This window comes from Prionailurus bengalensis, chromosome B1 (genome assembly GCF_016509475.1).
Source record: "Prionailurus bengalensis isolate Pbe53 chromosome B1, Fcat_Pben_1.1_paternal_pri, whole genome shotgun sequence".
Lineage (NCBI taxonomy): Eukaryota > Metazoa > Chordata > Mammalia > Carnivora > Felidae > Prionailurus > Prionailurus bengalensis.
In genome coordinates this window covers 52,431,212-52,503,300 of record NC_057344.1, presented here as the reverse complement: position 1 = coordinate 52,503,300, position 72,089 = coordinate 52,431,212, and the positions used below count along the sequence as shown (strand labels likewise).

General features: G+C 38.0%; 2 protein-coding genes across 3 annotated transcripts in view; both read right to left on the bottom strand.

Moving 5' to 3' along the window:
• LOC122474325 (L-threonine 3-dehydrogenase, mitochondrial) overlaps positions 1–2,061 on the bottom strand; it is an 18,868-nt gene extending 16,807 nt beyond the window's left edge. The window contains exon 1 of the mRNA XM_043565203.1: positions 1,909–2,061. The gene's annotated coding sequence lies outside the window, so the exon portion shown is untranslated. The remainder of the gene's footprint in view (positions 1–1,908) is intronic.
• Positions 2,062–14,029: 11,968 nt separating this feature from the next.
• Positions 14,030–68,331, bottom strand: MTMR9 (myotubularin related protein 9). 2 transcript variants are annotated; one of them, XM_043565184.1, is made up of 10 exons: positions 67,968–68,331; positions 55,066–55,174; positions 50,593–50,718; positions 41,501–41,674; positions 38,978–39,195; positions 37,851–38,012; positions 35,138–35,279; positions 33,135–33,355; positions 22,807–22,958; positions 14,030–16,895 (listed from the first exon to the last, which is right to left on the bottom strand). In XM_043565184.1, exons 1-10 carry the CDS (start codon positions 68,147–68,149, stop codon positions 16,732–16,734), a joined length of 1,650 nt encoding a protein of 549 aa, XP_043421119.1. In that variant the 5' UTR covers positions 68,150–68,331; the 3' UTR covers positions 14,030–16,731. The 2 variants fall into 2 exon arrangements, with proteins under 2 accessions (XP_043421119.1, XP_043421126.1); XM_043565191.1 differs by lacking the exon at positions 22,807–22,958.
• Between the last annotated feature and the right edge of the window lie 3,758 nt (positions 68,332–72,089).

Below are 72,089 nucleotides of genomic sequence, written 5' to 3'. Positions count from 1 at the left end.
CATTATGCGATTGCAACCACAATTTAAAATAAAATTTAAATTCATTTTTTTAAAAAATGTTTATAAACAAGTTGAGAGGGAGCACTGTGTGCAAGCGGGGGAGGGGTAGAGAGAATCCCAAACAGGGTCTGGGAGCCTGACAGCGGGCTGGATCTCACCAACCCTGAGATCATGACCTGAGCCGAAAGTAAGAGTCCAGCGCTTAACCAACTGAGCCACCCAGGCACCCCTAAATGCACTTTTAGAAAAAGTTTCCAGCACCAACAAATGGTCTGCACAGACATATGTTGCTGAGGAGCTAGAAAATTTGCCCAGTAGAGATCAATGCTGTCTCCAGAGACCTAACAGTTCAGTTGGTGCCTACCAAACTCCAGTCTCACCCAAACTCCCAAGCCCTTTTCCCACTTAACTCCCCAATTTGTTCTCCTCCCTCTGCTGAAACCTCTTGTGTTCATCTTTTCTCCCAGTCTCAGATGTCTCCAGGACCCACCGGTTGCTCCCAACCTTCATTCCCTACTCCTCAAACAAAGCGGGGCTTCCTAAGCCTCCAATCGGTGAAACTGCTTTCAAGGAAGATGTGCCCTAGCCTAGTGGACGATTACTTTCTTTGCTCCAGTAAACTGCTGACCACGCCCACCTTCACTTCTCCCTCTTAGCCTGTTTTAAGGACCAATAACACTTATAAAACACATGCAAGGCAATCTCTCCTTTCAATCTTCCGGTTGACTAAATAATACTAAATGTGTACTCTTAACAGTACCGACCCAAAGAAAAACCAGGCACCTCATAACTACTGACCATTGATCAAATACCTGCTTTCCTGAACTCTTACTGAACCCTCACGGTAACCCTGAAGCTGACATCTTTTCTCCGTTTGGCAGGATGAATTGACCTGTCCAAGGTCAGGCAAATACTAATCACCAAGAAGGGGTAGGAAACCAGATTCGTTGGGTCTCAAACGCTCCTTCCCACCATCCCTACTCTTCTCCTACAAGAAAAGAGATGCGATCAGGTACCCAAGAAGACGACAAAGAGGAACATCCCCGTGGTCGCGCAGAAGGTACCCTCCACATGCCCCCCCAAGCCCCCTCCAATGCGGTTCCTCTGCGCCCCTCCCTAGGAGGACTCCCGAGCAGCCTAAGGGGTTCAGGACACCGCCAACTCTCTTGCTGTGAGAGCCTGCCTACACGCCTTTGCCAAACTTCAAGTTTCCTCAGTTTTAGAAAGGGAAAAATGATGGGACCACCACACTAGATTACTGAGAGGATTTAATGGAGCAATCTAGTTAGAGCACTTAGCCACACTGCTAAACGCAAAGACTCCATCAACGAGCTGGTAAAATCTGGATTTACTGTGGGGATGAGCCGAAAGCCAGAAATGGTCTAGAAAAAAATGCCAGAGTTTTAAAAAGCATGAGATACAGAGGGTCTCAGAGGGCAGTCCGGCTCTGAAGAGCGGGTGTCCTCCTCCCATGCACACTTGCCGGGGAGAGGGGACCCAGGAAGACGCGGGGGGTGAGCCGCACACGGGTCTCTCGACCTCAGCCTGGCTCCTGGGGAAAAGGGTGTGGGGTCCCATCCTCCCTGGGAGTTGACCGGGTAAACCGGTTTTACGAGAACAGCCGCGCCTATCTCTGTTCCTTGGTGGACGTTGTCCTTGCAAAGTGGAAGGGGTCGGGGGTCGCGTCCGGTCGACCGAGCGGCTCCCAGTCCACCCCCGCCCCCGGGCCCCCGGGCCCCCGGGCCCGTGCTCCCGGCTCCCAGCTCCGAGGCGACGGCTGGAGACCCGCGCTCACGGCCGGGTCACATCGATCGGAATCCCAACGGGAGCCGGGGAAGGCGGGGGGCGGTGGTGGATCTGCTCCTGGGTACAGCCGCCAGGGTAGCGTCCGGCCACCTCCGCACTGACCTTCCGAAGGAGCCTCCCAGAGATGCTGAGCTGCGAGATCCCACGCTGCAGCAGCACGTGGCCCAAGATCCTAGCGCCGCGAACGGAAACCCGAGCGCCTTTATCCTCTCTGAGCCCGAACCCGCCCCTCCGCTCACCAATCCCTTTCTTCAGCCCGCGCCGGGGCGGCGGCTCCTGGTCAGCAAGGGGCCGGGGTGCGGGAGGGGTGTGTGCGGAGGGAGGGCTCCCGCTGCCTTGGCAACCTTCCCCCGCCAGTATAGGCCTCCGCCTCCGACAGACCCGGTGGAGAATTAAGCCACTGCGAGGGACGCGCGCGGTGTACCGGGCTTCGGCGGTGCCAGCCTGCCAGCCTTCACGGGGCACCTTCAGGGTGCCGGCAGCTCTGCGAGGGCGTCCCACTACACGGAAATCGGCCCCGCCGTACGCCTGAGAACCGGCTCGGGCTGCTGTTGAGCGGCTCCGCAGGGTACCTGGGGATGAAGGCGGGACGCCGAAGAGGAAGCTGGAAGGATTGGCTCAAGAAATACCCCGGGACCCGGAGACAGGAAACCTGGTATGGGAAGACCCTGAGCGAGTCATTTCATCTTGGTTTCCCACATGGGAAACATCAATGTCAAAGTAGATGGCCCCCAAGGCGACGGACCAGCAGAGTCAGCATCACCTGGGAACTTGTTAGACACGAAAATCCGGGGCCCCATCCCAGACCTGCAGAGTCCTGATCTCTGGGGGCGGGGTCCCGCCAGCTGTGTTTTAACAAGTCCTCCAGGTGATGCTCATGCGCGCTAAAGTTGGAGAAGCTCTGGTCTCAGGCCCCAGTTCTCAGACTTCGCTGCCTGTTAGAATCACCTGGGAGTTTTTGACTCTCCCAATAACCAGACGGTACTCTGAATCAAATGAATAAGAATCTCGTTTGTGGGGTTGGGGGAGGAGGAGCCCAGTCTTAAGTATTTTTTAAAAGCTCCTCAAGAGATTCCAATGTGCAGTCAAAGCTGAGACAAAGCAGTGCCCATCCCCCCACCCGGATCTACTGAATCACTGTCTGCGTTTTAAAAGATCCCCAAGCGATTCTCACGCACATCAGGATTTTGGAAAACAGCTCTAAGGAAGGTCTCCTCCAACATTAAGAATCTATGACCTCATTAAATAGGTCTAATTTTGTTTTACAGACACTTAGAATGCTCCATTTCTTCAACATTTTTTCATATGACATAATCCTCATTATGTGTTTTCTCTGCTGCACTTGAACTCTAAACTCTTAATTACAGGCTTTTTAACCTCTCAGGAGACTTCAGAGATTATGAAGGGCACCATACCCCCTTCACAGTGGAAAAGGCAAAGACCCTTCCAGAAGGTAAAGACATTTGCTCAAGGCCAAGGGACTAGAATGCTGCCCCAGGCACTGGGTCCTTTCTAATACATCGTATCATATCACGAGGTTTTGTTTTTTGTTTTTGTTGTTTGGTTTTGTTTGTTTTCCTCAAACCTTGTGATGGCATCAGAGAGCCGGAGCTTGCTTTGAGTGGGGTTGGAGGTGGGGAAGTTGTGAGTGGAGCAACCCACTGACTTTGCTGCTGATCGGGATCCGGGATGGGGTAAGGGGAGAGAGAGGCGTGGCTTAAGCCTTTGTTTCCGAGGAAGAGGGTGGATTTACAAGGGACTGAAAGCTGCGTGGTTTCTGGCTACCTACCATCAATTACCTCTCTTTCTCACGGAAACAGTCTGGTAGTAACATCATCAGCCCTCTTCCTCTTCCAGCCAAGAGAGAGGCACTTCCAGTGGATTTGAATCCTGGTTGGAGTGGTTAGAGAGGCTGAAAACAGCAGAACCGGTCCCCAGCAACCGAGGTCCCCTCCAAGAAGGTCAGTCCTGCCTGGGGGCCACTGCCTGGGGGCTTCCAGACTCCCAGACTCCTTTCCAGGCTAATTCTCCAGCTTTGCCAAGTCTGTCTTCCTCATATCCTTTGGATTAAGTCATCAGAGCAGGTTTCTGTTACTCTAATTTAGATTCTGATAATATTCAGACTTTCCCTCCATTTTCAGGGTTGAGGTTTTCATTCTCAGATCACAAACCCAAATAAAAAAAAAGTAATATAAATATTCTCTAGTCTATATTGATATAAACAATGAGTAAATAAATGAAGTAGAAGAGACAACTCTTTCTTACAGAAGAATTCCAACTAATAAATGTAGAAGAAATGAGGGATATAGACATTCCCTGTAAGAACACCACGGCAATAGTTGCTGCAGGGAGCAAATTCTTCCTTCCTCTGCATTTTGTTCTATTCAGGCTTTCAATGGATTGGATGATACCAACTCACACTGAGTAGGGCAGTCTACTAAACCCACTTATTCAAATGCTGATCTCATCCGGAAACATCCTCACAGACACCCAGAAATAATATTTAATCATGACACCAGGGGCACCTGGGTGGCTCAGTCGGTTAAGCGTTTGACTTTGGCTCAGGTCATGATCTCACGGTCAGTGAGTTCAAGCCCCACGTCGGTCTCTGTGTTGACAGCTCAGAGCCTGGAGTCTGCTTCAGATTATGTGTCTCCCTCTCTCTGTCCCTCCCCTGCTCATGCTCTCTCTGTCAAAAGTAAAGATTAGAAAAACATTTTTTTTTAATTTAAGAAATTAAAAAACAAACAAATAAAAAAATCATGGCACCATATGGCCCCATCAAGTTAACATATAACACTAACCATCATATAGTCTCCATAGTTTTGCCTGTTCCAGAATGTCGTTAGCTGAATCATACACTATGTAGCCTTTTCACATTGGCTTCTTTTACATAGTAATATGCATTTAAAGTTTCCTCCATGTCTTGTCATAATTCTGAATAATATTCATTGCTTTTTTAGCACTGAAAAAGACTCCAATATCTGGACATCCTACAGTTTAACCATTCACCACTCCCTTGTAATCTTGGTTGCTTCCAAGGAATCTTGGTTGCTTCCAAGCTTTCTCAATTGTGAAGAAAACAGCAGTAAATATCCATGTGCAGGTTTTTGTGTGGATGTAAGTTTTCAACTCCTTTGGGTAAATACCCAGGAGAACAACTGCAGGATTGTTTGGTAAGAGTATGTTTAGTTTTGTGAGAAAACTCCCAAACTGTCTTCCAAAGTGGCTGTACCATTTTGCATTGCTACCAGCTAACAATAAAAGTGCTTGATACATCTTCACCAGCATTTGGTGTTGCTTTTATTTTTTTTAGTTAATTTTTTTTACACTTATTTATTTTTGAGAGACAGAGTGTGAGTGGGGGAGGGGCAGAGAGAGAGGGAGACACAGAATCCGAAGCAGGCTCCAGGCTCCCAGCTCCGAGCTGTCAGCACAGAGCCCAACTCGGGGCTCGAACCCACAAACCGCGAGATCATGACCTGAGCCGAAGTTGGATGCTTAACTGCCTGAGCCACCCAGGTGCCCCTGGTGTTGTTCTATTTTTTATTATTTTTTTAATTTTTTTTTTAACATGTACTTATTTTTGAGACAGAGAGCATGAACAGGGGAGGGTCAGAGAAAGAGGGAGACACAGAATCTGAAACAGGCTCTAGGCTCTGAGCTGTCAGCACAGAGCCAGACGCGGGGTTCGAACCCACGGACCGCGAGATCATGACCTGAGCTCAAGTTGGATGCTTAACCGACTGAGCTACCCAGGCGCCCCTCTGGTGTTGTTTTAGATATTCACTGCACATGTGTGGTGGTATCTTGTTTTAATTTGCAAATCCCTATTGACATGATTTTAAGCATCTTTCCATATATTTGCTTGGCATCAATCTTCTTTGATGTGATATATGTATAGATCTCTTGTTCGCTTTTAACTGGTTGTACATTTTCTTATTTTTGAGTTTTAAAAGTTTTAAAAAATACTTTTTGAATAACTGTCCATTATCAGATAGGTCTTTTGCAAATAACTCCTTCTCTGTGGTTTGTCTTCTCATTCTCTTAACAATGTCTTTTGCAGAATAGAAGTTTTTGTTTTAATAAGTCCAGTTTACCAATTGTTTCTTTCATGAATGATGCCATTGGTGTTGTAACTAAAAAGTAATCACCATATTTAAGGTCATCTAAGTTTCCTCCTATGTAGGATTTTTATAGTTTTGTTGTTTACATTTAGGTCTATAAACCATTTTGAGTTAATTTTTATGAAAGGTGTAAGGTCTGTGTCTATATTATATATTATATATATTTGTGTGTGTGTGTGTATATATGGCATATGGATGTCCAGCTGTTTCAACACAATTTATTGAAGACTCTTCTCTATTGTGTTACCTTTGTACTTCTATGAAAGATCTATTGCCTATATTTGTATAACTTTCTGGGGTCTCTATTCTGTTCCATTGATTTGTCTATTCATTCTATACTGTCTTGGTTACTGTAGCTTTATAGTAAATCTTGAAGTTGGGTAGCATCAGTCCCCTGATTCTGGCCTTCTCCTTTACTATTACGTTGACTATTCTGCTTCTTTTGCTTCTTCATATAAACTTTAGAATCATTTTGTCAATAACCACATTTTTTTCCTTGGGATTGCATTGAATCTATAGACCCTTTTGTGAAGAACTGACATACTGACAGTATTGAATTTTCCTATCATTAACATGGAAACTATCTAGTTCTGTGATTTCTTTCATCAGATCTTATAGTTTTCCTCATTGAGATCTTGTACAGATTTTGTAAATATTTCATTTTGGGGGAGGTGTGAATGTAAATGGTATTGTTTTAAATTTCATATTCCACTTGTTCATTGCTGGTATATAGGAAAATTATTGACTTTTGTATATTAACCTTGTATCCTGCAACCTTGCTATAATCACTTATAAGCTCCATTTTTTTGTCAATGCTTCCTGATTTTCTACATTATGTCAGCTGCAAAAACAGTTTTATTTTTTCCTTTTTTATATGTATACCTTTAATTTCATTTCCTGTCTTATTGAGTTAGCTAGGACTTCCAATATAATGTTGAAAAGCAGTGGTGAGAGGGGACACTTTTGCTTTGTTCCTGATGTTAGTGGGAAAGTTTCTGGGTTTTTTTGTCTGTTTTTTACCAATAAGTATGACATTTGCTGTAGGCTTTTTGTAGATGTTCTTTATAAAGCTGAGGAAGAACTTCCTCTATTTTTAGTTTGCTTTCAGTTTTTATAATGAATTGGAATTGCTTTTGGTCAAATACTTTTTCTGAATCCATTAATAGGATCATGTGATTTTTATTGTTTTTCTGTGATGTGATGAATTAGTTAATTTTTGAATGCTGAACCAAACTTGCATACCCAGGGGATCATGGTGTTTTTCAAATTTATCCTTCTATTACCTTCCTTTTATTGTAATTTTTAATCTATTTACATTTAAAATAATTAATGATAAAAAAGAAATTTACTTCTGCATTTTGCTATTTGTTTTCTGTATGTTTTATAGCTTTTTTGTACCTCATTTCCTCCATCATTGCTCTTTTGTGTTTATTGTTTGTAGTGACTTTAGATTTTCTTCTCATTTCCTCCTCTGTAGATATTGTTTTTGTGGTTACTATGAGCCTCATATATAGCAACCTAAAGTTATAACACTCTAATTTGAATTGACATCAACTTAACTGTAAGAGCTTACAAAAACTCTGCTCTTATGTAGTTCTGTCTCTCACTCTTTGTTGTTATCACAAATTACATCATTATAATTATTGTGTGCTGAATAACATAGATTTATAATTATTTTTTTATGTCTTTGTTTTTCAAATTCTGTAGAAAATTAAAGTGGAGATACAAACCAAAATTACAGTAAGATTGGTTTTTATATCTGTCCATTATTTTACATGTGCTGGAGATATTTATTTCTTCTTATGGGTTTCGTTATCAACTAGTGTTGTTTCACCTCACCTTGAATGACTTCCATTAGTAGTTTTTGTAGACTAGGTCTAGTGGTAACAAGCTCCCTGAGCTTTTGTTAATCTGGGAATATCTTAATTTCTCCATGATTTCTGAGGACATTTTTCTGTATATAGAATTCCTAGTTGATGAGATTTTTTCTTTTAATATTTTAAGTGTATCATCTACCTGTCTTCTGGCCTCCATGGATTCTAAAGATCAAATTGATAATATTATTGAAGATCCCTTGTATGTGTTGATTCTCTTACTGCTTTTAAAATTTTTTCTGTGACTTTTAGTAGTTCGATTATAATGTGTTTCACTGTGGGTCTCTGAGTTTATGCTACTTGGAAGTCATTGAGGTTCTTGGATTTTTAAATTCATGTCTCTTTTTCAAATTTGAAAGTTTTTATCCCTTAATTCTTCAAATAATCTTTCTACTCCTTTAACTTTTCTTTGTTTGATTCCCATGTTGGTCCATTTGATGGTGTCCCATCGGTGTCATAGGCCTGTCCACTTTCTTCATTCTTTTTCTTCCTGCTCCTTAATCATTTCAATTCACCAATCTTTAAGTTAGCTGATTCTTTCTTCTGCCTGAGCAAATAATTTGTTGACTCCTGCTAGTGAATTTTTCATTTCACTTGTACTTTTCAGCTCAAGAATTTGTTTGGTTCCTTTTTATAATTTCTATCTTTTTATTGGTATTTGCATTATGTTCATACATTTTCTGGATTTCCTTCAGTTCTTTGTCATTTTTTCCTTTAGCTCTTTAAGCCTATTTAGGACAGTGATTTTAATATCTTTTTCTAGTTACTCCAATGTCTAGAATTTTTCAGGGAGACTATTTTGTTAAATTTTGTAAAACTTGTTACTTTGAATGGGTCATACTTTCCATTTTTTTTTTTTTTTAGGTTTTATTTTTTTGCATGCCTTGAGATTTTTTTTTACTGTTATTGTTAAAAATTAAATGTTATAATGTGGTCACTGGAAATTAGATTCTTACCCTTCCCCAGAGTTTGCTAGGGGCTTTTTGTTTTATTATTATTTAAGGTTGTAATAGTCTATTTGTTTTGTTACTTTCCCAAACTATTTTTGCAAGAACTGTATTCCTTGTCATGTGTGGCCACTGAGGTCTCTGTTCCTTCAGCTCCTGTTAGCTTAATGTTTTGGCAGAGATTTCTTGGAATGCTAAGAGCTTAAAAAAACAACTGAAAACAAACCAAAAAAAATCCCTCTTCCAGTCTTTGCATATCTGTTCTGTGTTGTGGCCCTCCTCCAACACTAGTCTTGCACTGACCCTAGGGATCACTTGTAAGTGAAAACTTAGCATCTTAATACTTTTCTCAACATGCATCTTCGTTTAGGTATGTATACAAGTTCTTTTGAATGTCTTGATTTCCCAAAGAATCTTCCCCAGCTTTTCCTATCAGGCCTTAAGTATCTTGACTGTTACATATCTTGACTATATTTTGCCCCAGGTGTTTGCTGGTTGTTAGTTCTCCTTACAGTATTTTGGATCAAAGCCCCACTGCCTTTCAGCCTGAGTTCTGAGTTAGGTAAAAGAGAGATGAACACGTTGTTAGCCCTTCAGGTATCCTCTAGACAGGTTACAGCAGACTTAAGTGTATTTTTGACTCAAGTGTACTCTGCTCTCTTCAGAACCGGATACCAGGGTCCACGATGGTTAACATAGGCTGGCCCTATTTCAAGACTGCCACTGTGCTGGAGATGGGGTGGGACAGTGGCATGTAAAATGCTACAAATTTTCCCGAGTTTTCATGTCATCTTTTAATTTATTCAGCATTTGCTTTGTTGCTACAAACCTTTGACTCTTTTCCAGAGTTCTGACAAGCTTGGATCTGAACTTGTTTTTGGACGTTTCTGTGTGAGGATACAAGGTTAGATCTGCCTATTCCATCAATTTGTTAATATCACTGTATATGCATTTTCAGTGATTTTATTCCGAACATTGCAATAGTTTAAAAATATTTGTAAACTGGAAAGTAGGTATATTAAAGTCATGTTATTTCATTATACATTTTTAAAATAACATAAAATTTACCATATTAACCATTTTTAAGTGTACAGTTCAGTATTAAGTATATCCAAATTGTGAATTTCTACAACGTGAATATACTTAACAATACTGAATTTTTTTATTTCGCAAAACTGAAACTCTATACCATTGAACAGTAACTCCTTATTTCCCCTTCCATCCAGCCTATGGCAACCACCATTCTCCTTTCTGTTTCTACAAATTTGACTGCTGTAGATACCTTACATAATTGAAATCTTACATTTGTCTTTTTATGACTGGCTTATTTCTAAATGAAATATAATAAAAATGTAATAAAAACAAGTTCCATCCATGATGTAGCATGTAACAGAAACTCCTTTTTAAACACTGAATATTACATTATATGTATATATCATATTTTCTTTATCTGTTTATCCACTGATAGATATAGGTATTTGGGTTACTTGGCTATTGTGAATATCACTACGATGAATATAGGTGTCCACATATCTCTTATTTTAGATTCTTTTGGATATATACCCAGAAGTGGGGTAGCTGTATATGGTAATTCTGTTTTTAGTTTTTTGAGGAATTGCTAATACTGTTTTCCATAGTGGCTGTACCATTTGACATTCCCAGCAAAGAGTCCACAAGGATTTCAGGTTCTCCACATATTATTTTCCCCCTTTCTAACTAGTAAGTGTTTTATGGAAAGACACTTTGGGACTATATGCTTTTCCTCACAAACTCACCTGCCAATTTTAGCACCCACAGATGATGACCACCTAGATCAATTATTACTGCGATGCCTGCAAGATAGTGACTTTCTAATTTTGTCATTCTTCCTATATCTCCTAGTTGGCAATCTATTCTAACAGAGAGATTTCTCTTTTTCTTTACTGATTTATTCATATCAATACAAACTAGGTAAACAGAATAAGACATACACCTAAATCTTGAGAGACACCTCTGAAACATTTATGTAGAAAGGTCATGATGTCTACAGCTTACCCTCAAATATTTCAGCAAAATAATAGTAATAACATACACACACATAATTAGGAGTGCCAAGTTAAATGTGAAAATTGTTAATTATTCAATTTAGGTGAACCATATATGGGAGATCATTGTACTGTTTTGCAACTGTTTTTGTGGATCTGAATTTTTTCAAAATATAAGGTCTAGACATAGCACTTTTAACTGAGACACTGCCAAAACCTTCACGAATATTTGGAAAAAAATTAAAGTCAGCCTATAGGTTTAATTTACCAGCATTTGAATATATTCAAATTTTATTACCATTGTCTATAGACATTTAAACTAGCATCTGTGCAACAGTCCTCTGAGGCAGAGAGCACACCGCACAAATCTTACATACTAAGATAACGGTACCATGTTCAACAAGACTGTTTCATGATTAAGTAAACCAAGCTTGACAAAGCGGCCAACTCACGATGGATGATTCCAGTTTTAGGACATAAGTGAACTTACTACATAGGGAACATTACAAACAATATTAAAATGTTACAGAGACTTTAAAAAGTTTATATTTTTTCCCTAAGACTATATGTAGACATGGTTCACATAATAGAAACCTGTACATTACAGCACTCAGAGGTTTTAGCAAAGCATACATTATAGACATATTTGCCATACAGTGCAATTTTATTGTGTAAGACATGAATCATAGTGCACTTAAATCCAAGAGTCACATTCAAATATATCAAGAATACAATCCAAATACCTGGCTATTGAAGAAATACATATTCTTTTTTTATGTAATTAAATTGTGCAAGTACAACATTTTTAGTGTAGATGGTGATAGATCTATAAGGATTCGAAGCAACAGAACTCAGGGTGTATTCGTGTAGAATAATCCACGTCTCCAAAGATATGTGCACTTTAAAAGTGAAACAAATGACAAATGTCTTGGGCAGAAAGACACAGGCAGTGTGGCACAACTTGCTTTTATTACAAATTACCAACACAGTTCATCTGTATACTCATAGATGGCTAGACAAAATGGTTCTAGAAGTCCGTAAGCTCCAGGAATTATTTTTCACGACAATGTAGTGTCTACAGTGAGCCCCACTATCTTTCACTACACAAACTATAGTTCTACAATGTAGTTCAAAAATGGTATTTTCTTAAAGGGGAATTTAGTTAAGTTCAAACTTTCTAAAACCTCATCCTACAATTTCATAGGGTCTCTTCCCAGCCATTGATTTCAAAGAAGAAGATGTGGTGGACACTAGATCATAAAGACTGAGTAACAGTAGTTTTATTCAAGAAAAAAAAAATCAGAAAACTGATACTGTAAGAAAATTAGCATTTCGTGTCATCTGAGAATAAATATTAATGGAGAAATCAGTCTTTAAATGTTTTTTAAGATGGTGAATTACATAAAAATACTATCTGGTAATAAGTTAGCATATCAGCTCCAGAGAGGGGAAAAGATCTAACCCATGTCAAAGAATAAATAAATTATCTATGTTATCTTGAGGTATAGCATAAACCTGTACCAGATGTACTGAATGACTTCATCCTCTGGTAAATTTCAGTGCTGCCAGAACAGGGGATCTACTATTCTAAAATTTGCCGATTTTTTTTTTGTCCAGGAAATAACTTCTGATAAGGGTGCTCATAACACCCTCTTAGTTTTCACTCATTAAATCTGGATATGGCTAAATACCAAAATTTTGCCTCAGGTTGGGGTCTGGTAATAAGTAACCTGATGGATGACCTGGTTAAGACTGACAATAAGGGGCGCCTGGGTGGCTCAGTCACCTGAGCATCCAACTTCAGCTCAGGTCATGATCTCAATGCTCATGAGTTCAAAACCTGCATCAGGCTCTGTGCTGACAGCTCAGAGCCTGGAGCCTGCTTCTGATTCTATGTACCCCTCTCTCTCTACCCCTCTCCACTCATGCTCTGTCTCTCTCTCTCTCTCTCAAAACTAAATAAACATTAAAATTTTTTTTAAAAAACCTGACAATTAAAATAGCTAATCCTGGGGGCACCTGGGTGGCTCAGTTGGTTAAGCATCCAACTTCGGCTCAGGTCATGATCTTGCCAATCTCGAATTAGAGCCCCGGGTCAGGCTCTGTGCTGACAGCTCAGAGCCTGGAGACTGTTTCAGGTTCTGTGTCTCCCTCTCTCTCTCTCTGCCCCTCCCCTGCTCGCACTCAGTCTCTCTCTCTCACTCTCTCTCAAAACTAAATAAACATTAAACAAATAATAATAATAATAAAATAGCTAATCCCCAAACCAGATTAACTACAAGAGTTACATCTTTCTTTTGTTCTTTTTTTCTTTCTTTCTTTTTCTTTCTTTCTCTTTCTTTCTTTCTTTCTTTCTTTCTTTCTTTCTTTCTTTCTTTCTTTCTTTCTTTCGAGAAAGAAAGCATGAGCAGGGGAGGGGTGGAGAGAGAGGGAGACACAGAATCTGAAGCAGGTTCCAGGCTCCGAGCTGTCAGCACAGAGCCCGACGCGGGCTCAAACTCATGAACTCATGAACCGTGAGATCATGACCTGAGCCAAAGTCGGACACTTAATGGACTGAGCCACCCAGGCGTCCCAAGAGTTACATCTTTAAGCAGATTTTTTTAAATGCAGCAAAATGTTCCTTCTGTTTTTCACTTTAAGAGATAACTACTGGTCAGATCTTTTCCATGACACTGATTTTTTAATGTAACATAAATAATGAGTGAATCAAAGACTAAAATATCGCTAAATTTCATCCTTTAAAATGAAAAGCAATGACATATCACCTCTTTAAATCAGGATTCAGAGTTCAAAGAAAAGCTTTTAAATTACCCATATGAGATCTGAAATGATCCTAATCTGTTGTCTTCCAAAGTTTTCCCCAAAATCACTCTGAACTCTTGCTTCAAAGCCTAATCTTTCTTAGAAGTAACATCCATTTATAAGTGTTTTAATCCTGCTAAATTTTATAATTTCTGCTTTTGTTCCCATTTAATAAAAACAGAATGAAAAATTCTGATCAATTAATTACTGAAAAGTCTTACCACCCAAAAAGTTTCAAAGTCTTAACAACCCACTATGTTCTTCTGATTTCTACAAAAATTGTTAATTTAAAATCTAAGGATCCTTGTATTGCTGACAGAGGACTTTAGTAATCTTTTGTATTTTTAGAATATTCTTTGTAGGACCTTCATTTGCATCCCAAAAATGTAAGCCAGGCTTTACTATGCATTCATTTATAGTATGCTTAATATACATAAACTTGATTATATCTCACTTGATTATTATTGGCTCCTGTGGGGCAATTTGTTTGCTAATTCTGCCACCACTCTCTTTATTAAAGGTTTTTTTTTTTTTTATGTTATTTTTGAGAGAGAGAGAGAGAGCGCACGCGCGAGCAGGGGAGTGGCAGAGAGAGAGGGAGACAGAATCTGCAGCAGGCTCCAGGCTCTGAGCTGTCAGCACAAAGCCTGATGCAGGGCTTGAACTCATGAACCACAAGATCATGACCTGAGCCAAAGTAGGACACTTACCTAGTGAGCCACCCAGGAGCCCCTTCATTAAAGTTTTTAAAGCCACGTTTATCAAAGATGATTCTCCAAACTTAATGTTTAGTAAGTATTTTCTCATGAGTATATCCACTGTATATATTCTTCTCATGCAAGGGATGAGTAACTTCATAGTATTACTAAAACCCCTCTTTAAATTATATTGATAATGTACTTTTGACATGGTTCTTGAGTTTGGGAAAATCCTAATATTTGCATTAGATGTCCCCTTTGAAAATGGATACCAAAGTTTGTTTTTATGACCTATAAATGGAACTGAAGGTTACAACCCTTAATTATAAATTAGTACTAAAATGCAAACTTGTCCAAACAGCTTAAGATTGTTGTCTCAATAAGAAAAAAAAAAAAGAAATTGAAACACTATTCTATTATTGGACTCTGGCTCACAAATAAAACGTTCATCAGGAAGACAGGTATAAATCGATGGCATACAATTTCTCCATGATCAAGCCTAATAAAAACTTCCACCCACAGAAGCCCTATGGCCAATCAATATCATCAGTGGCAGTCACTTCTAAAGAATCACTTAAAAAAGAAAACTCTCTAAATGTTTCCCCTTATGGATTTGTTAGCTGAGAAGAAAAAGGCTCCTTCATATCTACTCTTGAGACAAAAATAGGAGAAAACAAAAAGGTCAGCTGCATGAACAAATGCAGAGAGCAATTTTGAGGGGTGATAAAAAAGCCAGGATATTTCCTCTTTTAAAGTATTAATATAAACATTTTGTACAATACAGAGATACTGAGAGCATGATTTCCTTTGCTCCTTGCCTTAGCCTTTTTGTGAGCGCTTTCATGCCTGGAGACTCATAACTATAGCCAAGAAAATAAGAGAATAAATATGGGATTGGAGGAGAAGGCAGGCAAATATACCAAAAGAGAGTTCTGATACGCATGGTTTTCCAAGCCTTTTGCTACAAGTCTGAGAAAACAGAAAAAAAAAGATGAAGCTTGGGCAACTGGAGATAGAAAGTATTTTGCTACTTTCTAAGGCTTCTGAATGTGGCCATAGATGATGCTAGAGGTGATTTTTTAAAATTATATTTTTAGCTTAATACACAGCTCTAAAGCAGGGTTCAGTTTTGGTGTGCTTTACACTGAAATGGTTATATACAGATGGGGTGGAAATAGTATTAAACATTAGTCTTCAACTATCCTTTTAATGGAAAACTAGAATTCATAGTATTTGTTAAAATGAACAGTGTCACAAAACAAATGTATATAGAAAGAACTGAACCACAGACTTTAAGAGTAGCAGGCATGAACTAGCATAGCATACAGTCATAACATTGAAACATTTCAATCTGTTTCTGAAGTTTAAAACATAGCTTTGTCATGTTCATAAACTTTCACCTCCACTTCAAGTAGATTTGCCTAACATATAATGGACAAATCAGCAGAATCCAGATAAATGTTCAAAAGGCTCAAGCCAACATGAAAGTTTTAAACTTAGTATTAGTAAACTCTCAGAATACTTAAAAATAAGACACAATAAAACTTAACAAACACAGATACATAAACCAGTGCAATAAGAATTTCAGACAAGGGCAGTGCATCTCTGGTTTAAGGAAACTGTATTTGTAGCTTAATTATAACAAATTAACATCTACCCTAAATGATGGTTTAATACGATATCCAGCATTTGATATGCACTTTATTATGTATTCTCAAAAACCTGAAAAATCAATTCAACAGTAACAATACCATATCAGTAACAAATTCCTACTTTGTTTCTATATTGCACACACTTTTACGGTCTACTGTTAAAATTTACTTCTTAACGTAAATATCAGAGGATTAAACCTATAACCTTTGCAAAAATAATTTACCTTGAATAAATATTCAGATTTTCCTTTCTTGACAAACCAGAATGAGAATGAATTCAGCTTTGTTAATCCAAAGCTATTTTAAAGAGAAGGGCAAAGGTATTGGAAATGGCATGTTAATCACAAAATTCTTGGTTTTTCAACCATTTCAGTTTTGAAAAATATTTCTATATTTGGAGTGTTTAAAAGTCTAATCTTTTTTAAAACTACCAAATATTTCCTAAAGAGATTAATCATATTCTTGACCGGTCTAGAGCAGTGTTTGGAAAGTAGACACAGAAGAATAAATGGCATATAACGCAAATGGCATTAAATAGGTCACCTGTTTCACATAAAATAAAATGACTAGCACCTCCTTTCTGCTCCCAAAGTAAAGAGGCCTAACAGGCCACATGAAACATGAGTAATTACAGTATATTTCACTCATAAAGTATTGAGAAATCCACTACATTTAGAGGGTTCTCACATCTAAAGCCTTAAGTTCAAGGCTACTGTGTAAAAGTGAACTGAAGGGCCAAAGGAAAGAGAGGTGGATACAGGTCCAGGAAGGTCCTTATGTAGGTCGTAGGGAGATCTTTCATGGACTCTCCTGCATCTCGTCCTCAGTTTCCAGTTCTGCCAACTGCCTCCTAAGGATATTTACTTTTGCTTGTAATTCCTTGTTATATTCAATGATGTTAACCATTTCTTCATATGCTTCATCCAGATACTTGGAGGATCTGTTCCAACGTAGGAAAATACCTATTGAATTCCAGGAAAGGAAGACAGAAGGGAAAAAGATACACATGGTGAATTAACATTGACATTATTCCATGCATTATACATTCTTTTCTCTTTACTTTTCTTCTTTTTTTTTTTTTTTTTTACAGTTCACATCTATTTTACTATACTCTGAAATAAGCAGAAATATTGGCGTACTGAAAGAGTATAACTAAATACACTATTTAAAACATCACTATTTCTATGTACATAATCATTCATTCTTCAACCCCCCCATAAAATTATGATTTTACAATACCATTTTCTGATATATTCAGGAAAATAAGCTGATAATTTACAATGCCATAAACTTTACAGTTTCACAATATAAATTTTTTATTCAATTATAGAACTTTACTCAGACCTGTAGGACCTCATACATGTATAAAATCGCTTTCACTGGGAAAATGACGGTTACGGTAACAGCAAAACTACACACACTGTTATTTAAAAACCTAAACTTCCAAACAAACAAAAGTTCAGGATCAGATGGCTTCAGAGGTAAATTCTACCAAACATTTAAAGAAGTGTTAATACTTATTTTTCTCAAACCATTCCAAAAACTTGAAAGAAAGGGATGCTTCCAAACTCATTCTATGAGGCCAGCATTACCCTTGATACCAAAACCAAACACAACACAAAAAAAGAAAATTATAGGTCAATAACCCTGATGAACATAGATGCAAAAATCCTGAATGAAATTTTAGCAAACTGAATTCAACAATACATTAAAAGCATCTTATGCCACAATCAAGTGGGATTTATTCCAGCGATGCCAGGATGGTTCAATATCCAGAAATCAATCAACACAATACGGCACATTAACAAATAGGATAAAAATAATGATCATCCCAACAGATGCAGACAAAGCATTTTATTAAATTCGACATCCATTTATGATAACTCACAACAAAATGGATATAGAGGCCATAAATGACAAACCAACAGCTAACACTATATACAACAAGGAAACGTTGAAAGCTTTTCCTCTAGCTCACAGACAAGGAGGCTTACCACTTCAACACAATATTGGAGATCCTAGCCAGAGAAATCGGACAAGTAAAAGAAAAGGCTTCCAAACAGGAAAAGAAGTAATAAAACTGCCACTATTTGCAGATGGCCTGATACTATATATAAAAAACCCTAAAGACTCCCCCAAAAAAACTATTAAAACTAATAAATTCAGTAAAGTTAAAGGATATAAAATTAACACATAAATCTGCATTTTTGTATACTAAGAATGAACTATCAGAAATTAAGAAAACAATTCCATTTATAGTTGCATTAAAAAAAGTACCTAGGGATAGGAGGAAGATCTTGCACTGAGGAGGTAAAAGACCTGTACTCTGAAAACTGTAAGACATTAATGAAATAAAATGAAGAAAACGCAAATAAATAGAAGCACATACCATGTTCATGGATTGAAGAATATTGTCAAAATGTCCATACTACCCAAAGCAATTTACAAATTCAATATAATCCCTACCAAAAGGCATTCTTCACAGACATGAAACAATCCTAAAATTATATGGAACCACAAAAGACTCCAAATAGCCAAAGAAATCTTGAGAAAAGAACAAAGCTGGAGGTATCATCCTCCCTGATTCCAACCTATACTACACAAAGCTACGGTAATCAGAACAGTAGGCTAACAACACAAAAACAGATACACAGATCTATATAGATCAGAATAGAGTCCAGAGGGGTGCCTGGGTGGCTCAGTTGGTTGGGCATCTGACTTCGGCTCAGGTCATGATCTCACTGTGAGTTTGAGCCCCGCGTCGGGCTCTGTGCTGACTGCTCGGAGCATGCTTCAGATTCTGTGTCTCTCTGCCCCTCCCCCCAACTCGTGCTCTGTCTCTCTCTCACTCTCTCAAAAATAAATAAACATTAAAAAATTTTTTTAAAAAAAAGAATTCTAGATATAAACCCACACTTAGATGGTCAATTAATCTTGAACAAAGGAGGTAAGAATATACAATGGGGAAAAGACAGTCTCTTCAATAAATGATTGATGCTGGGAAAACTGGACAACTACATGCAAAACGATACTGGATCACTTTCTTACATCATATACAAAAATAAACTCAAAATGAACTAAAGATTTAAATGTAAGAACAGAACCCATAAAACTCCTGAAAGAAAGCATAGGCAGTATGCTATTTGACATCAGTTTTAGCAATAACTTTTTGAATATGTCTCCTCAGGCAAAGGCTAACAAAGCAAAAATGAACAATAGGACTACATCAGACTAAAAAGCTTTTGCACAGTAAAGGGAAGCATCAACAAAACACAAACTAATGAATGGGAGAAGATATTTGCAAATGATAGAAATGATAAGGGGTTAACGTCCAAAAGAAATAACAGAATCCTGTAACTCAAAATAAAAAAAAAAAACAATCTAATTAAAAAACTGGCAGACAACTTGAATAGATATTTCTCCAAAGAAGGCATACAGATGGGCCAAGAGACACACGAGAAAATGCTTAACATCGCTAATTATCAGGGTAAAATGCAAATCAAAACCACAATCAGAAATCAGCTCACACTTGTCAGAATGGCTATTATCAAAAAGACAAGCAATAACAACTGTTGGCAAGGATGCGGAGAAAAAGGAACCTTCATGCACTGCAAGTGAAAATGCAAAATTGTATAGCCACTATGGAAAACAGTATGGAGGTTCCTCAAAAAATTAAAAATTGAACTACCATATGACCTAGCATTTCCACTTCTAGGTATTTATCCAAAGAAAATGCACACACAAATCGAACAGATATATGCATCCCTTATGCTCACTGCAGCATTATTTACAATAGCCAAGATATGGAAGCCACCTAAGTGTCCATCGATAGATGAATGAATAGAGAAGATGTGGTATACATACACAATGGAATATTACCCAGCCATACAAATGAATGACATCTTGCTATTTGAAACAACATAGATGGACTTGGAGGGTATTATGCCAGGTGAATAAGTCAAGTAGAGAATGATAAATACCATAGAATTTCATTTATTTGTGGAATCTAAAAAACAGAAACAAAACAAACAAAATAAAACAGAAACAGACTCCCAGATACAGAGAATGGTCTGATGGTTGCCAGAGGGGAGGGAGGTGGGGCGATGGACAAAACAGGGGAAGGGGATTAAAAGGCACAAACTTCTAGGTATAAATAAGACAGGGATGCAACGTATAGCAGAGGAAACATAGTTAATAATAGTGTAATGCCTTTGATGACAGGTTGTAGCTAGACTTATTGTGGTTATCACTTTGTAACATACATAATGTTGAATCACTGTGTTGTATACCTGAAATTAATATATGTCAACTACACTCCAATTAAAGAAAAGGATAGAAAAAATAATGCTCTCCCTGCCTGTCTCTTAAGAGGTGGTCTTCCAATTCTACAGGCAAGTCTTCTTTCCCCCATTAATAATTATCCTTTTATTATAGACTAAAAGGAGACATTTTCTCCTCTGTATAGATCTACGTTAACTATATCAGCCCAACATAATGGCTTAAAGATAGTCAAATAAGGAGGTACAGAAACTTTCCAGGCAGCAACACGTCAGTAGCTGGTAAGTTCACAAAGGTTTTATGTTTCTTTAAAACACTTTTTACAAACCAAACTGCCAGGGCCTTAAATCCTGTATGTCCAAATGCTACTCTTTATCAGAAAGGGAAAATAGAAACATAGCTTAAAAACTATCTCCTTTGTTGATTTTTCTGTTATATGAACCTGTATTTAAAATCCTGTTCTTCAACCCAGGAATTACCTTAAATTAATGGTTAACTATGATGTAAATATAAACAGGAGAGAGACATTTTAAGGTCAAAGAGTAGTCTCATTATACAATCCAAATACCTACTGTGGGAAGATTTTCCCTAACAAAATTTCTTCCAGTTCTAAGCTGAGGCACTAAACACATATGGAAACTGTTCTTTATGGAGCAGTAGGAATTTATTCATGTAACAACAAAGATTTCTGCCAGTCTCTTAATTTCTAAACTCTCCATGAGGTTTACTCATTGTAACTAGTAAACAAGTTAAACTGTCCTTCAGGCCATTCAATTCCAAAATGTGGCTTTTCTCCCAAGTAGCTAGTCTCTCACTTCAGTTATTAGACATGACAGTGGCTTCTAGGTAAATTGTCCCAGAAATCTTTAACAAAGAAATCACTTTATCCTGCACCTGTGACTATCTACAACAACCAAGAAAGTAAGCAAAGAGAAGTTCTGAACAGCCCAAAATTCCCAAAGCACCAAAGCTCAGGCTCAGAGAATCTGCAGACTATCTGAGGATACTTTCCCCACAATTCTAACTTGGGGACACCTCAACAGATAAGATTAGAAGCATAAATTGAGGAGGAAGGAAGCAGCTAATGACAGATATGCCAAGAGGAACAAGACCTGAGGGCTGACATTGAAAGAAGTGACAGAAACAGACTCAGTCCCAAACTGAGAGAGCAAAATGATCTGAGGCCTTTTTGCACACAAAAGGCAGTTTCCCACACATGGATTTGCCCTGTGGGCATAACATATGAAAACGTGTTATAGTTAACTGACATGTATGGTAATTCAGTTCAATTACCAAACAGCTACCATTCCTCTGTGTAGGCTCTGTGCTGTTTAATACAAAGATGAATAAAGATGCATTACTACCTTCAAGATGATTAAAAAGAAATGGTATTTTATAGTCTTTGTTTAATGGATAGCTAATATAGTCTAGATAGATTTTGGTTATATTTTTAAGAAGCAGCTTTAGTATTTTATAGAACCTTACTAGAATGACTAGCTAATTAACCCTTCAACAGAAGAACCTATCCTAATGGCTGCTTAATAAAGGAAATAGAAACCATCTTCTTGGAGCTTATAATTTATTCCTGTCCCAGCTACCTACCAACTCTCTCAGACAAAAAATAATGTACTTTCCCTCATTACCCATCAGACTGGCCACTACCAAAGGGGGGAGAAAACCAAAAATACAGGAAGTGGTGGCAAGGATGTAGAGACACTGGAACGCTTGTGCACTGTTGGTGGAATGTAAAACGGTACAGCTGTTATGGAAAACAGTACAGAGGTTCCTTAAAAAATTAAACATAGAATTCTCATATGATCCAGCAATTCCACTTCTGGGTACACACCCAAAAGAATCAAAAGCAGGATCTTGAAGAGGTATTTGTGCACCTATGTGCCAAAAGATGAAAGCAAGCCAGCTGCCCATCAAAGTATAAACGGGTAAGCAAAATGTGGTCTACATATACAATGGAAAACTATTCAACCTTAGAAAGAAGGAAGTCCTCTCATATGCTACAACATGGATGAATCTGAGGACATGATGTGAAGGGAAAGAAGTCAATCACAAAAAAACAAATACTGTATGATCCCACTCATATGGGGTACCTGGAGTGGTCAAACTCAACACAGAAAGCAGAATGGTAGTTAACCAGGGGCTGCAGAGTGGAACAATGGGAAGTTGTTTAGTGAGTAGAGAGTTTCAGATTTACAAGATGAAAAGTTCTGGAGACCTGTTTCACAACAGTATAAATATACTTGGCAAGACTGAATTGTATACCTAAACATGGTTAAGTTGGTAAATTTGTAATCACAATTAAAAATAGAAATGTATCTTTCTATCTGGGGAAAATAACCAACATAAACAGCAGTACCCATTGAATTATCACCGTTAATGTCTGAAATGGGGACTGAACAAAAAAAGTGTGACCAGATCATGGATATGAAAGAGAGAACCATTCCCCACATTGAGAAAAAACAGCAATAACACACAGGTTTGAGGGTCAGGTCCACCACCTACCATCTTCAAATACAAACAACAGCATGTTCACAGAGGATCCTTGGCTACTGATAAATTTACAAAGGATGCACAGCTTACCTTCCCATAGCTGAAGACTCTGCGGAGCAACTGAAGGCCAGATGACGAGGTTGTTGGCTTCAAAGAGAGGATTGGTGAATTTACTCAGTTCACTGGGCCGATTGACCCAGGACCACAGAGACATCGTTTTCTGCTGCAGCTTTAACTTACATCTGATTAAGGAAGAAAACTGCCATTAAAGCAGTTAAATTATAACCACCACTATTAAATGCTCCTAATAGGACAAGTGCTTCTCTACGTGTGTTAGAAGGCAGAACACAGGACTTTTAACAGAGGAATAAAATGTTGCAAAATAAAAATATTTGTGGGATGCCTGGGTGGCTCAGTCCATTGAGTGGCTGATTCGGCTCAAGTCATGATCTCGAGGTTTTGTGGGTTCGAGTCCTGTGCCGGGCTCTGTGTTGGCATCAGAGCCTGCTTGGGATTCTCTCACACTCTCTCTCTCTCTCTCTCTCTCTCTCACTGTGCCCCTCCCCCACTCGTGCTGTCTCTCTCTCAAATAAGTAAATAAACTTTAAAATAAAAATATTTGTCAGAAAGTTCAACCAACATTACAACTCTCAATAACAACAAAACTATTCCACAGGCTCTCAAAGCCAGCCAAAAGGATAAAACCAGAATCTGGTCATGTCAGGTATGGTGTTAAGCAGAACATTACTATACCCAAAAGCCCTTTATTGCATCTGGCATTGTGTTTTAATTTAAAATAGCTAAATATAAAACTAACCCTCCTTTTTGGGTTTTGACAAGTCTAGAATACAAAGAACAGATTACAGACATACTACAAACAGAGGTTGAGTCAAATCTCAAAACTTAAAAATTTTAGACACTGAGATTTTAGGACAAATAAATTACATGTACATAAAATATACATGGACTGTCAAAGATTAAAAATAAAGATGTGTCTTGTGTAAATACAAATACAGATTTAATCTACATTTATATACAATGAACAGCTTCATAATAACCCTGAAGTTCTGTAACACTCTTTTATCACAGAATAAACTCACAGGGATGGAAAATAAACTGGTACATTTTTTGAAAAATAAATTTTAATAACAACTGGAAGATAATTTGTGGTCAAAACCTTACATTAAGCGAAAAGATAGTACATTCAATTTTCACAGGATCCTATTGAAGTTTTACTATAAGATTGGTTTTGTCTCTGAAACTACTTGGTCATTTACAAGGTTCACACAAGTTAATTATGTGCATCCTTTTTATGCCAGCAATAAAAACAATCCACATAATCCCAGAACCCATGTGCTGGAACTTAACTGCTAGGATAGCAAGTCCCGTACTATGTCCCCCGGAACCAGGCATGGCGAGAATAGGAAACCACTGCACCAGTTGCTCCTGCAGAAAGTGGTTTGGCCCTGCCCCCCAGCCCTAACCAATCACTGAACTTTTTCCACCTGAGCCCACCCCATACAGCTTTAGAATCCTTCTCAATCAGCCCTACTGGTAGGATCTACCAAATGGCAATCAGAATGTGAGATTAAATGCATTTGTGATCCCTTTATTAAAAGCTAGTTCTGAAGGATGTTAGTAAGTATAATTCCAAAAAGAAATCCATAGTCAAACGTATAACTTAATTTAAATGCTGAATTAAAGGGGCGCCGGGGTGATTCAGTCGTTTAAGTGGTTAAGCATCCCACTGATCTGGCTAACTCAGGTCATGATCTCATGGTTCAATAGACTGAGCCCCATGTGGGGCTATGCACCGGCAGTGTGGAGCCTGCTGGGGATTCTCTTTCCTCTCCCTTAAAATAGGTAAACTTTAAAAACTAACTAATGAATGCTGAATTAAAGTTACGTACATTGCTTTATTGAAGAGTGTCTTAAAGCTTTTAATAATTATTTTGTGACTCTCTGAGAGGGGACTACATTATGCCACATTCCCCAAATTTATCTATGTAAATCATCAATTCTCTTCCTTGCCCCATCAGAGTATAGTCCAGGGCTGAGTCAAACATGTTTTAAGAAATGGCAGGAGAGGGGCGCCTGGGTGGCTCAGTCGGTTAAGTGTCCGACTTCAACTCAGGTCTCTCGTGCTCTGTCTAGCTCTCAAAAATTAAAAAAATTAAAAAAAAGAAATGGTGGAAGATATTAGATTTCTAAAACATTAAGTGCCATAAAAAGAATTGCCTTTGTGATGATTATTGGGATGTAATTTTTAATCCCCTAAAAAACAGGCCAAAACCAAAATAAAACATCAAAGCCTTGACATACGACTTTGTTTGTTCAGTTCTTTTTAATTTTATTTTAATTATTATTTAACTCAGCATTTTTATAAAAAATTATTTTTTATTTCAGAGAGACTGTGCAAGCAGGGGAGAGGGGCAGAGGAGGGGAGGCAGAAAGAGACAAAGGGAGAGAAAATCTTTTTTTTTTTCAAGATTTTTTAAAATGTTTATTTATTTTTGAGACAGGGGAAGACAGAGCATGAGTGGAGGAGGGGCAGAGAGAGAGGGAGACACAGAATCCGAAGCAGGCTCCAGGCTCTGAGCTGTCAGCACAGAGCCCAATATGGGGCTCAAACCCACAAACTGTGAGATCATGACCTGAGCCAAAGTTGATGCTTAACCAACTGAGCCACCTAGGCATCCCAAGAAAATCTTAAGCAGGCCCCATGCTGTGTGGAGCCAGATGCAGGGCTCAATCCCATGAGCCTAGGATCATGATCTGAGCTGAAATCAAGAATTGGAGGATCAACCGAGTCACCCAGGTGCCCCTGTTTTGTTCAGCATTTTGTTTGTTTCTTTTTGACAGACAGCAAGCATGCCCACACAAGTGCCCCTTCAGAGGATCTGAAGCCGGCTCTGTGCTGACAGCAGCAAGCCTAATGTGTGGCTCGAATTTAACAAACCAGGAGATCATGACCTGAGCCACCCACATGCCCCTTGCTCAGCATTTAAAAAGTATTCCTGACCACGAATCCTTTTTGGTGTAATACCTTTTAACATTGCTTGGTATTAGTGTCTATCAAAGAAACTGTAAATACATTTCATTTCACATGCTGACTCCCAACTGCTAAAGGTTACCAATTCTCTTTCCTTTTTTTTAAGCATCAGGTGACAAAGAGCACAGTAAATCAGTGGTAAGCTTTGGGCTCATGTCTAAGCAGGTGATAGAAGACTGAAGGAGGAATGAATGAATGAACTGACATTTTTTAAATGCCTATTTTGTGAAAGGTATGCTAGGAATTTTCACATGTGTGCTATTTGAACCTCCCTATAACCCAGTCTGGCAGAGATTAATTTTTGCCTTTAACATTAACAGAAATAGATTCAGAGAAGTCACATGGTTAGTAGGTGGTATGGTGGAGATTCAAACTCAAATCTCCTAACTTCAAGTCCTGAACTTTTTCCTTTTAAAGTACGTTGGAGAGAATGAGGAAGGGGCTGATGGCAGTGAAAAAGAAAAGTCCCTCAAGTTTCTCGGAGTATATTTTAAAATGTTGCGTTTGGGTGTGGGACTTCAGGAATGGTAGTGAGGATCTCTGTATATCTTCTCTAAAAAGTCATGAAAACAGTGGCAAAAATGGTCAAAATTAATTACTTTTAAAACTCTGGGAATTAACAAAAGGCTTGGGACAATCTGAGGAATACTCATTCAAGAAAAACTAATGAGACTCTGAAAGAACAGCAGGATTTGTGGCATTTTAACTTGGTCAATGCCAACACCCTTTCCCCAGCTCTGCAGTAGCCTTGTAGCCATCGGAAGGGCAGGCCAAGTTTGGAGCTCCTCAAAAAATACCACTCCCAGGGGCGCCTGGGTGGCTCAGTCGGTTAAGCGTCCGACTTCAGCTCAGGTCACGATCTCGCGGTCCGTGAGTTCGAGCCCCGCGTCAGGCTCTGGGCTGATGGCTCAGAGCCTGGAGCCTGCTTCTGATTCTGTGTCTCCCTCTCTCTCTGCCCCTCCCCCATCCATGCTCTGTCTCTCTCTGTCTCAAAAATAAATAAAAAACGTTAAAAAAATTAAAAAAAAAAAAATACCACCCCCAGAGCACGGTCACTATTTGATGCATCTTATAGCTCCCTGGCAAAGCCTCCTTTGCAGAGTATTTTGTTATCTGACTTGACTCACAGTTTTCTTGGAGGGAAAAACCCTATTCCCCAGGGTGTTTGTCAAAAATAATGAGCAGAAACTAACATCACAGCTGCTTGAGGCTGCCATAACAACTGGGGCAAATAAGAGCCTGGGAAAAATCGTAAAAGTAAGATTTGGGGAATGAGATGTCCATGGGCAACAGGGGATGGGGGTGAGGTGGGGAGGGGGCTATGTGAAGCTCTGACATATTGCTGGGAATTTAAACGGGTGTGCACATGCCCAGAAAATGCTTGAGATAGCCCCAGTCTTTCTCCTCTGGCTGAACCTGGGGCCCTGTACAAGCTGAAGGCTAAAGCAGAGTTGTAAACCACCTGAGAGTTTAAGTCATGCCTAACACACACATAGGGCCCCTCAGCAAAGGGTGAATGAGTTATTCATTCAGAGGGTGGAAGATCTAATTTCCAGATTTGCCATATTATCTAAAACATCGGTTTTCCAAAAAACAAATTATAACGCACATAAAGAAACAGGAATGCATGGCCCATACTCAGGGGTAAAAAAAAAAAAAAGGCAGTCAAAAGAAATTGTCCCTTGGATGAGGAAGGACATATTGAACTTACCAGACAAAGACTTTACATCATCTATCATAAATATGTTCAAAGAGCTAAAGAAAAATGCCTGAAAAGTTAAAGTATGATAATAATGCTATACCAAATGGACAATATCAGTAAAGAAGTAAAAATTATAAAGAAGAACCAAACAGAAACCCTGATTTTAAAGTATAACTGAAATGAAGAAATGACCATAGGAGGTCAACAGTAGATGTAAGCTGGAATTTGAAGATAGGTCAATTGAGATTATTAATTTCTGAGGAAAAGAAAGAAAAATTGAAGAAAATTTTAAAGAATCTCCAAACCCATGGAATAGCACCAAATATACCAACATATGCATAATGGGAGTTCCAGAAGGAGAAGAGAAAAAGGGAGAACAAACGTTTGGAAAATAATGTCTAAAAACTTCTCAGGGAGCCTGAGTGGCTCATCCGACTTTGGCTCAGGTCATGATCTTGCTGTTCATGAGTTCGAGCTCTGCATCAGGCTCTGTACTGACAGTTTGGAGCCTGAAGCCTGCTTTGGATTCTGTGTCTCCCTTGTCTCTCTGCCTTGCCCCTGCTCGTATTCTGTCTCTCTCACTCTCTCTCTCTCTCAAAAATAAACGTTAAAAAAAAATTAAAAATGTCTCAAGTGTGATGAAAACATTATCTACATACCCTAAAAGATCAAGGAACTCCAAGTGGGATAAATTCAAAGTGTTCCACACTAGGACACATCAACGTCAAACTGTCAAAAGCCAAAGAAAAAGAGAATTGTAAAAGCAGAGAAAAATGATCCATTATGTACAAGGGACCCTCAATGAAAATAGTGGCTGACTTATCAGAAACCACGAGGCCAGAAAGCAGGTATGGCATGTTCAAAGTGCTGCAAGATAAAGACTATTACTTCAAAAATGAAGAGTGATGCCAGAAAAAATGGCAGAGTAGGCAGCTCCAAATGCCCATCCCTCCACAGGAACATTGAAAATGCAAGCAGAAACTGTTAAAACCTACTTTGTCAGGAGCACCTGGGTGGCTCAGTTGGTTAAGCACCCAACTTCGGCTCATGTCATGATCTCACGGTTTGTGGATTCAAGCCCTGCATCGGGCTCTGTGCTGACAGCTCAGAGCCTCGAGCCTGCTTTGGATTCTGTTTCCCTCTCTCTCTGCCCCTCCCTGCCTCACAGTCTGTCTACCTCTCTCTCAAAAATAAACATTAAAAAAAAAAAAATTTTTAAAAAAACCCCTACTTTGTCAGACTTCTCAGAAATAGTCCAAAGTTTATAGCACACAAGCAAATGAAGAATCAAGGAAAAGGGGACTTAAAAACAATCACAAAGCTTTATGGCATTTTTATTTGCTCTTGCCTCACCCATTTCCTAGCTCCTGGAGGTCTTGAAGAGGGCAGCCCATGTTCTCAGTATGGGACCCTGGTCCCGGCTCCAGAGGGAACACAGCAGTCCTTATTCACAAAGAATTGTGTCTCTCTGTTCTAACTTATCCAAGGGTTAGGACTTGTCTTTGTCATGTCTAACTTGGAAATCACCGTGGGCGGAAAGGTGATGGAATTCTTAGAAAACATGAGATGAGCGGGCAACCTACAGTCTTCTAGGGGAAAAGATGATGGGTGAAGGAAACATCAGAGCACCAAAAGCCTAGGGAATAAGATTCTTTGGAAAACCAGAGTATTCAAAGGTGCCCATGTATACTGAGGAATTCAGAAAGCCACATGCATGCCCAATGCAGGAAACCTGCTCGAAAGGGCCGAAGAAGATCCCAAGATTTTGGTTCTGGCTGATCTCAAGGCTCAGTGAGAGCCGGAAGTGAAGGCTGAAGCTTAAGCACTGAAGAAATATTCCAGCACAAAGCCCATCTGCAAAGACTGCAAAAGGATTTTTCCTTTGTCTTGAGTGGTTTTCCCTTTCTCTTTTCCCTCCCTCTTTTCATCTCTCTCTTTTGGTTCCTGGCACTCAAGAAAATTGCTGTCAAACACTAGATGAACACAAACTAAAAGAACAGATACTTCAGAAACCACACATGAAAAAAAAAATACGCTTTACAATATAGTTTAGAAAATGACTAAATAAAGCGATGAATCATGGGAATCTACCCCCAAAACCAAGAGCACACTGTGTTAGCTACCTTGACAGCAAATTCTATTTTTAAAAACCCAGAAATGACCAAATAAACAGCTACAGCCCACAGCAAGCAATAAATACAAATGCTGAGGAGTGGGAAGAATCTGATTTCCAGAGAGCCACATTATAATATTTTAAATGTCCAGATTTAAAATTACAAATAATGCAAAAAGAAACCTTAGAAAGTATGGCCCATTCATAGGAAAAAATGAACAGAAACTGTTCCTGAGAAAGCACAGACTTGTGTTTTACTAGATTTTAAATCAACTGAAATATGCTCAAAGAGCTAAACAAAACAAAACAAAACAAACTAGGACAAAGAACTAAAGGAAACCAGGAGAACAAGGTCTCAAAACCTAGACTATATCAATAGACAAAATTATAGTACCAAACAGAAATTCTGAAACTGAAAAGTATAATATCTGAAATTAAAAAAAAAACAAACGCACTAGATGGGTTTTAATTACAGATTTGAGCAGGCACAGGTATAAACAAATTTGAAGACAGGTCAACAAAAATTCCCCACTCTGAGAAGAACAAAAAAAGAATAAAGAAAAATGAACAGAGCCTAAGCAATATACCAACATACGCATAATGGGAGTCCCAGAGACAGAAGAGAGAAAGGGAACAAAAGAATATATAAAGAATTCATGGCCAATTTGTCATTTATACCTCAACACAAACGGGGGAAAAACACAAACAAAAAGAACCACACACACACATGCAAATATTAAGGACTGAAAATTCCCCAAACTTGATAAAAGACACAAATCTACATATTTAAGAAGCTCAACAGGCTCCAAGAAGGATAAAAGCAACTCACTGCCCATACTGAGACACACCATAATCAAATTGTCAAAGCCAGACAGAGAATCTTGAAATCAGCAAGAGAAAAGCAACTTCTCAAATACAGGGATCCTACATGATCCCTCCAGAACAGGTTTCTCATCAGAAACCATGGAGGCCAGAAGGGAGGGCAATAACATTTTTAAAGTGCTAAAAGAAAACCAAACTACCTACGAAGAATTCCACATCTGGCAATAAGATAAAAACTGAGGGAGATCATTGCTAGAAGACTTGCTTTGCAAGAAAAATGCAAAAAGGAATCCTTCAAGCTAAAATGAAAGGACACTAGACAGTAACTCCAAGCCATGTGAACATACAATTCGGCAAAGATAATTACATAGGAAAGAATAAAAGTTATTGTATTTTTGATTTGTAACTCCTCTTTTTATTTCCTACATAATTTAAAAGACAAATGGATAAAAATAATAATAAATCCATGTTAATGGGCATATATAAGAATATAACTTGGGATAAAAACACATAGAGGAGTGGAGCTATAGAAGAGCAAAGTTTTGTATGCCATATGCTTACTGAAGCTAAGTTTGTAGTCAAGTAGATTGTTATAAATTTAGGATGTTAACTGAAATCCACCTGGTAACCAGTAAAAAAAAAACCCAAAAAACTGTTTTAATATACACAAAAGGAAACAAGAAGGGAATCACAATAGTATACTATAAGGTATCAATTAAACACAAAGGAAGGCAAGTAATGGAGGAGATGAAGAACAAAAGAGTATAAAATAAACAGAACACAAATATCAAACTGGCAGAAATAGCCATTCCTTTTCAGTAATCACTTTAAATATAAATGAAGTAAATTCTCCAATCAAGATGCAGAGATTGGCAGAATGGATTTTAAAACATGATCCAACTATATATTGTCTACAAAAGACGCAAACAGACTGAAAGTAAAAGGAAGAAAAAAGATTTTTCATACAAATAGTAACCCAGAGAGAGCTAAGGAGGACAAATTACATCAGATGAAATAAACTTAAGGACAAAAACTCTTACAAGAGACAAAGCAGGACATTATAAACTGGAAAGAGAGTCAATCCATGAAGAAGATAAAATAATTACAAACATATCATTTATGGCACTTTGCACCAGAGCCACAAAATATATGAAGCAAAAACTGATGTAATGGAAGAGAGAAATAGATAGTTCTACAATATAGTGGAGGACTTCAATATCCCACTTTTGATAATGTATAGAACTAGACAGAAGATCAATAAGGAAATAACAGGATTTGAATAAAATGTAAAACAAATATATAATACTCTGCTCAACAACATCAGAGTACACATTTTTCTCAAGTGTACATAAAACATTCTTCAGGATATATCACGTTAGTCCACAAAATAAATCTCAATAAATTTTAAAAGTTTAAAAGCCAGCTAAGTATCTTCTCCAACAGCATGAAATTAGAAATCAATAACATAAGAAAAAATGGAAAATTCATAAACATGTGGTATTATATAAAGCAATTTTAAACAACCAATGGGTTAAAGAAGAAATCACAAGAGAAATTAGAAAACACTTAACAGATGAATGAAAAGAAAAACACAACGTGCTAACACAACGTATGGGGACCCAGTGAAAAGCAGTGCTCGGATAGATATTTATAGCAGTAAAAACCTCTATTAAAAAAGAACAAATACCTCAAATCAAAAACTTAAATTTTTTTTTAGTGTCTGTTTTTTTTATTTTTGAGAGACAGAGAAAGAGACAGAGTGCAAGCGGGGAGGGGCAGACAGAGAGAGACACAGAATCCAAAGCAAGCTCCAGGCTCTGAGCTGTCAGTACAGAGCCCGACATGGGGCTCAAACACATGAACCATGAGAGCATGACCTGAGCCAAAGGTGGAGGCTTAACCAGCTGAGCCACCCAGGTGCCGCCAAAACTTTTAAATCGATAACTTTATATCTTAAGGAACTAGAAAAATAGGGGAAACTAAACCAGTGCTAGCAGAAAGAAAAAAATGAACAGTAGAGAGTAGATGGACAAAACAGAAAATAAACAGATAATAGAGAGCATCAATGAAACCAAAAGTCAGTTCTCTGAAAAGATCAACAAAACTGTCTCTTTAGCTAGAATGACAACAGAAAAAAGAGAAAGCCTTTTGACTGTACCCAACTGAAATTACCAGTTGATCACCTTTAAAGATCATTCTGATATGAATCTTCTAAATAAACCTATGAACTTGACAGAGTGTAGGCTGTGAAGTGAGACTGTCACTCTGGGCCTGAGGGCAGTTTCCAGGTGTAATAAAGAAAGTCTGGAGCAGGAGTAGAAGACCTGTATCCTAGCCCTACTACTGGTGACCAACTGGCTGCGTCATTTAACTTTTTGGATACCGTCCTAATCTATAAAATTGGATGGAGGGGCCTCTTCCAGATATAAGATTACCATGATCTTAGATAAGGAAATTAACATTTAAAATGGTTGCTGAATTTACTCAAAGCTTTTAAATCAGTATGTAGACTAATTTTAATCTAACAGAACAAAATCTAGGACATGTTCTCACCTAGCATGTGATAGGCTCATAATAAGAACACACATTATGTAATTTACCTATACTAATTGTAACCTCTAGCATCTTACAAATAACATTAATATGGAACCAAATCCTGGTCTCTTTTAGGAGGTGACCAAACAATTACAAACAAAATGGCCCCCATCCCATGTAAACAGTGTACTCACCTTTCACTTTCATTGTTGCCGAGAAATGTTCCAAACTGTGAGGCATATGCATGCTCAAAGAGCATGATGAGAAAATTCTCATTAAATTCAAAAGAACAAGGAAATTGACGAAGTATCTGCCACACACAGTCCAAGAAGAGAAGAAATACAGGTGACTCCCACTTCTGCTTACTATTACAATAGGCTGACTGTGCACAGCGCTGCTGAAATGGGTGACCAGCCTAAGACAGAAGATGGAAAGGTGACAGTCATAGCCTACTGAGATCACATTACAGCACATTCTATTAACATATTTCACACAGTTACAACAAAACTTATTAAATGGAACATCATGTAATTTGGATGGCTGCTGTTTACATTAATGATTTCTTGGCTTAAAACAATTTTTAGCATCTAAGGAAAGAAACACAACTTCCAAACATGTAACAAGGCCATGCAGTTACGGCATAACCATAAGAACTGCAATTATCCTTGGTGAACTTCATAAAATAAAATTTTCTAGGTCTGTGTAATTTGTAGCAAAGTCAAAGAATGTAAGGTCTTCAAGTACAAAACAAAAGACAGCTATCACGTTTTATCTGTCCAAAGCACTGCAGATTGTTGTAAGCTACGTAAGCCTCACCACTAAATGGAAATAAATCTGGGGCTCTCACAAACTTTGTAAAGTCACTCCTGATATTCAATTTTTAATTACATATGGGAAAAAAGTTAGTGTCGTGAAGAGATATTTATGAATACTTTTATATTAGAGATAAAAATTGTCCCTAGTTCCCCTCTTCTCTCAAAAAGAATTGGAGGAGTCTGACATGTACTGACTAAAGGAAATTCAAGAATCATTTGGCTCTCTGGCCCACCCAGAACCTGAGTACTGACCTTGTCCCAAATGACACCCTTCTAGGTATTTCACAAACTTGCTTTATCTTTGGATCCTTATACTACTTTACCAGACAAAGATAATGACATCAGCATTTTCTAGTGGCTAATGGTACTTCGATACTCATTAAAATGGTAATATATGAGTAAGTAAGTCACATTCATTTTATTTGTTTGCTATGCATCATGAGGAATGTGGCTGAATAGATTTTTGCCAAATATTTGGGATGGTCTGATTTGAACAGAGATAAAAATCAGTTGTCAGGCAAGATAGACAAGGTATCCATAACAGCATTAACACGCAACAAACCTGAATTTTAACTAGAAGGTCCAGAAAAGATTTTTCTCCAGAGATACTTCCACTTTCAAGATATATCTAAACATCTGTTCTCAATCACAATTATTTGCTAAGTTACACAGTGTATATACATTTATAAGTTAATCTCTGACTTGGAGGTTTCAATCTATTTCATGAGAACTTTCTTTCAGTTGTCATTCAGCATTATGTGATAGGACTGCATCGTGTCCTAGGGATAATAGAGCAGCTGCACATGATTCCCTGACCTCAAAGGAATCACTTTATTTGGGTCTAGGAAACAAATCATGAAGACAATGGATGAATTTTAAAGGTCCCAAGACTTCAGGACAGCAGTGACATTTAGCTGTATCTTAAAGCATGAGAAGGATTTCACCTGGTTGGGCAAGAGGATAGAGGGGAACCAGACAAGCAAAAGGCAGAAAGCACTAAAGCACACGTCTTATAATTACAAATCCCCGAATCCCTTTCCTGCTTTATGTTTTTTATCTCTAGCAAAATTAAGCTCTGCAAGACAGAGACTACGTTTTACGCTCTTTGTTCTTTCCCTTGTAGGTAACAAAGTACAACTAGTGAGAGCTTGTTAAGGGAATAAAATGCCAAATGAGCAATATAAGCAAAGACAGGTACAAAATTGAGAGGCAGTAAAGATTATAAACATTTACTGAGAGGAAGACAGATTATTTGCCTCCAGAAAACTAAACATATAATGTAAACATTTTAATCAAAACTTCATACATTATGTCTGTCCTACAACTAGGATCACACCCATTATTATTAGCAGTTCCTGTGCACATCAAACAGTGTTTCTCACCTGCAGCCACTCTCTTTCTATCAGGGCCTCAAAACCACGGATAGTCCTGCTTCTCGGTTCCAAGATGATCTGGGCCAGGGAGGTAACCTGAAGTGTGGAATCAGTTCCTTCTGTTCCATGAATCAATATGGATGCCCCTTCCCTGATAGGAAAATCCAGAGTACAAATGGGATACTCCCAACATGGTCAGTCAACTCTGTTAATAATAAACATTTACTGAGTACAGTATTTCAAACTCATACATTCTGCTCTGTCCAGCAGGGTTGAGAGTCTAAGTAAGGCAAATGAAGAGAGCTTCTCTTAGGAGAAATAAATAAATAAAACTATAAGTTCCAAATTTCACATGGCAAGAACCTCTTTAACTTACAACAAATTTCACAAAAGTTTTTAGTTGAATTTTTCCTCCCTTTACAAAACCCAAAAGCAGTCCTTATCATGCACAGTAAGCACTTATATTTTCTGCCTATTAAGTTAACTAAAGCCTTTTCTCATCACACCTAGGAACACACACTTAAAGTTATTTTTCTGTATCTCTCTGACCTTGATTCTATCTTTCCACCTCAGCTGACTGTAAGGATGCCTTCATAAACTGTAACGTAATGAATCTAGGAAACAAGTCCTAAACCGCATTTTTAGAAACATGAAAACAAGATACATAAAACAAAACATAAAACTTTCAATCTAGAAACTCAGTGGCAATGATACTATTATACCACAATATTTAGGAGGAGTCTGGGGCCCAATATTCTAAAGAGAGTGGAAGGAAACACTAAAAACTAAACTAACTACATTTTTTCCTCTCCCCTTCTACCTCTTATCTTGAAATGACAGTGAATAAAATTTCCCAGAAGAGTCTCCAGTTTGGTTACTATTAATTCTTTTCCCACATACATATATACTTTACATAGCTATAACATAAGGTAATTTCTTACTATTTCCACTTTTATTATAAACATTTTCCCATGTTTCTATACCACCTTTAGAAGTATTGTATTCATGGTTATATAATACTCTATTAGGTGATCAACTATAATTTGCTGAAATGTCTGAGAATTAGACATTTAGGTCATTGTCAATTTTTGTTACACTACAGATGACATACTTAGCTTTTTGTCTTTTGCTGGATCATTTGAGAGTTCTTAATTTGAAAATAAAGGTCCCTGGTTAGGTTAACAACCTTATTCTAAGAATGAAATCTCATGACTGGGTAGAACGGTATGAGTAAATAGTTTAAGGCTTCTGATGTATATATTGAATCTATATATCTTAGTTATCTGTGGCGTATTTTAAATTCAATTCAATTAATTTAAGGTCTATTTTTGCATTTTGAGCAGTTAATTATAAGGGCAGACTTTTATGGAGGTATAAATAATAAGCCTAATATCAGAAAAGGTAACTCAATCATGGCAAAATAAACCAAAACCTTCAACTCTTGTTAAGAATGTGGAAGTCCTTGTTTAAGGTGGCCAGCTGACTCTAAACAAAGGTGGAGATAGCAAATACTGTTCTGCACCTAGGTTCCCTTAATCTGCAGCATCCCATTATTATGGCTGCAAATTTGGACAACACGGTGAGAAATGTTTATTACAATTTATGGTTCATAAGAAAACAGAAGTTCTGTACTCATCATGTAAGGGGAAATCTTTTTAACTTGGGTTAAAAAGAAACAGAACCTTTAATATCAACACCTCATCATTCTGTAGTATTGATTTGTCTGCCGTAGAACCTCTTCTTTAACTCCCATATTTCGTTAGATAAATGAGCTTTGAGCTTTGCCTAAAACAAAAAACTAGTGACAGCCTGAGAATCCAGACCAAAAATCTCTACCCATTTCTGGTGTTGTCACTAATTTACCACATGACCTTAAGCAACCCATTCTATTACCAATTTCTCACTAACCACAAAAAAAAATTACATATGTCTATTTCCCTAATTTGGAAGCAGCAATAAGACAAATTACAGTTTCAAGGAAAAGTGTCATCCAACTATGTAGTGGCAATACTTACACCTACCTATTGTCTCAGAAGAATCCCCCCTTCTTAAAAGGGGCATTCTAAGCTTCTGCAACAACTTATACCAGTTCTCTGTTCAAGTCCTCTGCTTCAAGTCTCAAGGATTAGCAACCTTCAGCTGAATGAATAAACTAAAATCACTTCATATACTTTACGTCACTGCCATCGGGTTTTCTCAACTTGAGATCCTATTATAATGGCACGTATCAAGTACTTTGTAATAAGATATCTGAGAGATTAGAAAGAATCATTTTACCGTGTAACAAAATTACATGTTTCCTCTCATTGATATTTCGAAAGTAAGAAGGCAAGCCTGGCCCTCTGAGAACAAATAAGAAAACTTCTTTTCATTCTTGTTCACAGTTTAAGCAAAGGAAAATAGGTAGATTCACAATTCAAGTATTTTATAGAAAAAAAAGTTCCTTTAGTATTTAAAAACTTTGTGTCCTTGAAGATGTGTGCCTGTGGTTCATATTTGTTCAACAAACATTAATCACCAATTAAATGCCAGACTCTATGCACACACTTCATTGATAGCACTGAATGGCATTGACCACCTTATACAGTAATTTATGCAATGATCTCAACATAGAATAGAGACTAGACAAACTTTTAACACAATAGATAAACACATGTCTGGATAAAAGCGAAGTCTAGTTAGCACTGCGTGTCCCATTTCAGAACACCGAAATACACTCTACCTGTCGATACACTGAGCCGCTAGACAGGCAGTTGTAAGAATCTCTTTGATGTGAGTCAGCCAGTTAGAAGCCTCCAATTTACTGAGCCATCTGTCCATGTTATGTGTTTGGTCATTACAAGCTTCCACGAGTTTGATTAAGCTCTCCTGAAGAATGTGATACCTTTAAAAAATAAGAAAAAGTAAAAAGAAAATAGAAAACACACTGATGAAGAGAGAAACCAACCAAAACTTCAACCTCCAATATATCCAAGAGGAAAAGTAGCTCAAAATGGTATAAAAATATTTACCTTACTACACAATAACTTGATGATTAAACACTGAAAAAATAATATGTAAACATGGCAGCCAAGATACTTAAAATGCCTGTCATGGTAAACCATTCCTCACCTGAACAGATTAAACCCAGTTTACATAGCTAAATTACCTGACTGGGGAGTGGGCCAGAACACCGCATTTTGTAAGAAGTCACGAGGCCGCACCACTGACATCTGCAATCCTATTTCCACAGATCCAACACTGGATACCCAGTACCTTTAGCAAGGATGCCCAGGGCCAGCTCAGACCCCACTGTTTTATTAGCTCCAACTCCCACCCACCCTTCCAGAAGTCCCTATAAACCTCTAATTGTAGGCATAAACAAGATGTAGGTGGAGGAAACAGGGTGGGAGAATAGGTGGATGTGGGGGAAAGTGTCTACTAGTCTTCTAACTTAGAAAAATATACTTATCCGTGGCGTATCTGTTCAGTAAGTTTGATGACCACTGATCTTACAAGGAGAGGAGCAGACCTCTGACCTTGCGGAGATGAAATTCCAGAGTTAACTTAAGAGGAAGCATGCTGGATGTAAATTTAAAAAATAAATAAATAAATAAAAAATAAATAAATAAATAAAGCATTAAAAAAAAAGAGAGAGAGAGAAAGCATGCTACCTGACTAAAAGTCAGCTGTGGGCATCCAAGATAAGTTTCCTGCTTATCTTATAAAACGCGACAGGAGATCCAGCCGATTTCTGACTCTAAGTTAATGCATAGGTTCATTTGAGAACTTGTGATTTTTGCAGCTAAGGGCTCACCCATTCTAATTTGCTTCAAATAAGAGCCTACTACTGTCTCCAGAGTCTGTTACCTCTCAATGGACTTATGAATCCGCCTCCACTGGGGATAATGGGCTTCTTGTTCAAAGCCGCCGCCTTTGGCTCTAGCTTGCTGAGCTACATTTAAAGACCGTGTGTCAATGATGTAGCCACGCTTCCCTGCCCTGAGGGTAGCATTTATCAGCTTTTCATCTTCTTTGCACCTTTTTCCATTTGTGCCAGTGAGTGGCTGACCGCTTCGCATGATTACCTAGAAGCACGATGCAGTTTAAAATTTAAGAGTAGCTGCTTTGAAAGTTTCTGAAAATAGAAATAAATTAGCTAGATTAAGAGTATCTCAAAAACAATTGTGTGGCACTTTGAAGATGAATATGATTGTAAAACAAATAAGTATTTCCACATATTTGCAATAGTTAATAACTAAAACAAAAATAAGCCTTGCACTTTAACACAATTTTTCTTCCTACTTCTCAAAATACTTCCACATAATAAATTACAGTTGCTAAAAAGATCAATTATCACAATTTGTTTAGTTAGTAAATTGTTTACTGGACGTGGTGGCCCTGTAACAGAGATAATAATAATGGCCTATGTGCCAGTAAACTTTTGCTTCAACTACATAAAGAGGGTTGGCAGCTTTAATCAAGAATTATAAAGAGATGGGGTACCTGGGTGGCTCAGTCAGTTGAGCGTCCAACTCTTTTGATTTTGGCTCAGGTCATGGTCCCAGGGTCATAGGAGCAAGCCCTGCATCAGGCTCCATGCTCAGCATGCTCTACTTGGGATTCTCTCTCCCTCTCCCTCCCTCCCTCTCTCTCTCTCTCTATCTCTCTCTCTCTCTCTCTCTGTCTCTTTCTCCCCCTCTGCCCCTCTCCCCAGCTCAAGTGTACTCTCTCTCTCTCTCTCTCTCTCTCTCTAAAATAAGAAGAAGAAGAAGAAAAAGAGGGGCGGTTGTGTGGCTCAGTAGGTTTGGCAACCAACTCTTGATTTTAGCTCAGGTCATGATACAGGGTCATGGGATTAAGCCCTGCATCAGGCTCTGCGCTGAGTGTGGAGCCTGCTTGGGATTCATTCACATTCATTCTCTCTCTCCCCCCTGTCCCCAACCCCTCTCCCCTCTCATGCTCTCTCTCTCTAAAATAAAAATAAAAAAAGAAAGAACTATAAAGAGAGAAAAAGTATAAAGAGAAAAGCCACCAATGGTAAAATAAAGTTTATGTACTATTTGTGTTTGGGGAATCATTTTTAATATCTTTATAGCTGCTTGTCTATTATTTATTCTCCTGTTACCCTCTTTCACCCTGTTCAGTATTTCAGGATTTAGAAACTTATTTCCAAAGACCATCAACTATATATTTTGAAAGGTTTGATTTTGAAACTGTTCATTTTCTCAAGAAATTAATATTATACAGATCTCTTCCTTGGTGAATGGTTTAGAGTTATTTCACTTTCTCCCCATAATATATGCTGTTATCTTAACTACCTTGAAATTTAATATGATCAAGAAAGGTCATCCAGAGGATGACAATGGCTAACTCCCAGACTGCACTAACCATGTAAATGGACATATAGTATATTTAATATCCCTTTTTAAAATGCTTTGTAATGAACTCTCTAACAAACAGAAATATTACTATGCAAATGGGATAGATGATCTGATGCCAAAGTAGCAAATTTTTTGGAAAATTTTTTACCCTAAATATCCATGCTTGACTTATTATCCAGGGGAAAAAAGGCAACGGAAAATGACCATAACTTATCCACTATTTTACAATTGGTTTCAAAATGAGAAGCTGAGTTTATTGACTGAGAGAAAATAAGAGGACAGAAACAGATTTAGAAAATATTTAGGAAACATACATACAGCAAGCACTATTCAATTACTGACTCCTGTGTTTACTTAAATTGTAACTAATAACGTGTCATTCTTCTCCTTTTTGAAAATAAAAATGTCTGCTCAATTTACTTTTTACAGGGAAATTTGGGTAAGAATAATTTAAAAAAAGAATTCTACCATTATTCTGGTCAGAGAAATTTATTTTTCTACCTAACAGTGTTATTTTAAGTATCAAATAAACATTAGTTCCCTTAGTACTGAGTCCTTAAGATAAACCTGCCTGGTCTTTTTTTTTTTTTTAATATTTATTTATTTTTGAGAGAGAGAGAGCAGAGGAGGGCCAGACAGAGAAGGAGACACAGAATCCGAAGCAGGCTCCAGGATCCAAGCTGTTAGCACAGAGCCTGACGCGGAGCTCAACCTCACGGACTGCGAGATCATGACCTGAGCTGAAGTCGGACGCTTAACCGACTGAGCCACCCAAGCGCCCCACCTGTCTGGCCTTTCTAATTTTGAGCAGCATCATGAGAAGAATTCAAAGTCATATCCTAATCACGGAAAACACCCTACTCCTGATTCCCTAATGTTTAAAAGAAGGAAGTTCTGGCAAGGGAGACTAATCGCATCAATGAACAAGTACACAGAAAGTGGAACATTTCTAAGGAAAGATCTGCAAACCAAGGCATTCACAGATCAAGCAACAATACTGTATACTTACCATTCCATTTTTCTTATGATAATAGCTGAGTACTGGGAAGCGTCCTCCATGCCGAAATGTAGCTACCTTCCGAAGAGCTTCATCATCGATGGATTTGGGCACTATGACAATTGGCGGGTAAGAAGGACAGACAGCAAATTCCTTATTGACATAGCTTAACCTCCATTCACTGGTCTGGAAAACACAAAATACTTCAAAGCTAAGCAAGTATCTCAATGTTACAAAACAATCTGAAAATTTTAAAGGACCTTAGAGATCAATTTTCATACAATGAAGAAGCCATCTCTCGGGGATTTAATATAAGGATACCCAACCCATACTTAAAGGAGTTCTATTCTTCAGAGTCTGTTTCCTACATTGCTAGGTATTCTCCATTCCTAGAAAGTGCTTCCTTATTTTGGGCAAATGTGGCTCTGTAACTTCCTCTATTGTTTTTACATGGCTTCAGTCCCAGTTTCCTATTTCACACGGCATCCTATTAAATATGTGAAAGACAGTTGTTTCCCCTGTAGTCGCCTATTCTCCAAGTAATATATATTTAAGCATATCCATGCTATCAAGGCCAATATCATCCCATTCATCCTTTTTGGGGGAGCATTTAACTTTATTTTTGGTATTCTTAAGTACAGCAACAGGAAGACTGTAATATCCTAGATAATGCTTAGCCAGATGATAACAATAGAGCTACTACCTACATCAAATCCCTCGTTCCCTTCTGTTATTTAAAAATGTAGAAAGACTGGTGATATCTTTCTTAAAACAATAACCACTTAATGCTAAAAAAAATTATACTTAGGAATCAATGAAATAATTTCTAACTCAATATACTGAGGACTAAGAGTACACAATATAAGATTATCAAATGACAACGTATTTTAAACATCAAAAATAAAAACCACTTGAAGACAGTAAAAAAAACTTTTTACAGTTAAAAAAATAAAGTTATGAGTATGCAAATTTTGATACATTCCGATAAATCAGATTTGGCTTGACATACTGGCCAAGTGGTGCAGTACCAGGAAGATAAAATTGAAGCATATTCAACATACTATAGGAAAAGAGAATTTTTTTAAAAACCTTTTTACAAGATACAATATATTTTTTAATTAAACCACTTACACTTTTCCATGTTATTCTCTTACCAATTTTAAAGACAGTTTCTAAAAAATTCATTATTTAAAAAAAGAAAAAAGGAATTTACCTGTTTCCTGTTCACCTCCATCTCGTAATTCCCTTTCCCCAGAGGTAATCATTTTCAACTCTTATAACTTTTTATTTCTAGCATTTACATCCAAGATTCTTTTTTTAAAATTTTTTTTAATGTTTTATTTTTGAGAGAGAGAGAGAGAGAGAGACAGAGATGGAGCACATGTGGAGGAGGCGCAGAGAGAGAGGGAGACACAGAATCCAAAGCAGGCTCCAGGTTTTGAGCTGTCAGCACAGAGCCCAACGTGGGGCTTGAACCCACCAACCGTGAGGTCATGACCTGAGCCCAAGTCGGAAGCTTAACTGACTGAGCCACCCAAGCGCCCTACATCCAAATTTCTAAATAACGTGATTATACTGTTACTTCTTGAATTTCACTATTAGACATTACTTACTGATTTCCTACTCTGGAGAATGGTATGATCATCCATTGACCTGCAATGCCACTTCTGGCATATATTAAGTTCCCATACGTAGAAGGTTTGCTATTCTGTCCCACTGGTTTATTGTAGTAAGTCCCATAGCTTTTAGAATAAACTTGATATTTAGTAGGCTAAGTCTCCTCCTCCCTCTTTGTTGTTCTTCAAGAGTACCTGAGCTTCTCTGTGCAACTTTTATCTAATTTCATGTAAAAACCCATTGTGGTTTTAGTAAGACTGCACTGATTTTATGGATTCATTTAAAGACATCTTTAAAATATTCTAGCTCCCTGTCCATGAGCATAGTGTCTCTCACCTTTTTAAAGCTTACTTAATTTTTTCAACAAAGTTGTACAATTCTCTCAATAAAAGCCTTGCCTAACTTTTCTTCGATATATTCCTAGAAACCTTATATTTTTGTTGCATTTTAGTTATATGTTTTTCAAAACTGTGGTTGGTATACAGAAATGCTCACAATCTCAAGACTTTCAGTTTCCTGTGTAGACAAACATAAGTAACAATGACAGTCTTGCTTCTTTCATTTCAATCTTTGTATCTTTTATTTTTCCTTCTTGTCTTAATGAACCAGCAAGTAGTGGTGGTGGACAAACTTGTCTCAGTCTTGAACTTAAAGAGAATGATAAAAGACTTGCTTTTTTGTATGTTTTTGTTTTGGGTAGCTTTATCAGACTTATCAGACAGCATTTATCAGATTATATAAATGCCCTTCAAATCCAATTCTGCTAAGAGCTTTTATCATGAATAGATGTCTAATTCTATCCAATTTTTTTCTATTCTAATTTTATTACACCATATATGTAGTTTCTCTTTTCTCTCCGACTTACTGCATGACCGACAGAGCCTAAAATATTTACTTCGTGGTCCACTATGTAAGTCAGCCCACTACTGATCTTAACCCTATGGTCTTCTAATCCATGAACATGGTGTATCTCTCCATTTATTTAGATATCCTTTAACTTCTCAGCAATGTTTTGTGTTTTCCAGTGTACAGAATCTGTACCTATTTTGTTAAATTTATTCCCAAGTGTTTTATTCATTTTCAGATTGCTTGTTGCCAATAATTTAGTTTGGGTATATTTATATTGTGGGTATATTTATATTGATCACCCTTACTAAACTTGCTTAGGAGTATTTTATCGATTTCTGATCTTATTTTTATGATTTCATTCTTTCTAGTTACTTTGCTTTTTTTTTTCCCCCCTAGCCTAATTTGGTGATTTTAGACCTTTTCTTCTTTTTTTTAATCTAAGCATTTAAAGCCATAAGTTTCTCTTTAAACTTTAGCCGTATTCCACAAATTATGATGTTGCATTTTTATAATTCAGTTCAAAATATTTTCTAATCTCCCTTATGATTTCATTTTTAACACATGGATTATTTACAAGTATTTTGTTTAATTTAGAAATATTCTGGGTATTCCTAAATACCTTAGTGTTATTGATTTCTAATTTAATTCCTTTGTGGTCAGATATTACACATTGTACAGTTTCAATTTTTCTAATACTGAAATTTATTTAATTGCCTTGCATACAGTCTCTCCTGGGGAACATACCATGTACTCTTGAATACTGTATATATTGTACAGAAGTTAGGAGTGGCATTCTATAAATATCAGATAGTGTTGTTCAGATCTTCCATGTCTTGTTTTGTTGTTGTCTAGTTGTTTTTGTTTTAGTCTAGCTGTTCTATTAATTGCTGAGAGGACAGTGTTAATAATCTCATACCATGATCACAGAACTACTCATAACTTCCATCAATGTTTGCTATATATAGTTTTATCTTCAAAATTTTATTATTATGGAATGACCCTCTTTATTTGATATTTTGTGTCTTGGAGTATTTTTTTTTAATCTGGAGTTAATGCAGCTACTTCTGCTTTTTTATCCATGGCATGTTTTCCCATTTATTTATTTTCAACCTATGTCTTCATATTCAAAATGCATCTTTTCTACATGGCTTATGTTTAGATCTTTAATTCATTTTTTTCTTTAATTCACTTTGACAATCTTCATCTTTCGATCAGAGTGTTTAGCTCATTAATACTAAAATAGTTGTTGATATGGCTGGAATTTAGACTAACATTTATTTGTTTGTCCCTTCAGTTTCTATTGCTATTTTTTCTTTCCCACTTTCTGTTAGATTTAAATACTTTTTAGAATTGCATTTCGATGTACGTATTAGCTTTTTAAATTACACCTCTTCACATTTTTTAAAAAGGGATTGTTCTAGGACAGTGGTTCTCACCCAGGGGTGATTTTGCCAAGGAATAACATTCGTCAATGTGTGGAGACAACTATAGGTGGGGTGAAAAGAATCCCACTGGCATCTAGTGGTGCCAAAGATGCTGTCAAACATCCTACAAGGCACAGGACACATTCTCACGGCAAAGAATTATCTAGTGTAAATGTCAATAGTGCCAAAGTTCAGAAACCCTGCTCTAGGTATTACAATATATATCTTTAACTTAAATATTTGCCCACATTATATAAAATGTAAAAACCTTAAAATTGTACAAGTAGATTTACCCAAACAGCCACACCATAGCAGTCACCTTTAGTAAAAGCCACAATTTCCAAACAGAATAGATCTACACACACTATTAACATCACAGAGGCAAGCTGTAACCTTTATTCAAATAATCACGTATATGTTAAAGACATTAAAAAGGAAAAAAAATAGCCTGTTGTATTTACCTAGGTATTTAGCATTTCCAATATTCTTCAATAAGTCTAAATATTCAAGTTTCCCTCTGGTATTATTTCCCTTCAGTCTGAAGAAGTTCCTTTAACATTTCTTATGGTAAAGTCTTCTTGGCAACAAATTCTTAGTTTCCTTTTAATCTGAAAATGTCTCACCTTCATTCTTGAAAGATACTTTCACCACATGCAACTCAAGGTTGCCAGCTCAAGGTTGGCAGGTTTTGTTCCTTTCAGCACTTTATAGTTTTCTCTTCTGGTTGCCATGATTTCTGATCAACAGTCCATGCTCATTTAAATTGTTGTCTCTGTGTATGTAATGTGGTGTTCTTACCTGGAAGCTTTCAAGATCTCTTCACCATTGTTTTTTGATGGTTTGACTATGATGTGCCTATGCATGGTTTTCTTCAAATTTATCCTGTCTGGGGCTTGCTGAATCTTGTTGAATTTATATTCATTCATCAAATTTGGAAAGTTTTAAATATTATTTCTTTAAATATATTTTCTACCTTACTCTCTCTAGTCTCTCCTTCTCATTCTCCAATTACACATATGCTAGGCATTTTGATATTGTTCCACATCTCTGAGGCTCTGCTTATTTTAGTGTAACTTCTTCCCTCCCTCTTCTTTCTACTAAATAATTTCTATTGCTCTAATTTCAAGTTCATTGGTTCTATCCTCTGTCATCTCTACTTTTTAGCTCAGCCAGTGAATTTTTAATTTCAGATTAATATTTTCTATTTCTCTGTTGATATTATCTGTCTTTTCTTTGGTTTTAAGCATATTTTCCTTTCTGATAAATTGGACAGTTTTAAGAGCTGCTTTTTAGTCTTTGTGTGATAATTTGAACATATGACCCATCTTGGGGTTGGTACTTGTCAACTTTTTTCTTCAGAATGGGTCATAATATCCTAGCTCAATTTTAGATTGTATCCTGGACATTGTCAATGTTATGTTGTGGAAACCCTGCATTCTATTATAGTCTTCTGAAGAGAGTTCATGTTTTTTGTTTCAGTAGGCAAATAACTTCATTAGATTTAAACTGCAAATTCTGTCACACCTGAGGTGCATGGCAGCTCAGATCTTGGTTCTGACTGATCTCAGTCTACCCCATGCAAGCAAGGTTCGAGATCAGCCCGAAGTTCAAGGCTGCACACAAAATCAAGGTTCCCCTTCTCTGGCTCTCTGGTTGCCCCAAACCATTCACCCGGCTCCTCCCACCAGAAGAAGGTGGGCTTTCTATTGGAACGTTAGCTGTTCTACATTATCAATGCCACAACTATGCTGACCTGAGGACAAAGCCACCCAAATAGAAATCCCACTCTGGCATTCACTGTCTCTATGTTTTGATTCCTCCAAAATAATGCTGCTTTCTGTTCAATTACCAGAGCTTTCAGATGGCAGTTTTTTGTGTTTTATTCATAGTTTGTCATCTATCTCTGCAGGAGGTCTTGTCAGATAGGAGCTACTCAATCAAAAGGAGGACCTCATCACCTTTTTATATATAATTTCTAAAGTGGTAGATTGGGGGAGTACACATATACTGTGTATGTGTACTTCAACAAAGTACCTGAAATAATCTTTCATGATATCCTAGAATAAAAAACATGCTTAACATAGGAGGAACTCTAGAGATCACTTTGTTCAATACTTTCATTTTGTAGACATGGAATCGGAGTCCCAGAAAGTCAAGCAGCCAGTAATATATCTGGGATGCAACCCACAATATCCTGATAGCTAGTTTTACTACTAATTCAATACCACACATTTCTTTTGGACATAATAATGAAGTAGGGACTGGCTAATATTATAAAGTCTTTACATGGTAAAAAAAAAAAAAAAAAAACTTACTCAAAGAATATTAAGTGATAGATGTCTAACCTGGCAGAGGATTTTTAATGATACATAGAAGGCTTTCCTGTCCTTCTGCCCTATCCTGAATAAGTACACATTCCTACATTCATTCACTCAACAAATATTTACTCTTCGTTGATCATATGCTAGCAATACAGTAGAAAACAAGAATGACATTGTTCCTGCCCTTGTAAAGTTAATATTCTAGCAGCTTATATTCTACGCCGTGAAAGAGAAAATAAACAATGAATAAGAAGCTGTCCACACTGCTGACTCCCTCCTACGTGAAACTTGCTCTTTTCTTGGATTTTTCCTCCATTTACCTCTTAAATGGTTCAATCCTTAGCATCCTTTTTACTTTAGATGCTCCTTAGGCAATCTCAGTTTCTCCTCATGGTTTCTACAATGTATTTGCTGGTTAGTCTCAGTTTTTCATTTTTAACACATCCCTCAAGTAAGTTCTAGACTATCTCTTGTATACATTCAATGACATGTACCATACAGGCCATTCAAATTGCCATGCCCCAAACTAAACTGAACTCATTCCCTCTACACATATTTCTTTTTCTGCCTTTCCTATCTCAGTGGTAGCATCCTTTTCACATCCAGTAAGTGGGCCACCAACGCCTTTTAATTCTACTTTCTGAATCTTTCTGTGCTATATCCAACCACCTTTATATTATTACAGTAGCCTCTTAAGCAGTTTCTTGGCATTTTGCTTCAGAATTGATTTTCTGTAACACAAATTTAATTATGTCATTTTCCCTGTGCCTTGTGGATACTTTTGTCAGCACTTATTTTTATTGTACTTGATTACTTAAATAATTGCTAGACTTTGAACAAGTGGAAGGAAGGAACCATGCTTTGCTCATCTTAAATTTCCATAATCTAGTAATACCTCAAACAAGGCATTGAAGATGTTCTCATTAAATCTGTGGATTACAAAATTTGCAGGAAAATACCGAAACTTCAAACATACAAAGTGCTTAAATAATTAGCTGAGCCAAAAAGAAAATGTCTACAAGGAGAAGTATTGAATCTGAGTAAAAATTAGTACGTAAATAAAATAACAGAAACATAGGGAGGATCCCTTAGTAACACATGTGAGATGCAGGAATTTTCACTTATTTCATTAGTAACTTAATTCTCAAAAATGCTGATTCAAACTTAAGCTGCCTTAAAGTACCAGTCATAGTTCCAATCTACACCAAGTGTTATGGGTACCATATGTTTAAGAGAATAAATGACAAACTGAAGGCCCTGTTGGGAAGAGCAACCAGGACAGTGTGGGGACCTGAGGTCACTGTTACTAGAAGAAAAGTTGAGGTAAATACTGACATTTAATCTACAGAAAAGAAAACTTCATGGGGACATAAAAGTTCTTAATTTGAGGAACAGTTCATGGTAGAGGAATAAGATAAATTGAGTAACACAAGGTAACATCAGAAACATTGGCTCTGTGTACAGGGAGACAGAGCTCAGCTCAGCATAAGAGCTGTCCCCAAACGGGGCATGATTGTGTTTTTGCGAATTCTCCTGCACTAAGAGTTCAAGCAGAGGCTAAACAACAACATCATGGTTGTTTTTTCGAACAGGAGATTTCTGCAAAGAATAGGAGACTAACTTGAATGTTGAGTTGTAGAATGTAGAATTACACTGGTTCACTCACAGCACCTATCTCTAAGATAAATCACAGGCAGGTCATCTGTATGGACAGTTTTGGGTAACCAAGCAAATCATCCAGACATCTCTCTTTCTGACCACCATGTGACAGCCATTTGCCACCTAGGAAATAATTGAGGATTCCCCTAAGGTAACCATTAGGTGGCAGTTGACACAACAGAAAAGCATCATGCATTTAAGAGTGTTTACTATGCGGGCACCTGGGTGGCTCAGTCGTTTGGGTGTCCAACTTCGGTCAGGTCATGATCTCACAGCTCACGAGTTCAAGGACTGCGTCGGGCTCTGTGCTGACAGCTCAGAGCCTGGAGCGTGCTTCGGATTCTGTGTCTCCCTCTCTCTGCCCCTCCCCCGCTTGTTCTCTGTCTCTTTCTCTTTCTCTCAAAGATAAATTAAAACATTAAAAAAAAATTTTTTTTAAAGAATGTTTACTATGCAGTTTGTAATGCAATAAAAACACTAAATGTAAGTGTAAATACAGGTAGTTATCCACAAACTACACAAAAATGCCCCATAAATAAGAATGTGAACTTCTTGTTCCTTTGACACTTTGCTTGCCATGAACATCTTTATTCGTTAAATCACATAGCACCCTGGTCCCTACTTCTTCATCCCCATGCCCCGCCCCACCCCCACTGGGTCCATTTACATAGGTGTGATGGAAAAAGAAAGAAGTAAAATAGTGAAGAATGAGAAAGAAAACCTGGTTCTAGTAACATGGTCTTAATAACCCAAGTTCTAAAAACATAAAAATTATCCCACAGAAACAAACGTGATCTATGTTTCTCTAATGCTGTCTTAGGTACACAGTGGGTTCAACAGATTTCTTTGGGATAGCTCAGACCCTAATTACTACATATAAAATTGTATCTATGGAGACACTTTTAAAATAATCAACAATTAATTCAAACGTGCCAGGATTACCTTTATGAAGATCTTAATGTTTTATCAATGTCATTTTCAAAATTAAAGAAGTAATATTTGGAATACAGCAAATCCACTAGTGGAAAAATCACTTGAGCTACAGCATTGAAAATAAATTACGCAAATCTCTGAATGGCAGAAGTTGCATTACTAATCACTACCAGAAATTTCTTTTAGGCATAGATAAGCCAACAACACCGTATTACTTGTCAAAAGGAAGTGATCATTTTCACAAGTAAGGTGCTGGGTTATTTCTCATTTACATATAGATCTCTCAGAAAAGTTAACTCACAGCTGAAGAGTAGAGTTCAAACTCTTGCTCAGGAAGGAAAGAATGCCAGCCATCTTCTATCACCTCAAACATGGGTCGGTAAAAGAAAGGGTACATCAGAGTGATAGAGTCCAAGGTAGACAGTGCCTAGGGCATAAAAAGGAAATTAAAGAAAGGAAAAGGAACATACCGCAATTTCAACACTTTCTAACTGCCAAATTGGTATTCAATATGATCAATAATGATACACACCCAATATATTTCTCTAACGTTGCACTTACCACTAGATATATAGTTTATTGAAGCTAATTTCCATGCTTTTAGCATCTAACAAGGTATGTATCTGGCACATAACATACACTCAGTTATCATTTGCTGAATGAACACAAGGACAAAAAAAGTGTGTACACCTATTCTAGGAGAAAAACTAAATAACTCCTTTTGACACCACTTAACAAAGCCTAATAAAAAGGTCCAAATATTTCTGGAAATCAGAAAATAAACACGTTTTGTCAGCAAGCAAGGTCATGGCTTAAAATCCCAGCTATCAACTGTATCAACATATGTAAATTACATAAAATCAGTGTCTGTTAATAACCATAAATAAGGGTGTCACAGGTAAGTGGCCAAAGAGTCAGACTAGAGCCAAACTGCTAGACTCAAATTCCAGATCCCAGTGCAATAATGGTTAACTAATGTAACCACTCTAATGCCTCCATTTCCTTAGCTCAAAAATGGGGGGAATTAAAGTACCTATCTCATAGGGCTATTGGTAGCATTAAGAAAGATAACGTATATAACAGCCCTGTTAATAATAGTGCCTGGCACATGATAAACCCTGAAATTGATCTTGGCAATTATATGCTTCACATATCCTATGCACCACATATGCTCCATCAATGTTCATGTTCTACCTTCTTAGAATGATATGCCATTTGGTCATGTATCATATTATCTTTATGTTACAATGACCCATTCTCAAGCTGCGGCATTAACTCTATGGTTCCCAAAAGAGCCTGTGTTCATCTGGAACTCTTGAATTCTGGGTAATACCACCAAGAAAATCTGACTAAATGGGAGGAACAGACAGATGAAATATCCTCCAGGTGATGGAGGCTATTTCAACCTTCTGACAGGGGAGTTATGAAAAGCACTTCTATGGCCGCAAAAAAAGGCACCAAAATCAATTAGCATAATTCAAATTCCAGGAATTATGGAGACACTCTTCTGGAGGAGGGCGGGGCCCCAACATCATGCTAGTTCCCCAAAACTCTCAGAATAAAGCTACCTCCCTGTAGGTCACAGAAGGATCAGTCTCACAAAAGAATGGGCCCAAGCCTTAGTAAAAAATAGACTGGACATGTAGTTCAACAACTTAACAAAAACATCCCCATCCAAAGCTATTCTTCTGTCTGTTCATAAATCATGACACCTTCCCCCCAGAGCTCATAAAACAGAAAATGTGCAGAAGCAGGGCTGGATAATCCATTATCCACTTCTGCAGAGTCTTTGGCTTCCAATCACACTAAAAAGAAACAGAATGGCCAGTGTCCACATCTGACCTAGGCCAGAACTGCCATCGTTCAGGACAAACATTATTTTATTTAATTGGTTTACTTTTTTAATTGGTTTAAGATATTTTTTGCAATATTTAAAAAATCTTTTTTCATCTTTGCTGAGGTAAAACTACCAAAACTAAGAGATATTTCAAGTGATGATCTGATACACTGTGAAATGACTCCCCCATTGAGTCAATTAACATGTCCATCACCTCACATATTTACCTTTTGTTGTTAAGAACATTTAAGTTCTACTGTCTTAGAAAATGTCTGTTATACAATACAGTGTTATCAACTGGAGGGACCATGGTATATATTAGATCTTAAGACCTTATTCAGCTTATAACTGCAAGTTTGTAACTTTTACCAACCTGTCCCTATTTCCCCAGCCTGCAACAACCACTTTTCCACTCTGTTTCTATTAAGTTTTGTTTTTGTTTTTTAGGATTCCACATATAAGTAATAACATGCAATTATTTGACTTCTCTGCCTGATTTCACTTGACACAAAGCCCTCCAATTTCATTCATGTTGTCACAAATATTAGGATATCTGTTTTTTAAGGCTGAATCATATTCCATTATATATATAGATATGTGTCACATTTTCTTTATCCAGTCATCTGTTGACAGATACTTAGGGTATTTCCATATTTTGGCGAATATGAATAATGCTGCAATGAACAGTGGAGTACAGATACCTCTTTGAGATAATGATCTTGTTTTCTTCGGCTATATATCCAGAAGTGAGACTGCTGGGTCACATGGTAGTTCCATTTTTAATTTCTTAAGGAACCTCCTACTGTTTGCATACTGGTACAATCATGATTTTTTTTTCTAATTTTTTAAAATGTTTTATTTATTCTTGAGAGAGAGACAGTATGAGTGGGGGAGGAGCAGAGCAAGAGAGGGACACAGAATCTGAAGCAGGCTCCAGGCTTTGAGCTGTCAGCACAGAGCCCGATGCGGGGCTCGAACTCACAGAGGGTGAGATCATGACCTGAGCTGAAGTCAGACGCTTAACCGAGCCACCCAGGTGCCCCGTGATTTTTAATGCAATTCAGCAATCACTTCAGCAGATAATAAGCACTCATGTTCTGACTTGTGATCACAATTTGTATCGCTAGAGGTAGGACTTTTCCTTTAAACTCATTAACGCTGAAAGAACTGAAAACATTTCAACTCCAAAAGACAGTAGAAACTACATAGAAAAAAGCTTCATCAGCCTTCCTACTACGATTTAGAAAAACGAGCACTTGCAAGTTATTACTCCAGTGGGATTCTATTTATGGCAGCAGAATATATTTGGGTATATGGTGGATTCTTGATTGCAAAGAACAGTTCAACTGTGCTATATAAGAAATTCACTTATTACTTCCAAGTTATATCAAGATATATAGGGGAGATGGGAAAGAAATTAGATGCCAGCAAAAGGCAAGAGGCCACGTTCACTATGGACATTTACTACATTATAAAAATAACCAGTAGAGCATTCACTTCCTAAGGTCAAATTAGGAGAATGGCTCGTAATTCATAGCTTCTTTTCAGCTGTAAGGGTTTCTATATAATCAGTTTCTAAAAGATTTTAGGTACTATATACAGCTAATGAAACAACTGATTAGTGTCAGATGCTAACAAAGCTAAGTAAATGCAATCAGAAAGTGGGTTAATAGCTTTGCCCTATATTTTCTTCACCACTATCCTTCACCATATGCGATTTCACTGACACCCACCAACCAGCTATCTTGTAACCCATAAAACAGATAAAAAGAAAAATGGAGACTGGCCACTGAAAATCCAAACCCACAACTGGAAAAAAAAAAAAAAAAAAAACAGGCTGAAATGAAATGGATCAGTAGCATTTCCTTGCCCAAAGAGCAGGAGAGTATTTCAGCTTAAAAGCCTAGAAACCACAGTGTGTTTCTTACCCACGTTAGCGAATGTGGCCAAATCAACATTACTCTGTCACTTCCAAATGACAGATATGTAAGACAAACAGTTCAGCTCATCTTCTCATTTCCTTTAAGGAAAATTTAGCAAAGGCAGAAGGCAAAATGGTTACATGCCATTTTCTCAGCACCACAACAGTTGTATTTTTATTTCTCTATTCTTGTTTAGAAACCAAACATGATCCTAGTTATAGATTTTTAAACCTTTCTGCCTCCTTTTAATAGTTAAGCCACTAGCATTTGTTTTGGATACAAAGACCAGATTAGTCACTCATAGACGGAGGGAAAAGAAATCAGTGTGTCTATAATTATCTAGAAAATACCATAAACATAAAGTTAATTACTATAATTTAGTAGCAATGATTTAAAATAAGGCAATTTAAAATTTGAGTGTAAACCAAAATAGTTGGTTTGAATGGGGAAGAAAATGAAGTGAGCTCCTCAATTTAAATATTAAATTATCCAAGTAAAATTTCTATTATTTGAAATCTGAAGAGACAGTCAATACTGTTTATACAAATATAAAACAAACACACTTTTTAGTCTTAGGCAAACATTTGCCTAAGACGAGCAAACATTCTCTGTTTGCCGCAGACTTGCTAAAAACAAACACAGGGCTATAATCATTGGTGATAATTATTTGCTTTGATAAAAGAAGTAACTTCTAACAAAATCCTTACCATATACACATACAATGGATTATCACCCAGCCTTAAAAGGGAAGGAAATTCTGTCAAATGCTACAATGAGTGAACCTGGAGGAATAAGGAACCCAGAACACTAAAAACTGCTATAAGTCAATAAAATCCTAATACATTCCTATAACAATGAATCTGGGTGAGGCTTTTCCTAACAATTTTCAATACGTGAGTCATAGAACATGACCAAATATCTAGTAAAACAAACATAAGAGCTATACTGAGTAAGAATATAAGGTTCTTTTTTATTACTATTTACTTTCACCAGATTTTGCTTCTGAAACATTTACCTCAATGGAACTGGCAATATTCAAACATTCCTCCATTCCAGGAATATCCAACTGAATAATTCGAAAGTCTTTACATTTTATGATGATGGTACCCAGTGGTCCCACAAATCTGTAAAAAATTACAAATTATGCTTAGGAACATATACATTTCTATCTTTTTTAAAAAAAAGTATATTTAGGGGCGCCTGGGTGGCGCAGTCGGTTAAGCGTCCGACTTCAGCCAGGTCACGATCTCGCGGTCCGTGAGTTCGAGCACCATGGCGGGCTCTGGGCTGATGGCTCAGAGACTGGAGCCTGTTTCCGATTCTGTGTCTCCCTCTCTCTCTGCCCCTCCCCCGTTCATGCTCTGTCTCTCGCTGTCCCAAAAATAAATAAACGTTGAAAAAAAAAAAGTATATTTATTTATTTTGAGAGAGAGGAAAAGGGAATCCCAGGCAGACTTCACACTGTCAGTGTGAATCTCAATACAGGACTCAAACTCACAAACCAGGAGATCATGACCTGAGCTGAAATCAAGAGCTGGATGCTTAACCAACTGAGCCACCCAAGCGCCCCCATATATGTCTCTATCTTTAAGCATATGATTATTTCCTTGAAAAAAGAATGTAGGAAAAAGAATTACCATCTACATTCACCTTTCTTCTCCCCAATTAGTCTAGTTAGGGAAGAGGCAAGCCTGCATTACTAAAATGTGAGCCATAAATTATTTTAAATATATGTACTTAAAAACATCTCAAATTCATAAAGTAATTCATACTAGGCCAATTCATTTAATGAAAATTATTTGGGGCCTTGCTTCAAAGAATGAAGAAAAAAGATCTGTAATTAATGTGGTAAGTGTTTGTACAGAGGTATTTCTGAAACATAGGAAAACACTTCATTTCAGATTTTACTTACTTCCAAGTTTAATAGTTGATTTTAAATATAAATCTCTCTTTTTCAGTCTTTAAAAACTATTAGCTTGCAATATCTATTCTAAATCAATGTCATATCTAATCACAAATTTTGTATCAGTAAATTTTGTGCAAATGTAACTTTACCTTTATTGGAATTTTCGTCTTTTATTGTAGTTGTTTTGTTTTGTCAGTACTTGCTAACAGCTCTGATTTTTCTTTTGCTTTGCCACTGTTTGGCCCTAAATCTTTTCCATTAATAGTTCTGGGTATTCCTTAACTAGGAATTCTTAGATTGTCCAAATGCTGTTCATTTAACCTACTTTTTGCCCAGTGTAGAAAGACATCTCCTACAGCCACTCTTCTGAACGCCATCTGAATTGTAAGCATCCCTATGCCTCTCACCACTGCGTTGTTAATTTGGACACGCAGACGTTATCAGCACGGGTCAAATCCTAGTAAAGATAATTCCACCAGACATCCACAACCTATCAACACACTAGAATGCCGCTTATAAAATTTATTTTGAAAACTCACATTCTTGGCACTTCTACTTCTGGCAAAGGTAGAGTAACAGGGACCAGACTTACCTTCCCACCTGAAACAACCAAAATAACTGGACAAAATATAAGAAAGAACTGTTTTCAAGACACTGGACATCAAGCAACAAAGAACAGAGATCTCTGGGAGATGGGAAACAAGATGAGTCCTACAAATACCCCAGTTTACTGTTTTGAGTTTCCAGGCCACAGGAGAAGGAACCTGGGTGGGGCTGATAGTCTGAGGAGAGCATCTATATTAAAAAAGAAAGTTTCATAATAGTGACTTCAGATTCCAGGATACTAGGAAAAGAAGGGCAAATTAAATCCAAAGCAGAAGACATTAAATAATAAAGATCAGAGCCAAAATCAATGAAAGGGAAAAAAGAAAATTATAGGGAACAAGAAAAGCAAAAATGATTGTTTGAAAATAATAAAAGCAATAAACCACTTGCCAAAGTGATCAGGAAAAAAGAAAATCTGTCTCAATTTACCAATACCAGTAAGGAGAGAAACGAGAATCTCTACAGATTCTACAGGCATTAAAAAGATTAAAGGAAATACTAGTAACAACTTTATGCCAATAAATTCAACAAGGGAAATGATATGGACAAATTCCTAGAAGACACAAACTCAAGGAGAACCTAATTAGTTTTATAGCTATTAAATAAACTGAAATTTTCATTAAAATCTCCTCCCCACCACCACCAAAACAAACAAACAAACAAACAAACAAACAAACAAACAAACAAAAAACAAAAACAAAATAACCTTCAGGTCTAGGTGGCTTCACTGTTGAGTTCTACAAAACGTTTAAGGAAAAAATACTATTCAAGACAAACTCTTCCAGAAAGTTGAAGAAAAGCCAATTATTTATCAATTCATTCCATGGGGCCAGCATAACCCTAATATATATATTAAAAAAAAAAAAGACATTACAAGAAAACTACAGACCAATATATTTCATGAACCCAGATGCAAAATTTCTTTTTTTCAACGTTTATTTACTTTTGGGACAGAGAGAGACAGAGCATGAACGGGGGAGGGGCAGAGAGAGAGGGAGACACAGAATTGGAAACAGGCTCCAGGCTCCGAGCCATCAGCCCAGAGCCCCACGCGAGGCTCGAACTCTCGGACCGCGAGATCGTGACCTGGCTGAAGTCGGACGCTTAACCGACTGCGCCACCCAGGCGCCCCCAGATGCAAAATTTCTAAACAAAATATTAGCAAATTAACTCCAACAATACATGAAAAGGATAATACATCATGAACAATTGGGGTTTATCATTTGAAAATCAAAGCAATTTATCATATTGCCAAATTAAAAAAGAAAAACACCACATGATCATCTCAATAGATACAGAAAAAGCATTTGACAAAAGTCAACATCTATTCCTGATTTAAAAAACAAAAACAAAAAACCCCAACTCTCAGCAAACTAGGAACAAAAGGAAACATCTTCAACAGCATTTACCAAAACAAAACAAAACAAAAACAAAACAACCCTACTACTAATTACAGACTTAACAGTGAAAATGAAATACTTTTTCACTAATATCAGAAATAACAGAGATGTTCACTCTCACCACTTCTATTCAACATTGTATTGACAGTTAATAGCCAGTGCAATAAGGCCAAAACAAAAGAAAACAAACAAACAAAAAAAAATCAAACACAAAAAAACAAAACCAGAATGAATAAATGGCATCCAGATTGAAAACAAAGAAATAAAATGGTCTTTAGTTGCAGATGACATGATTGCCTATTTAGAAAAGCCAATGAAAAATACATAAAAGCTATTAGAATTAAAAGATGAGTTTAATAAGGCTGCCAGATACAAATTCAATACACAAAAAACAACAGTATTTCTATACACTATTGCAACAATTGTTTAAAATGCCCAAGATTTGGTTTTTATTCAGAATGGTGAGGCTGATAGATCAGGAGATAACTGTCACTGAAAAGTTATTTTGTTACTCACATTTCCCAACAGGAGAGGCAAACTATGTCACTCAGAGCCACATGGGGAAGCATCTGGGTCAGTCAGGATGCAGACAGAGCGAGAGGAAAGGATGGGCCAGAACTTCTGTGGTGTTTCACAGAAAAGAATGGGAAAGGCAGGGTAGGTGAGCTCAGCAAGTTTAAGATTAGAGTTTGAATAATTCTGTCAGGCTCTGGGTTATACCAGTGATCGCTGGTTGTCTGGTACCTGGCCCTGGAAGAATTTAGGACAGGAGAATAGTGGTCCTGACTGCAGAAGCCTGATAAGAGGAAGCAGATGCGGGTATGGACTTGAGATTGGTTGGTCTGCATATCAAAGGTGTGCTTGCAGGCAATTTTCTTGCTATCTCTAGGAAATAGCTAACCCTGAGTGGAAGCAGTCCCACTCCAGGTCTGCAAGGGGCTTAAGACATCAATGTATTATAAAATACAGAAAGTAAAAAACATAATTAATACATATGAGCAATTAGAAATTGAAATTTTTAAAATACCATTTGAAAGAGCATCTAAAAATGTGGAACAGAGGAAAATCTGTCAAAAGATGCCTAAGACAACACGTCACTGAAAGAAATTTAAGAAGACCTAAATAAAATAAATGGAGAGATTCACTTTGTTCATGGGGCAGAACACTCAATATTAAGATATCAGATGTTAACTCTTACCAAATTCATTTATCAACAGATTGAACACAATTCTCATCAAAATCAGAGGCTTTTTTTAAAGAAATTGACAAGCTGATTCTAAAATTCATATGGAAATGCAAATGACCTGAAATAGACAGAACTTTTAATTAGAACAATTATGTAATACTACATAATTTCAACTTAATATAAAGCTACTATAATTAAGACAGTATGGTAGTGTGGTAACAGCATCAAGATAAACAGATCAATGAACCAGAAAAAAGAGTCTAGAAACAGTTCTATTTATATATGGACAAAGATGCAAAGACAATGCATTGAAAAAAGGGCAAAACAATCAGATATCTATATGCAATATATATACATGCACACATATATATGTATACGATAAACCATATATAAAAACTCAAAATGTATCATGTACATAAAGATAAAACCTAAAACTATAAAAGTGATAGAAGATAAAGAGAAAAAATCTTTGTGACCTTGGGTTAGGCAATGATTTCTAAGATAAGACACTGCAACCCCAATCTATAAAAGAACTGGTAAATTGGGCTTCTTCAAAATTTAAGTCATTTTCTCTTTGAAAGACACTGTTAAAGAGAATGAAAAGCCAAGCCACAGACAGAAAATATTTGCAGATCTTATATAATAAAAGACTTGTATCTAAACTATGTATTTTTAAAAACACTCAAAACTCAGTAAAGGGAAAGATTCTGGGAAGATGGTGGAGTAGAAAGCATCAGGAATCTGTCTCCCAACCTAGACAGCAATTTCATTGGCATGATCTGTTTGATGTGACTGTTTTATAACTCTGGAGTCTATTAAGGCTTGCAACTTCCAGAGTTCCAGAGACTTGGATGGTAAATTTTGGATAAATTCAGCTCTTAGCAAAATAGCAGCTATGCATCCTACCCATGAGGTGGGCAGCTGTGCACACGTTCCTGGAGCAACTTACAAACAGCTTGCAGAAGCTAGGCTGGGCAAAAAAGACCCTGTCCTCCAAACATCAGAGAAAAGAGATCCTGTCCTACAAATATCAGGATTTGTGTGCTAATAGCTGATTGCTGCTTCTGATCACAGAAGAGCAGAGGCCAGTGGACATCTGGTTATTGCATCTGTTATTGCATCTTTCCCCATTGTTGTAAGCCTCTCCCCAACAAGTGACTTCCAGAGTTTTAAACAACAGTACCCTTTCCCCTCCCTGCCTGCATTTCATTTTTCACTCTTCTCCTTTCAGGAGACAGACATTAAAGACTAAGACATTCAAAGACAATTACATAAATCAGGAAAATTAGGATTCTAAATGCCCAGGGTAAGGCTTAGCAAAAACCCTAAGATGACCTTAAATTTATACTCTAGTCTGATCCTTGGCATAGAGAAAGCTTACAACAATAAATAACAACATCAACAACAAGTAAATAACAACAAAACAACACAAAAAAAGAGCAAACCTTGGGGAAGGAGAAAAACATGATTTCCAGAATCACCACATTATTAGGTCAAATGTTCAATGTTCAACCAAAAAAAAAAAAAATCACAAAGCATACAAATAAACAGGAAAGTATGGGACAGTCAAAGGAAAAAAATACATCAACAGAAACTTTCCCTGAAAAAGACCTGACGGCGCATACACTAGACAATGATTTTAAAACAATTGTCTTAAAGATGCTCAAAGAACTAAAGGAAGATGTAGAGAAAGTCAAGAATGTGATGTGTGAACAAAATGGAAATATCAATGAAGAGAGAGAAAACCTAAAAGGAAACCAAGAAGAAATGCTGGGGCTGAAAAGTGCGATAACTGAAATGAAAAATTCACGAGAGGGATTCAAAGGCAGATGTGAACAGGCAGAAGAAAAATCAATGAACCTGAAGATAAGAAAATGAAAATTATTGAGTCTGAGGAACAGAGAGAAAAGATTGAAAAAAAGAGAACAGAGCCTAAGGGACCTGTGGGATACCAACAAGAGAACCAACATACACATTGTGGGAGTCCCAGAAAGAGAAGAGAAAGGGAGAGAGAGAATATTTGAAGAAATAATAGCTGAAAAATTCCCCAATTTGATGAAAGACATGAGTATAAACATCCAAGAAGTTCAACAAAATCCAGATAAGATAAACTCAGAGAACCACATCAAAACACATTTTAATCAAACTTTCAAAAGACAAAGAGAAAATTTTGAAAGCAGCAAGAGGGAAGTAAATTGTCACATACAAGGGAGCCACAATAAGATAATAAACAGACTTCTCATCATAAACTTTGGAAGCCAGAAGACAATGAGCTAATATATTCAAAGTGCTAAAAGAAAAAATTGTCAACTAAGAATCTTATATCCAGCAAAAGTGTCCTTCCAAAGTGAGGGAGAAATTAAGATAATCCCAGATAAACAAAAGTTGAGGCATTTATGACCACTAGAGCTACCTTACAAGAAATGCTCAAGGGTGGGTACCTCAGTGGCTCAGTTAAGTTAAGCATCTGACTTCGGCTCAGGTCATGATCTCATGGTTCCTGAGTGTAAGCCCTGCATCAGGCTTTTTGCTGACAGTGCAGGGCCTGCTTGGGATTCTCTCTCTCTCCCTCCTTCTTTGCCCCTCCCCACTTTATGCTTTCTCTCTCAAAATAAACTTAAAAAAAAAGAAAAAGAAATGCTCAAGGGAGTCCTACAAGATTAAATGAAAGGACAGTAGGCAGTAATTTGAAGTTATATGAAGAAATAAAGATCTCAATAAAGGTAAACACATGGGTAATTATAAAAGTTAATATGTAATAATGGTGTGTAATTGCACTTTCTGTTTTCTACATGATTTAACAGATTAGTACATTCAAAGAAAAAATTATTAGTATAAAAGTTAATATTATTGTATTACTGTAACTTTGGTTTATACCCCCAAATTTTGTTTACTACATAATTTAAGAGAGTAATGCATTTTCAATAATTATGAGTTTATGCCCCTCTCCCCAACTCACACACTGCCCTCTCTGCCCCTCTCCCCAACTCACACACTCTCTCTTATCAAAATAAAATAAAAAACTTTTTAAAAAAATGTGTTTAGGGACACCTGTGTGGTTCAGTTGGTTGAGCACCTAACTCTTGATTTCAGCTCAGGTCATGATCTCACAGCCATGGGATGGAGCCCTGTGTCAGGCTTTGCACTGACAGCATGAAACCTGCTTAGGATTCTCTCTCTCTCTCTTGCTCTCTCTGTCTCCCTGCTCTCAAAATAAATACACATTTAAAAAAATGTATGATCCAACAATATGCTGTCTTACAAGAGACTCAAGATTCAAAGACACACAGGGGTTAAAAGTGAAAAGACAGAAAACAGATATTCCACACAAACAGTAACCAAAAGACAATAGGTACAGTTATACTAATCTCAGACAAAATGGACTTTAAATCAGAAGTGGTTACAAGAGACAAGGAAGGGCTTTATATACGAAAAAAGATTCATCACAGCAAGAAGATATAAAAATTATAAATATTACACACTTAATTACAGGCAACCAAAATATATGAAGCAAAAACTGACAGAAATTGAAGGAAAAAATAGTTGGAGACTTTAATACCCCATTCATGATAGTGGCTAGAACAACCAGACTAAAGATAAATAAGGAAATAGACACTTAACACAATAAACCACCTAGATACATCAGACATGTACATGCTACACAACAACAGAATACACATGGGACATTTTCCAGGATTGACATATGTTAGGCCACAAATCAAAGCCTCAATAAATTTAAAAAGATAGATATCTTACAAAGTATCTTCTCTGAATACAATGGGATGAAATTAGAAATCCACAACAAAAGGAAAACCGGAAAATTCACAAAATTATGGAAATTAAACACTACACTTATAAACAACCAAGCCATGGGCACCTGGGTAGCTCAGTCGGTTGAGCATCTGACTTCGGCTCAGGTCATTATCTCATAGTTTGTGGGTTCAAGCCCCACATTGGGTTCTGTGCTGACAGCTCAGAGCCCAGAGCCTGCTTCCAATTCTGTGTCTCCCTCTCTCTCTGTTCCTCCCCTGCTCACACTCTATCTCTTTCTCTCTCAAAAATAAACATTAAAAAAAAATTTTTTAAACACATAAACAACCAATGGATCAAAGAAAAAAAATCACACAGTAAGTTAGAAAAAATAACAACAAATGGAAACAAACACATAACATTACAAAACTTATGGGACACAGAGAAAGTTATACATATATGAAACCACTTGATATATGTTATGATGCATCAGTCAAGAATGGGTTGCTAGACAATGGTATTAAGAAAACTGGCTTGCTACATGGAGAAAAACACTTGAAATGAAGGTAGAATCCAAATGAATTAAAGTACTAAAAGTGAAGGGTAAAAGGATAAAGCTAATATGGAAGAAAATGTAGAGAATATCCTAGTGATCTTCTTCAGTATGACTTAAAAAACACAAACAATAAAGTAAAAATTGATGAATTCTGAATTAAAATTAAGGCCTTTTGTTCAACAAAGAACACCACAGAAAAGTCAACAAATGGGTGAGAGACTAGAAGACATCTGCCATGTCCAAGTAAAGAATAATACCTCAAGAGTATACACAGAACCGGTGCAAATTAATGCTAGAAAGACAACAAACCCAACTTTTAAGCACTTTTTTTTTTTTTAAGAGGGAGAGAGGGGCGCCTGGGTGGCTCAGTCGGTTAAGCATCCGACTTCGGCTCAGGTCATGATCTCGAGGTTTGTGAGTTCGAGCCCCACGTCGGGCTCTGTGCTGCCAGCTCGGAGCCTGGAGCCTGCTTTGGATTCTGTGTCTCCCTCTCTCTCTGCCCCTCCCCTGCTCACACTCTGACTCTCTCTGACTTTCAATAATAAATAAATATTTTTTAAAAAATTTTTTTAAAAAGAGGGAGAGAGAGAATTTACACATGAAGCGGGGGAGGGGCAGAATATGTCGTGACATCAGGAAGTTGGAGGTTCTCTGGAGGGTCAGAAAAGCAGAATGTGGTAGATAATTTGGGATTCTATTCTGCCATCAGAAGCAGTGAAATGGATGTACACACAGCAATAGGAAGAGATCCTGAACAAGAGTACTGAGTTAATGTTGAGAAATAGAACAAGATCTGCAACATACTCATACTGAGGGAAATTAAACTCACACATGATAGTGCTATATATTTTATAGGAATATACATATATCCAAGGACAAATAGCAACACTCAGCATAACTTGCCTATAGGGACTGAGGATGAGGGAGAAAACAAGCATGAAAATTAGGGCTTGAAGACGAATCAAATTAAAAAACAAAAACAAAAACAAGAAAACCTTGTAATGAATCCATCCTGAAAATGACGCGTCATCAACTGAGTAGGATTAACTCAACTCTCTACATGTGAGGTCCACGAAAAGAAAAAGGGATAATTGTAAAACCTGTGTAACACCTTGCGTGCTGAAAGGACCACATCAAATTATGTATGCAACATGCACGACAGCACTACATGAGCCTGTGACGTGTTACCCAAATAGAAGTTACTACTAGATACGAGAAGGGCTGTCTTCCTCTGTGTGATAGAAGTGATGTTCAGAGAGGTTAAGTGGCTTGTCCAAGGACACCTACCCCACCGGAGGCAGCACTAAAAGAGGCATCCTTAATACTGCTCTTCCTCTCACATCGCATTTACAACTCACTCACGAGGCATGGCAGCTCAGCCTTCAAAACACACCCCAAACTGGCCTGCTTCTGATCACGCTACTACTGCTTCCACTCCTTTTTTTTTTCAAGTTTATTTATTTATTTATTTATTTATTTATTTATTTATTGAGAGAGAGAGAGAGAGAGAGAGAGAGAGGAGCAGAGAGAAAGGGAGAGGAAGAATTCCCAGCAGGCTTTGCATCACCAGTGCAGAAGCCGATGCGGGGCTCGAACTCACGAACCGTGCGATCATGCCCTGAGCAGAAGTCCGACCCTTAACCTGCTGAGCCACCCAGGTGCCCCTGCTTCCACTCTAAAGTCACCACCGCCTTTTTCCTGAACTATTCAACAGTCTCCTAACTGGGCCCACTGCTTCCACTGTTCCCCCTCTGCAATGCATTTTCTGCCAGCGGCCGGAATCATCTACAAAGTCTGTCTGCTCTTCCTTGCTTTCAACTCTCCAGGGGCTTCCTGTGAAAACCATCACACTGGCAAATAAAGCCCTACACCATCTGGCCCCTGTTTATCCCTCCAACCATTTTCTGCTATGCCTCTAGCCTCTATCCTTGCTCACTGCCCTCCAGCCAACTGGTCTCTATGTTTTTCCTTGTCTAATCCCAGCATATTCCTGTCTTTGCATTCCCTGATCCCTCTGGCTGGAATGGTCCTTTTTCCCATATTCACACTGCTAGCTTCCTCTCTTCATTCAGATGTCATTCATTTAAATGTCACTTGTCTTCTCTCAAATTCTTTCTAAATACACTGGCATTCTCTACCCTCCCATCTTTCTTTATTTTCCTTCCCGGAACTTATTACCTGACATCGTTATCTACTTATTTGTTGATTTATTTGAATCTCCTCCACTAGTACACAAATTCTTCAACCACCTTAGTCACCACTGTACCTGCAGAGCCCAGACAGTGATCAGCACATAGAAGACACATGGAAGTATTTCTCGACCACAACAATTAAACAAACTCTGGTCTGACCACCTAGCTCGTGTTCTTTCCATCACATCATGCTGCTTCCTGGGGAAAAAGGTAAATGTATACACAATTTGTCATTTCTGCCCTAACAGGTTAAAATGTCATGTCTTATATACTTTGTTAGCCTTACCAGGCCTGGCATGTAGTAAATGCTATGTAAATATGATGAAATGAAAGTGTGAAAAGCAACCATAGGAAAAGAAATAAGAAAAAAAGAAAAGGGAGTTGGTGGTGAGGAGAAACTCTGCTTCAGAGGCACCTGGGTGGCTCAGTCAGTTAAGCATCCGACTTTGGCTTGGGTCATGATATCGTGGGTTCGTGGGTTCAAGCCCCGCGTCAGGCTCTGTGCTGACAGCTCCGAGCCTAGAGGCTGCTTCATATTGTGTCTCCCTCTCTCTCTGCCCCTCGCCTACTCACATTCTATCTAATTCTCTTTCAAAAATAAATAAAAAACATTTTTAAAAAATTTAAAAAATAAATAAGTAATTTGTATTCTATAGCGCCACAGACCATTTGGGGGTCAATCCATCTTATACTTCCTATATGCCTATCTGCCCACGTTAGGAGTTTTGAAAGAGATAAAAATTAACCAAATGTTAAGTACTGACTTCAAGGAGCTAACATCTATGTAACTATCAAAATACAAATGGTAACATACACTTATTAAAGAGGTATAATTAAAGAGCTAAAGGATTTCAAGGTGAGAATTACTTCTAGTTGTGGAAATTCCTTCTTTGTAGGAAGAACCTACAAAAAGAGGTGGCAGTTAACAGGGTTAAACTAAATATTGATAGACGAATAGAGGTTGGATGATGGCCTATGAAGCCCTGAAAGACAAGAACTATATTTTATTCATCTCGATGTTCTTAAAGCCTCCCAAAATGTCTAGACCCTAACGACATTCAATAAATCTTTAACAAACTTGGGAGGAACACGGCATTCCAGGCAGAAGGAAGAGCATCAATAAGATATACACAAGAGAATGCAGGACACGGCGAGCAAAAATAAAGAGTGAGGACTGGCTAATAAAAAGGGTTCGTGAAAGGGAATGGCAAGAACCAAAGTGGGAAAAGTAAGTTAGGGCCAGACACGGAGCACCACAAATGACAGAGTTAAGAGGTTTATGCTTTATTATGCAGGCCAGGAAGAGACCATCGAAAACTTTTACACAGGAGAAGGTTGATCTGAGGAGTCTAGCAAGAATCCTCTGCTTGAAAAAAAATAAATAAATCTGTCACCAATGCATCCATACCATTCAAATTCTCCACTAGAAATTATTTTCTTTTAAGGCATAGCCTCTCTAGGAATCTTCTTAGTATCCAAGTTTTCCTGAGAGGTAATAAAAAAGGCTGTTGTCATTCATTTACACTTTAGTGTAAACTGGATGATCAATTCACCTTCTCCTGGCTAGAGTTAAGTACACAGAGCCATTGGGGAAGTAAGAATTTTGACTGCAGATGGATGTATAACTTTTTGAACTCTGAGACACCACCTTGGAAAGACAGAGTCTGGGGTGCAAAAAGAAAAAAAAAAGAGGTTAACGAATTAATATTTTTGATTAAGAGCCAATTCTGTTTCTTCCAAAAGCAGACCCTAGTAAGGATAAATAAAAGATATTAAATCTCCTATGGTAGGAAGTATTCAATTGATGACCCAGAAGGTAAGAAATAAGGAGAAATATGATCAACCAAACATGTTTGAGGGAAAGGAAAAAAAAAGTTTTGTGAACTTTAGACACGACACACGAAGTTCTTGGAGTTTTCCTCAAAAGTGGCAACTAAAGACTTTACCTAAATCACACTCAACCACTTCAAGAACTGTGACAGGCAATCAATAATCAATAATACAAGGAATATGATGGTGCAAGAAGAAATTGTTTTTTAAGGTTGAAAATCCACCCAAATGATGTTATGTACCAAAAATGATAATCAGGATAACCATGTGACAACCCTGGAAATTCCACCCAGATTTAACGGAAATCAGGCATCTCGTTTGAATGGTTTTCTGCTTTCTAAAATTCCTATCCTCAATCTAGGCCAGAGAGGGCTCATTTTGCTGGCGGGTTAGGCGATGGGGCGCAAGGAAAACACTGAATCGCGTGGCCTCAGACGTCCACCTAAGGACCCCCAAGCTCCCTACGGGAAGGGGGTGGGATGGGCACTCACCGCTTGTCGATGGCGTCGATGTTTGAATGGAGAAGCCACAGCTCCTCGGTGTTGTCCTGCCGAGAAGACAGGATCAGGTGGTGACCAGTCAGACACAAGGTCCCTTCGACGGCGGGATAAAAAGGCCGGTGCAGCACCACATTGTCCACCCGCGGTGTCTTAATCAGCTCCGCAAACTCCATGTTGCCCCGCGGCCGGAGCCACGGGACTGCAGAGTCCCGGAGGTCCGAGGCGGTTACACCGCCGCAGGGCTGGGGACCAGACTGACCCGGCTCGGGGCAGGCCGGAGGGGCGGGGACGGGGCGGGGAGGCCGGGCCCCGCCCCAGGCTAGGGTGGGCGCGGCGAGGCCTGTGGCCACCGTCACTGGCCGCGGGAAGACAGGGGCTGGGGCTGGGCCAGGCCCGGGCGTCTTTCTCGTGCTCCCGGTGCCCCAGGTCCAGGTCTCGGGCCGAGAGAACGCTCCGCGACAGGCCCAGCAAGCCTCTGCCGCCACCTGGGGACCCGGCCTCAGGTGGGCAGGCTGGAGGGAGAAGGAGGAGGCCGCTTTAGGGTCAGTTTCCGAGACCGAGCTGCTTGGGACTCCTGGCGGAAGTAGCTGCTCGGAGCCGGAGCCTAGGGCAACTCTGGGCGGAAGCGGTGGAGCTCGAAACTCGAAAGGCAGGGAAGTCAGAGCCGGAAGTCGGTCCCCTCCCCAGGTCGGAAGAGAATGTTTCCGGAAACAAGGACCCGAAGGTTTGTGTTCCTACCAGGAAAAAGAGCCTTTCTGCCTTCACGCCCACCGCCGTCCCTCTCACTCCTTCCAAATATTTATCAGAAAAGCCCAGGGAAGAAGGGACGACGAGAAGAGGTCCTTGCCTGCCTCCCCGCACTTTAGTAGTCCCTGCAAGGGCTCGTCACAACGTGGGGCTGACGTAAAGTGTGAGGATTTTCTTCCATTCTCCGTGAGATGGCAAGTGTGCGATCGAATCAGTGATTGTGACCGTAGAGAAACCGCAGGTGTAAGGGAGGAACCCAGGGCCGGCACCGCAGACTCCCAGAGAGCGCCGCGCCAAGGTTCTGTGACCTTGAACGAGAGTAAGAAAAAGCATGCAAATACCTATGAGAGGGACCTAGGTAGAAATAACACACAATGCGCAGAAGAGGAAAAATTTAATCCTATCCTGTGAGGAAGCTCAAATGACTTGCTAAATCTTAGTCTGTAGCGGAGACTGGACTTCCATCTAGATCTGTGAAATCAAGGTACCTGGGGCGGGGGGCGGGGAGGACATTGGTCACCACCACATAGCCACCCCATTAAATACAGTGCCACTGAACTACTCCCAGATACCTAAATTATATCAGAAATTAACTCAAATAAATTATTCTTGCTTAGTGCCCCCTTCTTTAAACTATTTTCATAACTTCATTAACCTTTGAAATCCTCACCATCTAGTACCTAAGGACAACGGATAGGCTAAAGTCTCACAGCAATCAAAGTCAAAATGAATTGTCTGAAATCTCACCTGATATATATAAATAAATAAATAAATAGAGAGAGAAATAAATAAAATCTCACCCCATCACCCAACAGTGTCCCTGCTTCTGGCCTTGCCCCCCAACAGTGTCCCTGCTTCTGGCCTTGCCCTTCCTAAAATGTTCCTTTATTAAAACAAACACTTTATAAGATTGTTACAGCTGAGAGTCCAGTTTTATTTGTCTCCAAACGGAAAAAAAAAAAAAAAAAAAAAAGGAACCAACAGAAAAGAGAAAATGAGGGAACTGGTTTATAAAGCTATTTTTTGAATTGGAATTTTTATCATCCTTCCACTTTGTGATTCATTATAACAATTCAGAATTTACTTCCAGAATGAGGAATCAGGGAAAGTTTTATGGAGAAGATATCATTTGAAACAATGACCTTGAAGGATGAGTAAGATTTACACTCTGAATGGAATGTAGCCAAGATGTCTGTCTTGTCTTAAGTTAATGATGTCTGCTTAAGGTAGGGAAAAATTCTTCCAAAATTCTGTGACCTTTTCTTTTAGTTTAACTGAAAAAAAAAAAAAAGCCTATGAAAAAAAACCAGTGTGTCATTACATTTTAGAATGTTTAATATTCCATAAAGGCATAAACTCTTTGCCCACAAGAGAAAATTGTCAGTATCATGTTGGATTGCTATAATGGAACACCGGAAACTTAAAAAATTACACCTACTCTTGGTTGAAACTCAAAGCATAGAAAGCCCCTGAGATCTGCAGAAAACAAATATTCAATAGCAAAGAATATAGCCGAGACGGAGCGCCATTTGTGAACTTAGTAAGTACCTGAACAGTAGGTGGCAGTCGAGCTCAACAGTAATAGGACAGGCTTCCATTCTATTACACTAAATTCGAGGAGGCTGGAGTCAAAACAAACAGCCTGGTTGTAAGGGTCTCAGATGATTCTGATAAACAAAAGAAGATGATGGCATTCATAATGCATGTAAAACACTCAACACCTTACAGATGTTATTACTTTTATTATTATTTTGTGAGATAATAAATGGCATTAATGTGTAATCATCTTGTATTCTATCAAATAGTCACCTAGCATGTATTATTAGGTGCCTACTGGGTCATCAGCACTTGCCCTCAAAAAGTAACAGCTAATGTGGGAAGGCCAACACACCCTACACAACTAATAAACAAAAACTAAGAGAGTAAGTACGGAAATTTTGAAGTACAGGTTTACTTTCCCGGCTCTCTGTTTCTCTACCAGGCCTTGAGTAGTTAGTAGAAATGGAGCGTTTGAAAGTAGTTTGAAGAAAGCCGATCTACAGTTGCCAAAAGTAGCAGGAGCACTTAAGATAGAGAAGACACTGCCTGTATGTGCCATTGATGAGCAGTTTTTCTCCATGTGCTTGACTGTAGCAGGCAGCTGAGTCAAACTTGACCACCTTGTGCCTATCTTCCTTGTGTTCTCCCTCCCTTCATCCCATAAGCAAATCGATCACCAAATTGTGATCAAATAACTCTTGAAATCCCCCACCTCTCTCCATCGCCAAGGCTGATGCCACCACCATCTCTCACAGTACTTAAGGAGAAAGCCTCTTAGTTGGTCTCATTTCTTCCAACAGGGTTTCCCTCAAGACTATTTTTCCATTTGGTAGCTAAAGCCCTTTTTATGTTCTAAATTTCTTTTTTCTTTTCTTGTAGGGCCTTTTGTGATCTAGCCCCTTAGGCAGTGACCAGCATCACAGATCTCATCGTTCCTATTCTCTCTACCTGGCACAACAGTTCCCAAACCCCATTCCCAGCAGTTTGCACACCAGCTATCCTTAAATAGCTGACAGTTTCCTCTTGAGGTTTTGCACCCAGTTCAAACCTTGCTCTGGTGGGGAAGTGTAGGACAGGGACCAGCATCATTAGCATTCCCTGGGAACGTTATTAGAAATATTTCACTCCAGGGGCACCTGGGTGGTCAGTCAGTTAAGCATCTGATTCTTGATTTCAGCTCAGGTCATGATCCCATGGTTTCATTAGTTTGAGCCCCACATCAGGTTCTGTGCTGACAGCACGGGGCCTACTTGGGATTCTCTGTCTCCCTCTCTCTCTGCTCCTCCCCAACTCACACTCTCTCTGTCTCTCTCTCAAAAAAAAGAAAGAAAAAAAAAAAAGGAATGTTTCACTCCAGAGCTACTGAGTCAGAATCTGCACTTAAAGAAGATGCCTAGATGATTTTTATGAACATCAAAGTTTGAGAAAGCACTGATTTAAAGAATCTGGGTGTTCTTTCTGCCTAGTATACATTCACCTCACCCCCAATACCTTGTACCTTGGCCTGCTAATTCCTGTCATCCTTCAGATCTCCTCTCAGCTGTCACTGCCTCTAGGAAGCCTCTCCTGATTTCACACCCACCAAAGCCCCCAAAGCTATGGGCTCCACTTTATGTAGGCTCCACAGCATTATGTAATGGTAACAATAGTTCACACTGTGTTCCAGACGTTGTGCTAAATGCTTTGCATGTATTGGCTCATGTAGTCCTTGCACAATTTTCTGAGATTAGTTTGTATTCTCCTTTTACCAATGAGGAAACTGAGCCACAGTGATCTTAATAAGTTTTCCCAGGACAGATAGAAATAAGTGGTGGAAAGAGGAGTCAG

Excerpts from the sequence above, each read along its gene's own strand:
- MTMR9 (XM_043565184.1), bottom strand. The coding sequence starts at position 68,149 with ATGGAGTTTGCGGAGCTGATTAAGACACCGCGGGTGGACAATGTGGTG. Across the intron at positions 38,013-38,977 it reads ATTCATAAGTCCATTGAGAG|GTATCACATTCTTCAGGAGA; the intron begins GTAACAGACTCT and ends TATTTTTTAAAG. Across the intron at positions 33,356-35,137 it reads TAGAAAGAGAGTGGCTGCAG|GCTGGTCACCCATTTCAGCA; the intron begins GTGAGAAACACT and ends CTTCTGTCTTAG.